The sequence below is a fragment of the Petaurus breviceps genome, unplaced genomic scaffold, assembly GCF_028583685.1.
Source record: "Petaurus breviceps papuanus isolate PSGF00001 unplaced genomic scaffold, PetGlider_PUasm1.0 90919, whole genome shotgun sequence".
NCBI lineage: Eukaryota > Metazoa > Chordata > Mammalia > Diprotodontia > Petauridae > Petaurus > Petaurus breviceps.
In genome coordinates this window covers 36,956,470-37,028,558 of record NW_027187378.1, presented here as the reverse complement: position 1 = coordinate 37,028,558, position 72,089 = coordinate 36,956,470, and positions in this window count along the sequence as shown.

The following is a 72,089-nucleotide window of genomic DNA, read 5'->3' as shown; positions in this document are numbered from 1 at the left end:
TGGCCTTGGAGTCAGTAAGACCTGAGTTCACATGTGGCCTCAGATCCTTACTAGTGATGTGACCCTGGGCAAGTCTCTTAACCTCTATCTGCCCAGTATCCCCAGCTGTAAAATGAGTGTAATAATACTATCTCCTAGGGTTGTTTTGAAGATCAAATGGCATAATATTTGTAAAGCACTTAACACAATGCATGTAGTAGGTACTTAACCAATGTGTGTTCCTTTCCTTTCCCTTCATCTTGTATTTGTTAAAGTGATTTTTTTTTAAATCTGAATACAGGTCTTTCCATTTTTCCCTATTACATTTCTTCTTACTGGATTTGGCCCAGTGTTCTAGCCTGTCAAATTATTTTTGTATTTTTACTATTATCTGTTTTGTTAGCCAATCTTCCCAACTTCAAATTATCTGCCAGTTTGATGGCTGCTTCCTATGTCTTGACCCATGTTCTTAACAGCTTCAGTTCCTTTCTCCAGGCTCTGTCAAGTCCAGGGTCAGCCACAGAGGGTCACAAGAGTCTAGATTATGGCTGGAAGCTCTCTCATACAAATGAGGAAACTGAGGTCCATGGAGGTTAGGTGACTTACTGAGTGTCACTGGGACTGAGTGACTAGCTAAGGGACTGAGGTGGACTTTGAACCCTGGTCTTTCTAAATCCAATGCCAGCACTCAATCCACTACACCAAGTTGCCTTGTATGCACACAGTCAGTCACCTGTGCAATTGTGAGGGGGTCATTTTAACCGCATTCACCTGCTTCCGCATCTCCATGGGGAATACAGAATATCCCAAATGTCCAATGAAGCTCTAAACAATTGAAGTTTAATTATGGCATGGGTATCTAACCCAGGGTTCTCGAAGGCTCCCCCAATGGACCACAAAGTCTGACACATCCTACTGACCTGCAAAGACTTCAGGAATGGTTGGGGCAGTGGACTGTTCTGAGGATCAGGCCAGCCAAGATCAGGGAGGCCCTTCACCAGGTTAGCCACAAGCTAATATATTCTTTTGTCCAGAGCAATTCTCAACAAAGTTGTCGAATGGTTGTAGCTGATCTGTGATCACTAGGGCACCAATACTCACAAAATCTAAGCTTCTCAAACTAGTCAAAGCCAGCCTACTAAGGGTCTTCTTTCTACATTTTAAATAACCAGTTCTAATGCTATCCCCTGGGACAGTAAGTACAACCTCTATAGCTAAGGCATGAGGAGGGGATTCTTACCTGGTCATTTTTCCTATTTCTCTAAGATGCCATAAAACACTAACTTTACACATAAAGCTGCTGGAGATCAGCTAATAAATTTACTAAGAATGAATTCCTCATTAGGTAGTTGAGGTTTGCATTAGGAATGTGTGAAAGGCAATGGGAAGGAAGCTGGAGTCAGAACAAGCTCCTGCAAGCTGCCTGGATTGTGTCTTTCCATGGTAATGTATACCCTTGCTGGTACTCTCAAATGAATTTTTTCTCAGAGGAGAGCAGGAGAGCTGTTCTGTTTCCTACAAACGAAAAGTAAGGTGGAGGAGTCAGGTGTGTGTACTAGGGGCTCTCTAAAATTGTGTCTGGAGCTCTCCTCCCCCAATTCTTAACCTCTTTGAATGTTCTCAGTTTAAGACATTAAATAATTGTTTTAAAAAACCAGTTAGGTGGTATAATGTCTAGAGTACTGGACAGGGAGTAAGGAAGACATGAATTCAAATCCTACACTAGATATTTACTTGCTGTGGGACTCTGGGTAAGTCACTTAACCACTCTCAGTCTCAGTTTCCTCATCTGTAAAATAGGGTGATAATAATAGCCTCTACATCCCAGCATTGTTGGATCAAATGAGATAATATAGGCAAAGTGTTTTGTAAAATTTAGAGCATTCTATAAATGTTAGTGGTTATTATAAAAGAGGTATTTAAATCCCTGACATCTTGATCAACAATCTACAAATGAAAGTCCCTCTCATCCTTAAAAATCTGTTATTTCTGAAAAGCTGGGGGGGGGGGGCGGGGATAGTACCCAGGAAGGAAAGTAAAGCATGGTGAGAATCAGGTTAAAATGAATGACGGCTGAAGGCCCTTCACCATCCTAAACACTAGAATCTTAGGTAAAAGGAGCTTCAGTCCAACAAACATGCTATTTTTTCTCTCCACCAGTTCCCAAATCTTATCATGGAATGATCACTTAGTGGAGGAAATTTAATTTCTGCAGTTCATCTGGTTGTGGCTTCTGCAACAGAAACTGCCCCCAGAGGAAAATTCCTGCCACTTATAACTGTTGACAGTGATATACTTTCTACAAGCAGTGAGCCAGAGCTCCACTAATTGACCTAGAAGTTCAGCACTACCAGAGACTGCAGGGGCCATCTCGCTCAGCCCCTCAGCCAGGGCTGGAATGCTCTCCCCAGCTTTCTTGTCTGTGGTACGTCTGGCTTCTTTCTGTGCTTTTTCAGAGATGGGGATTTTATTGCTTTATAGAGTAAACTGTTCCATTGTTGGACAGGTCTAACAACGATAATGGTGTTAAAATTAATAGCAGTTTACGTTTATGTAGAACTTTATGGTTACAAAGTGCTTTCACCATAGCTGAGCAAAAAAAAATCATAGATCAGTCAAAAAACATTTATTAAATGCTTGCTATGGGTCAGGCATGATTCTATGTGCTGGAACTCACAGTCTAATGCAGGAGAAATGTGAATGCCTAGGCTAGGTCTATATAAGATATGTATAGAGTAGATGGAAGGCACTCTGAGGGGAAGGCTTTGTCAGCTAGGGGAACCAGGCAAGGCCTTCTTTAGAGGGTGAGACTTTGGAAGTACCAGGGAAAGCCTCTTACAGAAAGTGAGATTTGAGTTGAAACTTAAAGGAAACTGGAAAAACTAAGAGGCAGAGTTGAAGAGGGGAAGTATTCCAGGCACATAAATGGAATATTATTGCACAATAAGAAATGATGAAATGGACAGATTCAAGTAGGAATTGTATGAACTTATGCAGAATGAAGAGAGCAGAACCAAGAGAACTATTTACCCAATCACTGCAACACTGGAAAGGAAAACACCTCAGAAAGACTTAAACTCTACAGACCAATCAATCACAACTCTGAAGGCTGATGATGAAGCAAGCTTCCCACTTTCTGGCAGACAGATCATGGGCTAAGGGGACAGAATGAGACATATTTTTTTCACACACAAGTGATATATGAATTCGTTTTTTCTGGCTATAGTTATTTGGTACAAGGAAAGGTTTTTTCATGGGGTGGAGGGAGCACCATTGGAGGGGAGGAACTGAAGGTAGTGATAGTAATGTTTAAAAAAAAAGAAAGAAAACAGGACCAATAAATCATTAAAAATACACAGAAGACAAGAGAATAGACAAGCAGAACAGTGTTGGAACTGTGATAAGTTTGTAATAAACAACAACAACAGAAAGACCTATATGTGGTGGAAATTCAGTTTCATATTCAGTCTTCTTTTCCTGTTCTTCTTGCAGAGGGAAGTGTTGGTGTTTGTCAAGTTCATAGTAATAAAAAGGATTTTTTTTTTGTCGAGCACTTTTTCATAAATTTAGTTTGGTTCTCACAACTTTGTGAGGTAAATTATAAAGAGTGCAAGTTTTATCATTCCCATTTTAGAGGTGGGAAAACTGAGACTCCTTTCAGTCAGGTGACTTACCCAAGATCACACAATCATCTTCAAATCCAAGTCTTCTGACTTCTGGTTTTATACTCTTTCCTAAATATCAGATTTCCTTCTAATGAGCTGAAATCTGCCTTGCCAAAAATTCCATCCATTGCTTCTATTCTTTGGAGCAATACAGATAAAAATTATTTCCAGTTCTACATGCAAGTTCTAAAAATATTTTGAGACAGCTCTTGTGTCCCTCCTAAGTCTTTTCTTCTCCAAGTTATACATCTCCCAATCACTCAACCATTTATCACATGACAAGGTTTCCATGCCCCTTGGTATCCTAGTCACACTCATCTGGACAACATGTCAGTGTACCCCTTAAAGAATGACCCCCCTCCCCCCAGAACTGGTCATGATGCTCCAGATGTTGTCTGACTTGCCCAATTTGCATTTATTACCTCCTTAAGCTGGACATATTATTTCTATTAATTTAGTCTAAGATAGCTTTGATTTTATTAGCAGCCATATCCCAGTTGGGACCCATCTGGGCCTTGTGGTTAACTAAAACTTTAAGGACATTTTCACACCAGCTGTTGTCAAGGAATCTTGTATTTGCAAATTGATCATTTAAACCTAAAAATGGGACTTTCCCCTTGTACTTATTAAATTCCAATTTGTTGGTTTGAGCCCAGTGTTCTGACCTACTGAAATACTTTGGGATCTTGATTTTGTCAATCCAATGAATTAACTATCCCTCTCATCTTTGTGTTATCCACGTACTTTATATGTTTCCCAAACATAACCTTTTAACATACCACTAGAGAACCCCATAACTGTAGATAAGTGCACAAGCTTTACCGTCCCTGAAGGGAAAAGGAAAGACCATTGGAATGCTCAGCCCTGTGTATACCAGCATACCCTCACTCGACACATAGCTACTGTGTTAAGACTTCCTTCTCAAATGATGTATACTCATTAGTCAATAGTTAAATTTTACTTAGTTATAATTCTATACAGTCCACGTTTTTCCCTTTTGTCCACAAAATAATCGTAAGACACTTTTGTCAAATACTTTGTTGAAATTGAGTAATCTTATTTGATAGATATTTTCTCTCTTCCAGACTACTGGAGGACTTTCTTATGGCACTTACCACATCATCTTTTATTATAGCTATTTATTACAGTCATTATCATTTTTATAGGCAGTTATTGTATACATGCCTTATCAGTCCTACTTGGTTTTTAAACCTCTTTTTTTTTCTTTTTTGGAAGAGGGAAGGCAGAGCAATTGGGGTTAAGTGACTTGCCCAAGGTCACATGGCTAGCAAGTGTGAAGTGTCTGAAGCCGGATTTGAACTCAGGTCCTCCTGACTCCAGGGCCAGTGCTCTATTCACTGTGCCACCTAGCCGCCTCTTTCCTGTCTTTTTGATAGTCTCTGAATTTGTGTTATGGCTGATGCTATGGACCCAACTCCTACCCTGCTGCTATGGCTTATGGCTTACCTTTGCTTTTGCCAAGTAGACACATCACTTGCTCCTTTATAGCTTATTGTATCAATGTATTGATAGGTCTCTACCAATGCTCCAGGATACTTGTTCATTTGGTCTGAATTATGGACCCCACATTCCTATGCCCCAATACCACCATCCTGAAGGACAACTGGTTGCCCTACCCCCAATCAAGGCTATGTGGAATAGGATGCCATTCTAAAAATTTCACAGGGAAAGTTCATTAATACCAAATGGTCAGAGCATATTTGTTTGAGTTGTATCCTACTCTGTGTCCCCATTTAGGGTTTTCTTGGCAAAGATTGTTTGCCATTTCCTTTTCCAGCTCATTTTATAGATGAGGAACTGAGGCGAACAGGGTTAAGTGACTTGCCCAAGGTCACACTGCTAGTAAGTGTCTGAAGCCATATTTGAACTCATGAAGTTGAGTCTAGGCCTGGTACTCTATCCACTGTGCCACCTAGCTTCCCACAGCATAATACTAAAAAGGTCAAAATCACATGTTTAATCAACAAAAAGATCAATTGGTCCCATTGTCTTCTATGGCCATAGACTAGATTACCTTTTAGCACTAAGATTGAATAAATTTATTATTCTATGATGATCTTTTAAAGATATCCATCTCACAAATTTGTGACATTAATTACAAGGGGGATTGGAGGAAAGAGTATCAAAGTCATCTCTACTAATAGAAAAAAGCAACTCAAAGTATAGGCCTTACTTCTGATTGCTGGCTCAATCAGTTTTTAAATCATAGAATTTCTGAGTTGGAAGAAATCTTCAGGATCATCTAGTCTGATCCACACACCTGAGCAGTAATCCCCTCTTTTATGTCTCCAACATGTGGTCATCCAGCCTCCAAAGAGAGGATTGTCCAAGGATGCCAAAGCATGGCCTCCATATAAAGGATGTATCAGAATTACAGGCAGCCACATCATTCAGAATGCATCACTGTATTTTTCTTTTAGCTGGCAGATGAAGATATAGTTACTTAGAAACACATTGAAAGAAACAAGTCTCGGAGGACAGAAGTGGTTAGTATAGATAAGAAAGGGAGAGGGAGGGGCTCATAGTCAATGTGAGAAAAAGCGCCAAACCCTTGGGGAGAAGACATATTTACTCTCTATTCCCTCCTTCCACTTTCTGCACAGTTGAACAGTATTACAATTAAACAAAGTTTTAAAAATACCCATTATGTGATCATACCATATTATAATATTTTATCGTTAGTAGTGGTAGTAATAACCAGAAAAAGAAATGAAAATCTCTTCCACCTCCCTGGTCTCAGGCTGATGTCAAAGCAATGTGGGGGAGAAATGTCCTCTACGTTTCAAACTTTGCAAGTTTTCCACTATTTTTTCCATTTCATGGCTCTTGCAGAGAGAGGCCATTTCCTGGCCAAAATTACCAGTGCTGAGCAAGGCAGCGAGTGATATTGGAAATTCAGAAAATGCTGCATTTTTTTTCTGCATATGTGCATGCCCTGAATGTTGATCAAAGCTCTTATCCCCCAAAAAAGGAAAACTGGGGTGTCTCTTCTAAAGGAGTGTTCTCTGAGAGCTTACTCAAGTAGTGCTATTATTTGCAGGGGATGGGGAAGAAGGTGGGTCCATCTTGGACTCCTAAGATGTTTAGTTCCTGAGGTATCTATAATGCGTTAAGTCAGGTGCTTAGAAGTTTGTGCTAAAGATGTCAAAATCTTAGACAGGACCTCAGTGCAGTCCTAGGAACTTTCCTTTGCTCCTTGGTTGTAGGAGGGGCCCCAATCCCACACAGGTGTCTTTCATCAACAATAATAATATTTGGCATGCATAAAGTATTTCTTGGTCTACACACAGTTCTTCAGGGTCGAGAATGTGAGTGCTTTTGTTGGAACATACAGGTGATTTTGTCAGTACAGGAATCTCCCAAGGTGAAAACAGCCCCTAGTGATGTGAGTCTGGAACTATAGGTAATTTTTCTTCTTAGAGAGTTGCTTACAGACATGTTGCCAGAATGTGCCAGAAGAAACACTTGAATTCAGACCTCCTTAACTCTCAGGTCATCTCTTGTTTAGATATTATCATCCCCATTTTATAACTAAGGAAACTGAGTCTAAGTGAGGCAAAGTCAAATCAACAACTATTAATTAAGCACATGTGTGCTAGGTACGATGCTTAGCCCTGGGCTATAAAGAGAGGTTAAAAAAATACTTTCAGGAAGCTCACAATCTAATGGGGAGATGAAATACAAACAGCTATGTACAAACATGATATTGACAGGATAATTTGGAGATAATCTCAGAGGGAAGGCATTAGAATTTAAAGGGATTGGGAAAGGCTTCCTGTGGAGAAGGTGGGATTTTGGCTGGGAAGCTGTGAGTTGTGAGTTGTATGTGGGCACACACCTTGGGTTGTATTTGAGTCTACCATCGGCAAATCTGTAAGTAATAAACACTCCTCCTATGGGTCTGGGTACCTTGGACATCCATTACTATTCTTCAAACCTAAGTAGATTCTGTTGTGAACAGCAGGTTACAAATTCATGTAAAAGTACTACTGAATTCATAGTAGCTTATTGTCGTGGGGTTTTTTTTTCCTCAGTCAACAGACACTAAGGACATAACTACTGTAATGGCCCACATTGATAAAATGCTTTAAGGTTCAAAAGTACTCTTCATGGATTATCTCATCGATACAACAATCCTGTGAGGTTAGCACTCCTGGTGCCCATTTTACAGGAGAGGAAACTAAGGCTTATGTAGGTTAAGTGACTTGCCTAGGGTCACACAGTTCATAAATGTCTAGGGTGGGATCTGAAACCAAATCTTTTAGTGCTTTATCCATAACAACATGCTGCCTCTCATACTACCATAATACTATCAGGAGAGGGGGGAATCTGCAAAAAATATTTCGACATTGTAAAAAGATACTCATACTGGAAAAAACTTGCTTTTCTCTGCTTTGCTATCTATTATTCCCAAGGGGAAATGGACAAGAGAATGTGGAAGGTCTACAGAAACCAAGCCCCATTACTGGAAAAACAATCAAAGTACACACACCCCATCTGCCCAGATGTGAGGGGCATTTTATATTACACAGGCACATTTGCAGACTCAGAGACTCCAGGCTAAAAGATTTCCTCCCCATTAGCTTCTCCTTCTGTTTATCAGCTAAACAAAAATATTTCTGTGAATATTGGTAATCGATCGATTCATTTGTTTGTTAATTGCAAGAAATGTTATAGCCTCAACCCTCTGTGGAATTAGCCTCCTTAATAACATTTTCATTTTAATCACATCTGTGCCAACGATGTTTATTGATTGTGCCCTCTCATCTTCGCCAGGAGATCGCCCCTTAGCATCTATTGAACCGAAATTGAAACTCATTACATTGCAAGAGCTCAGCAGCATCCTGAGACTTTAGAGAGACTTGGAAATGCAACATTAATTTTCTGTTCTCTAATGGATGACCTATATGTTAAGACCTCCAACAAAATTCCATAGAGGCTGCCTCCATTCCTCAGGCATCCAGTATCCCTTCAAATTCACAGGCCATTTGAGTAAATGGTGTTTCTGCTGGATCATTAGTCAGGTGTCTGCACAGTCATACCTACATCTGGGGAACACTGGAGGTTGGAGGGAGGGTTGAGTGGGTGGGAAAGAATTCATTCATTTTCCAAACATTTATTGAATGCTAACTAGATGCATACTTTCAACATGGTAGCACCAAGCTAGGCTCTAGTCATCAAAGGACCCAAAGATCCATTCTCCTTCAGGGAGCTTACAGTCTAGTATCAGACACTAGATAGGTAAACAGAGAAATACAATACAGAGTATGATAAGTGAGTCACAGAAGGACTATGAGAATTAAGGAAGAAATGGGATTATTTCCAGTTTGGGGAGGGGAAAGGATGGGGAGGATCATTTTATATGATAATAGAGTCTCAGAATTTGATGGCATCTCAGAGATGATCTAATCTACAAGTTATTAACCTGGGATCCATGGATGCCATGAACAGATTTCAGGGAGTCTGTGAATTTAAATGTTTACATACATATATGTATGTGTGTGTATATATATATACACACATATATACACATATTATGCAATACATATCATATATATTTCAGTATAACTGCTTTCCTTTGTTATCCTATATATTTTATTTTGTACATTTTAAAATATTATTCTGAGGAGTCCATAGACTCCACCAGACTGACTGCCAAAGGTGGGGGGGGGGGGTCCATGACACACAAAATGTTTAAGAATCATTGATCTAATGATTAGATTTCTCAGTTACTGAGTAATTACTCCTTCTACAATATCCCAAAACAGTCATCATTCAGTTGTGCTTAAATACCTTTAGTGACAGAGAACTCATCACTTCCCAAGGCAAGCCATTCCACTCTTGGAGAGCTCAAATATTAGAAAGTTTTTTTCTGTAATTGTGCTGAAATCAATTGGTCCTAGCTTTATCCCAGTCAAGGACAATTGAACAAGAGTCAGGGGGATTCCCGCATGTAGGAATGGGAGGAGAGAACATTTCCAATGTAGAGGGACCATACAGAGGCAGGAAGTCTAGGAACAGTTGTCTAGTCTGGAGGACAGAATTGTGAGATAATCAGAAAGGTAATTGGGAGCCAAACTGTAGATGGCGTTGAATGTCAGACAAAAAGCTTAAACTTCATGTGATGGATAATAGTGAACCTCTGATGGCTTTGAGACAGAAGGGAATCGACTGTTAAGACTCTAAGCTCCTTGAGGGCAGGGATCATCTTTTGTCTTTCTCGGTATCCCCGGCGCTTAGAAAAGTGCCTGGCACATAGTAGGTGCTTAATAAATGCTTATAGAATTGACTTGTTTTGGATAACATAATCAGATCTGGGAAGATTAATCTAGGATGGATTGGAAAATGAAATAGGGAGCTATAGCAAAGAATCAGTATAGAGGTAATGAGGAATTGCATTTGAGTTAGCAGCAGGTAGATGGATGTGAGAGACACTGTAGAGGTGAGATTTATTTATAGGATTTATATATGAATATTTATGTTTATATATGTGTATTTATGTATGTATATATAAAAATATATGCTCATACATATATATGAATACATATACATACATACATGGATTATATATGCATAAGGTTGCCTAGATGGGAAGGAAAGGAAATGAGAGGAGGTGGCATGAGTCTGGGGTGGCTTTCAAACCTAGAGCACTAAGAGGATGGTGGTACCATCAATGAAATGGAAAAGTCAAAAGGAAGGCCAGGTTTGAAAGAGAAAAGTGAGTCAAGTTTTGGGTGTGTTAAGTAGAAGGTCTGAAAGGTCATCTAGATGGGCATGTCTAGTTTGAGAAGCAGCCAAAAACTCAGGAGAGAATTTGGAGCTGGAGAGATGCTGATCTGAGTATTATCTGCTTAAAGGTGGCTACTGCAACTCTGGTCAAGTCACTTAACCTCTGTGTGCCTCAACTTCTGCATCTTTAAAATGGAGATAGGAATAGCACCCACCTACCAGGGCTGTTGTGATGATAAAATGAGAGATAATATTTGTAAGATGCTTTGCAAACCTTAAAGTACTCCTTATGTATTATTACTATATGATAGTATGAGAGCAGATGAAGTCACCCAGGGAGAGGGTAAGGAGAGAAGAGAGAGTGAGGATAGGTCTTAAGAGTCACTGCCCATGAGTCAGAGGGGTGGTGGCCGGATGCTGATTTTCATTTGTGTCTTTCTTCAAGCTTTGCCCCCAGTGACATTGTTTCAGAAATTTAGCAGTCCCAGAAGTCTCATCCCCAAACTTCTACCCAGTATCCTGGCATCACAGGTAATCTACTAGGGTAACTTTCCTAATGCATCATTCTGATTACCATCATTCCTCTGATTAAAAACCTCTAATGTTTCCCTGTTGGCCACCAAATAGAAGCACAAATCCTCAGCCAGGCATTTATCAGCCTCTACCAACTGGCTTTCACCCATTCCATACTATTCCTCTTCACACATTTTGTAATTCTACCCAACTGCACCTCTTGCTGCTGTTGCCCAAATACTGACCACAATTTTTAAATAAAAAAAATTTTTTAAGACAAGATTTCCCTGTTTTGCTCAGGCTAAAGCTGCAGGAACCACTCACAAGCCTGCTCACAATATTGATCAGCATAAAAGTTTTTCTCTTCTCCATTTCTGACCTGGGCTGGTTCTCGCTTTTTTAGGCAATCTATCCTGTTCCCAGAGGTTCACCATATTGATGCCAAATTTAGGGTGGTCATAGTCTACTGTGTGGAGTCCACTGTAGCTCAGAGCTCTTGAGCTCAAAATATCCACTAGCCTCAGCCTCCCTGGCAGCACAGATAATAGGTATGTGCCATCATGCTGGGCCATAATTTCCTATTGCTTTGCTGAGAGAAATGATTATTTCTCTCATATTAGTAACCATTTGCTATTGGGGAGATCCGGGATTTTTTTCCCTTTCTGTTTCCTCATTCAGAAATCAGTTCCTTATAGATTATTCAGCCAGCATCTGAAGGACATCGTTTATAATGAGATTGGATTAACTTTCTCCTCAATTTTATTCAGACCGTACTCAAGTGAGGAAGCCCATTGTGTTCTACTCAGACTTGGGTAGGGAGTAAATACTTTGTCTAGACTAAGACTGGCCATGGTTTAGGTAGAGATACGTAAGAGTGACATAAGTTGAGTCCCCCAAGCCCTCATTAGAATAGGTCCACCTCTCATTATAATATTCATTCTTCTAATTACTTGTTAATCAATCAAAATTGATTGCCATCTGTCAGGAACACCCATTCTTCCAAGGGCATATAAACATCGATAGGCCACCATGATCCATCTTTGGTTCAGGAGAGATCGCTACATGACTCATCCTTTTATTAATTACTCACTAGCCCTAATTAATAAAATGACTAATTTTCCAGAAATTATGTCTCTCAAACTTTTCATACATCACAGTGCATTTGCACAAGCTGTTTTATATGCCTTGAATGAATCCACTTCCCTTGATATCTGCCTGTTGAAATCTTGCCCAGAGTTGAAGACCCAGTCCATACATCCCCCTCCTCCATGAAATTTCTCTGATTTACTGTCTTCCAATAACACTGTCTTGGTACCTCTCCTACATACTCATCATATTCTATTGGGTTATACTTATTTTGTACATGGCTCGTTACCTCTACTAAACTGTGAGTTCCTTGTAGTCAGTAACAATAACTTATTCATCATTAGACTCTCCCTAGACAAGCACAGTGCCTTGAACATAATAGCCACTTATAAAATTGTAACCTAAGAAATCTTTGGTGAATGAAATTCAACAGGTTGCATGTAAATTAAATTATATTTAAGACACACTAGGGGACCTCATTTTAAAGAGAATCCTGTGGTGAATCTCTTTGCAAGGTGAAGAATTCTTTAGCAAGCAAATAATCAACACCTAATTGATCTGTTTTTAAAATTTAGATTATCATATGCTAGATTTTCTTCATGAGGGTAGCTCAAATTTAAGGACTACAAAGCACAAACCACACCAACCACAAAACAACCAAACAAGACAGATAGTATAAGCATGACTATGACCATGTTACAGATGGGGAAACCGAGGCCCTGGGAGATGAAGTGACTTTCCCAGAACTAATGGCAGTAGCTCTGATACCATGGAAAACACACTGAGTTTTGCCTCAGAAGCCCTTCGTTTGAATCCTGGCTCTGCCACCTAAGACCTGTGTGATCTTGGCTACATCCCTTCTCTCTTGGCTTGAATCTTCTCATCTGTACGTGAGGGGCGTGGACTAGATAAGCTTGCAAGTCCCTGTGAGCTCAAGATCCTCTGATCCTAGAGGTCATAACCAAGACTCAAATCTATTTCTTCTGACCCAACTCCAATGTTCTTTCCACCACACCATAGTGCCTTGTCATTGACTCAGTAGAAGAGATTTGACTAATTTTGACTGACTCCAAAGGGTAGAACCAACAGCAATAAGTAGAAACCACAGGGAATTAAATTGCAGTTCAATCTAAGGAAAAAACTTCCTAACAATTAAATAAAACTATCCAAAGATGTAATGGGCTGTTTTTGGAAGTAGTGAGCTCCCCATGTCTTAAGAATTTCAAGAGGAAGCCAAATGAGCACTTGTCAGGCACATCAGGATTTTTAGATTTTTTTTTTATTTTGAACTTAACCTCAACAAATATGAACATTTCAATATATGAAGAACAAAAGAAGAAAGGCACATAAACCAGGACCTTCTATTACATTTTTTTCTGAGTACATTAAATTTAATGTTATAGTAACAAAACTGTCCTTTCTGTGTGTGAAGCAGGTTGTTGATGAGAGTCCTGTTTTGGTTAGAAGCCCTAGCTCTGAGGTTCTGTGGGTCTGTAGCAATCTATAGCAGCTGTTCCTGACTCCTCTAAAGGGCAGGAATATTACAGTCTTCTGAATTAAAGGTGCAGGTCAGCACAAGCCATCTGCCTCTAAGTAAAGCTGTTGTTGTCAAGTTGTTTCAGTTGTGTCTGACTCTTTATGACTCCATTTGTGCTTTTCTTGGCAGAGATACTGGAGTGGTTTACCATTTCCTTTTCCAGCTCATTTTACAAGAAAGGAAACTGAGGCAAACAGGGTTAAGTGACTTGCCCAGGGTCACACAGCTAGTAAGTGTCTGAGGCCAGATTTGAAGTCAGCTCTTCCTGACTCCAGGTCTGGCACTCTATCCCCTGCATCAAGTCTAAGTAAAGAGATGATGGGCAAATACCATTATGCCAAATGTCCAAGTAGAACATCCAAGTAAAACTGACCAGTGATCATCATTCCTCTTCCACCTCTAAAAGTACCAAAAATGCCATTACATTACCCCTTAGGGTAGAAGAGAAATGCTTAGTTCCCCCTCTGGCTCTGCTACAAGCTTATTAAAATAGAAAACACTATTTTTAAATTTGCAATCAATCAAAAGCATTCTCTATTCTGGTGTGACTGCCTTCCATGGATCATAAAAATCCAAAGGGGAAGCTTGCTCCAAAAAGAAGTGACCTACATCATAAAGAAGTACAAATTGTAATTAATCTCACATTGTGAAGGCTCAAAGCAGGAACTGTGGGGAAATCAGAATTCACTGTGAACATGAGAGGGACCCCCCACCATATTGATTCCAACTAGAAGCCAGAGAATGAGAGGAGGTCAGTGTCTGGTCCCTTGGAGCATAGAATCAGAATCCTAAATCATAGGATTAAGTAGTTCAGTCCCTTATTTAACAGATGAAGAAACTGAAGCCTAACCAGGGATGTCAGTGGTATCAAATTTAAGCAGAAACAGATTATGTGGGCCAAATATTGACTTAGAAAATGACAAATTAACATTATCTGTGTTGTGTTGTGCTTTTCTTTATTTTGTTAAACATTTCCCAATTAAATTTTAATCTGGTTTTGGACACCTGTGGACTGCAGCCTGCAGGCAGTGAGTTTGATACCTCTGGGGTAGATGACTTGTCCAAGGTCACACAAGTAATAAATAACAGCTGAGATTTTAACTAGGTTCTTTGAATCTAAAACCAATGCTGATGCTATTATACCACACTGACCCAGAGTTATCAAACTACAATGGAAAGGCCATTGGATTTGGAGTCATAGGCCCTGGGTTCAGATCCTACCACTTCCACTTACTCCTTGTACAATCTTAGGAAGGTCTCTTAACCTCTCTCTCTTTCTCTAGGCCTCAGTTTCCTCATCTGTAAAATGAGGGTATTGGACTAGATGAGCTCTGAGGTCCATTCCAGCTCTAAATCTGTAATCATGTGATGCTAATTTAGGTAAGTCAAGGATAGGATAAAAAATCAACAGGGTATAGTGAGGTTTTGAAAAAGAAGGAAGAAGATTCCAGCTTTGAGGGCAAGAACTCATCATTTGACAAAAATTGCTAGAAAAACTAGGAAGCAATCTGGCAGAAACTAGGCATAGATCAACATATCATACCACATACTGAGGTAAAACAAAAATGGGTTCATGAGTTAAACATAAAAAGTGATTAAAGCAAATTAGGGGAGCATGAAAGAAGTTACCTGCCAGATCTATGAAGAGGGGAACAGCTCCTGACTAAAGAAGACATAGAGAGGTTCATGGGAGGTGAAACAGCCAATTTTCATTACATAAGATTAAAAAAGACTTTGCACAAACAAAACCAATACAACCAAAATTAGAAGTAAAGCAGGAAAAGGGGAAACATTTACATCAAGTTTTCCTGATAAAATTTTCAAAGGGAACTGAGCCAAATTTATAATGTCATCCTTTAATTGATAAATGATCAAGAGATATGAACAGGCAGTTTTCAGAGGAGGAAATCAAAGTTACCAAAATTCATATAAAAATGCTCTAAATTTTTAATAATCAGAGAATTGCAAATTAAAATAACTGAACTGTGTACCTATCAATTTGGCTAAAATGGCAGAAAAGGAAAATGGCAAATGCTGGAAGGAAGATGGGAAAATAAGTTCACTAATGCACTATTGGTGGAGCTGTGAACTGGTCTAAACCACTCTGGAGAACAATTTGGAACAATGCCCAAAGGGCTATAAAATTGTGTATACCCTTTAACCCAACAATACAGTTACTAGGTCAGTATCCCAAGGAGGTCAAAGAAAAATGAAAAGAACCTATATGTACACAAATATTTATAACAGCTTTTTTGAGGAGGCTAAGAATTGGAAATTGAGGGGATGCCCATCAACTGGGAAATGGCTGAACAAGTTGTGGTATATGATTGTGATGGAACACTATTGTGCTATAAGTAATGCTGAGTAGGATGGTTTCAGAAAAACCTGAAAAGTCTTATATGAATTGATGCAAAGTGAAATGAGCAGAACCAAGAGAATAATGTTTATTTTTAATGATAATATTACAAAGAATGAAAGACTTATTAACTGTACAAATAAAATGATTCACCACAACTCCAAAGGACTCATGATAAAAAAAAATTTCACTTCCAGATAGAGAGATGATGGACTAGAATGGAAGCTTATGTTATTTTTCTTTCTTTCTTTCTTTCTTTCTTTCTTTCTTTCGAGGCAAATATATACCCAGGGGGAAATGCCCCAAAACTGTTTTGTGTAACTCAGGATAAAAATAAAGGGCTTTGTGGGACATGATAGCTCCCTTTAAGTATTTTGAAGGTCATTATATGGAAGAGGGAATAAATTCATTTGGAGACATCTCAGAAGAAGAGGGAGGAACAGAACTAGAAGCTGAAAAGAGGTAAGTGAATACTTAATGCAGAGGAAACTTCTTAAAAATGAGAGCACCCCAAAATTAGAATGGGCTGCTTCCATCACTGGAGGTCTGCAAGTAGAAGCTGGATGACCACTTGTCCAGAATATCACCATGGGGATTAGGAATTGGATAGAGGTTGACCCAAAAAGCCTCTGCACATGTCTTCAGACTTTTTCAATGTATCAATCAGGTATTCTGATCTATTTTTTCCTCTCCCTTTGATGTGAGGGATGGTTCTCTAGGAAGGGATGGATTTCTTGGAATACTATGGTGATGTTAGGAACAAAAAATACCCATAAAAACATTTAAAAAATAAAATAAAAAGCCTCTGAGGACTCATCCACTTTTGGGATGTGATGAACCACTTTGGTCCTTATATTTAAGCCCCTGAGTTCTTTGGGGAGGGTTAGACCCTTCCTGCCATCAGATATTATCGCAGAATCAGTGGCCAAGATAGTGACCTGGAGGCAGTGTGGGGCAGTGGGAGGAGGAGTCCACTTGACATCAGGAGATCTGAGCTCCAGTTTGAACTCTGTCACTAACTTGTTGGGAGATGGGCAAATCAATGAATCGGCGATTCTTTCATGCATGGATTGTGTTTGGTGACACTTCAGGTTCTAGGTTTTTAGCTCTCAAATTCTGTGATCCTGTTATCTTCACCGGCCTTAGTGTCCTCTTTTGAAAAAAAAATTTAAACCCCAACACGAGCCATTGATATGTTACTCTTGTCTGAATGGAAGTTCTATTCTAGGATGCACAAAGGTGTTTAGAAATCTGCCTTTCCTCCAAGAATATGTGAAATCAAACCAAACAAAGGAGCAAGAAAGGCCAAAGAAATGATATTCTTTTTCTCCCTCAGTCCTCCCTTTTTACTCTCTCTCTCTACTCTGCTAGCTTACCTTAAAGGTTAGTTTAGTCTAGCTCAGACCTCAGGACAGTGGGTTCACTTCAATACAGCCAGGCCAGGATGTGAGGCCTCAGAGTACGGCTCCAGTGGGGAACCTGGGAGACAATTCTTTATTGAAACTTTCCCAACCCTTTGATTAGTTCTGGAATTGCTCCAACTTCGTAGGTGATCCAGCATCATTTCAAGAGACTGGAAAGAATTGAGTCTTTTGTCGAGTTTTATCTGGATTTCTCCTTTCCTTTGATTCTGTTCTACTTTACGTCATTTTTATCTGAGGACTCCTCACATCCTGCCTCCTGCACTGCATTAGATTGTATGCTCCTGGATGACAGAACTGTGAATCCCTCTCATCTAGCATAGGGACTAATATAATAAATATTTGTTGCATTGAGATGAATCTGAAGCATTATGGGATTGCAGCAGATTTACAGGGCAGAGACTTCCCAAGCTGTTCCTGCACTGCAGGGGAGCCCAAGAAAGGTGTGTGTGTGTGTGTGTGTGTGTGTGTGTGTGTGTGTGTGTGTGTGTGTGTGTGTAAGGTGGGAGCAGTCCCTGTTTGCTGTGACTTTGATGACTGTGCAATTGAGGAAAGGAAATTTTGCCCAGAATTTCACTGAATTCCATCACCCCTTTTTTGCTGAACACATCTTCTCCACCTGTACCTATGATGATACATTGTTAAGCTGCAGCATAATGGACTTAGGTTAGATTATATACAAGTGGAAGCACAATTAGGTTAGGATAGCAGGACTTCTTCCTCAGATGCCAGATATATACACTGTATCACCTAAAGCAACTAAGTGGCAAGTTGGATAGAGCACTAGACAGAGTCAGAAAACAAGTTCAAATCCTGCTTCAGACACTTACTAGCTGAGTGACCCTGGGAAAATCACTTAACTTCTGACTGCCTCAGTTTCCTCATTTAGAAAGTGGAGACAATAACAGAGTTTACCTCATGAGATTGTTGTGAGGGCAAAATGAAACAACACATAGAAAGTGCTTTGCAAATCTTGAAGTGTTATATAAATTCTAGTTACTATTGTTATTTGGGAGAGGGTGTAGATCCTTTCCCACTACCTTGTACCTCATGGTACTTGAATGGCTCATTTCCCTGAGGGTATTGGGGGAAAAGGCAATCCTGGGAGAGGGCATATGGTCACTCAAAACAGAGTGTGATGGAGGAAGATGGAAATGGGCCACCCCTTCTTCCCCAGAGACTATGTAGAAAGAGATTGGATTGCTTCTTCCAAGTTCACTTTTTTTGTTCTTTCCCCAGCTACCTGTCCCCACACTCATTCCTATTCTGCTCAGTCCCCTTCTTCTTCCTTGATCTCTTCCACCACAGCCTCTGGAAAGCCTCCCCTCTTAGGACCACTCCCTCTTCATCTAGGTCTCTTCCCCTTACATTCCTTCTATTTTCTGGTGCTCATTGAAACTCATTCCGTCCCAGAGAAAGACACCACGTCCCTTGGTACCCTTTGCACACACACCTATTGCTCCTGTACACACACACACACACACACACACACACACACACACACACACACACACACACACACACACACACAGTCAGAAGGAGGATTTGCCCTATACTCCCTTGCTCCCCACTGCTGTTCTGTCACCGTCTTTCCATGGCTATCTCTCCTCCAATCAGATTTTTATCAGGGTTGTCTATGGATCTGCAATACACTCTCTCTCCTCACCAGTAAGTTCAGTATCTGGCTCATTGCCTTCTTCTCTACCCCAGCTCTTGGCTCCTTAGAGTACCTTGGATTTCCATTTCCTCAGCCTCCCAAGCTCCCATGGCCTCTGTCTCCAGATTATCTCCATCATTTCCTGGTGTGATCATCTCCTGGCCCCCCACTCTCTTCTTCAACTGAATTTGTCTCAGGTGCCATAATTCCTAATTGTGGTCAAGCTGACAAGTAAGACCTTTCTGACAAGGAAGGCCTCTGAACACTGAAGAAGAGTAAATAATTTTTCCAGGAGTTCTCTAGCTGATTGGACTAATAATAAAACAAATAATAATAATGATAATAATAAATAAAAATCCTTAATAAAAGAATTTGTTCTGTGAAGTTTGGATTTAGTCAAAGGGCTGTACTTGAGGACCTATAGGGCCACATTTGGCCTCAAGACCACAGGTTCCCCACCCCTGGTTTAGAGGTATGGGCCTTCCTAATGATGAGGGTAGTAGAATGGGGTTCTTAATCTTTTTTGTGGCATAGTTCCCCTTGACAATCTGCTAACCCCCTTCTCAGAATCATGTTTTTAAATGCATAAAATAAAATACATAGGCTTGCCAAAGAAACCAATTATATTGAAATATAGTTATCAAAATATACTTTAAAAAAAACAAATTTATAGGGGCAGCTAGATGGTGCAGTGGATAGAACATTGGCCCTGGAGTTATGAGGACCTGATTTCAAATCCAACCTCAGACACTTACTAGTTGTATGACTCTGGGCAAGTCACAACTTAAATTGCCTCCAAAAAACCCCCAACACCCAAATTCACAGACTCCTGTGGAATCTATTCATAGGCCCTAGGTTAAGAACCCCTAAATTAAATGATGTTCCAAGTTCCCATATAGTGCCAGTATCCTAGATTTGAACATTATCAGCACTGGCAACACTTAAACGACTAGGCTATGGTATCAGAGGGTTACATTTTAGGTCTATCCTTCCAAACATTCTTCTGACAGGCAGGCCCAGTCCTGAGACCCTGAGTCCAAGGACAGCCCTGGTTCCCTGGAGCAGATCACAGGTTAGCCTGCCTTGTGACTCGTCCTCCCAGCTGTCTTTAATCCTGGACAGGCTGGGATTGGGACACATCAGAGAAGGATGCCACCGAGTCCATCTTGACCTACCTAGCTTCATGGCCTCCTGGGAAAGAGTATGCCATTATGGAGGCAGCCAAAAAGCCAGAGTATAGGAATATGTCTAAACTGACCACTTCAGTGGGCCCTGGGTTGGGAGTCAGAAAATGTAAGCCTTTTCGCTGCCTCTGCGATGAACTGGCTGTGTGATGTCAGATGAGAATGTTCCTCTCTTTTTATCCCAGTTCCTTCAGATGAAAGGGAATGAATTAGATGATTCTCAACATTCATCTCAACTCTAATAATCTGAGTCTCAGTTTAAACTCAAAATCAAAGGCTGATGGAAAAATCTGTAAAATGACAGCTCCCTGCTTCCCCCTGCTGGTCATCTCCATCCTCCATCGTTCCAATACCACTCCCACCCAATCCATAGCTCACAGAGCACCTCAGTCTTGGAGAGTTTCACTCTTGGATTTCATCAACAGAGAATGGGATGTTGAGGGCAAGTGCAGATTCATCACTATCTAAAGAATGGTGGCGAAATGAGAAGATGGCTTGAGGGTACTGTCTGTGTCCATTCCTAGATGCTACATAGAGAAAGAGGAGGGTTGTGTCCCTGGGAGAAAATGGGCTGCCTATCCCCAGAAGGTGAACTATTTGCTTTCCTGGTCACAATGAACGATATATTTATTTTCCCCAAGGACTCAAAATGGGCCTTTTCCCAAGCCCTAGAAGAGAGAACTCTGTAGTGGGGAGGTACAAGGTACAAGGAAATGCATGCATTTCCACTGGGTAGTGTTTCTAACATCCACTGTGAGCCCTCTGTTACCACACAAAGGAAGCCAGCTGAGCTGTGGAGTAGCAAACAGAGCTGCAGGCAATGAACCTGAGAAGGCCACCAGATTCTCTCCTGCTTGGAGGCCTCTGGAACATATCAAACAAAGGAAAGAAGGAGCACTCCTGTCCTGATGGCTATAAAAGTTGATTCATCGAAGGAAGAAGAGGTGAGGAAAAAAGAGAGGCAGAGGAGACCAGTGGGCTTCAGGCTTCTGTGGTTTAAAGGTAACTTCCTTTGTGTGTCTCTCTGCTCTCTTGCCTTGTGTATATGCCTGAGGAAGCCTCATGTCTGCAATCTGTTGGGAGATGATTCCTGAGATCTTGGTCCAAGGCTGATACCTATGTAGTGAAAAAAATCACTGACAGTTGTGATCTTGACGATTACAGTCCCAGTTCTGAAACCCTGAGTCCAAGCTGTACCACCTCAAGCTGGTTATCAAGAGACAATTATTAAATTTTCAGTGTAAACATTTATATTTCATAAATTGGTACACACTATAAATCAAGACTTAACTGATTGTTTTGTTGACTGTCTAGAGCAGGGGTGGGGAACCTGCGGCCTTGAGGCCACATGTGGCCCTCTATGTGCCACACTTGAGGACCTAGAGGGTCATGTGTGGCCTCGAAGTCACACATTTTCCATCCCTGCAATCTAGACTTAGGAAAGTTATAGAGAAAATGGTGAAAATGCAGATCAAAATTAAAAGTGTGTTGTGTGTTTTGGAGAACTGGTTGTTAAACATTTACCAAGGATGAAACTGAATTGACAACTTCAGAACTCTTCTCTCCAGTCTCCGGGGCATACCTGGGTCAAAGGACAATGACACCTTGCCAGAACCATAGCTATCAGGGCAGCTGTTCTTCCTCAGAAGGAGAAAGATACCATTGGTCACCTCTGGGTTCCCCAAAGGAATGGAAGTCATAAGGGCTTCTCATTAGAGCCAGTGTTAACAAGTAAGCAGAGTAGGTGAGCGCTAACAAGTAAGCAGAGTAGGTGAGCGCGTCCAATAGGACAATTCAAGCTTGACTCAGGCAGGGCAGGGCTCCTCCTCATGTACATAATCTCCCTTCCCCAACTATCATTATTTCAGAATTTCAATCACTAGATCTTTGTTCCTTTGGGTCTTAAAGCATTTTAAGTCTTTTAAAAGTCTCCTATAAAAATTCAACTATAATAAGGCATTATCACAGAATCATGACTGGCAGAAGCAATTGAAACCAAGGCTGCATCTAGGACTTGGGACTGAGGAGGGTCCACCAGGAAGGGCAGCCAATATGTCCCTTAAGAAAGGCATAGTGCAGAGCCCAGGAGGTGATGGTTAAATGACATTGGTAATATTCTCTGTATTAGGGCACCATATTCTAGGAAGGATATTGGCTAGCTATAGAGTGGCCAGAAGAGGGTGAATAGGATGTCAAGGAGTGGCCAGAGGAGAGTGAATAGGATGTTGAGGGGACTAGAGACCATAATTGAAGAATCATTTGAAGGACTGGAAAGTCTTAGCCTAAAGAGGAAATGACTTAGGGGAGAAATAATAGCCGACTTCAAGTATTTGAAGGGAAATCCTGAGAAAGAAGTTTTCTACCTGTTTTGCTCTTAGTCTTAGAAGACAGAAATGGGAATAGTGTGTGGATTTCAGCTCATTGCAAGGCAATCATTTCATTTCACTGCAAGGAAAAAATCCTAGTAATTAAAGTGGTTCAGGAGTCAAATGGACCCTCAGGAGGTAGTGGGTCTCCCACCATTGGAAATCTTCAAGCAAAGGCTGCTTAGTCCTTTGTTGAAGATACAGCTTTTTGTTCATGTTTTTTATGTAACTTATTTATAACTTAATTGACACAAAGGATTTTTCATTTGAGGAATTCCCTGATTCTCTCTCTAGCCTCCAGGACGGATGTGCCAAATAATCAGAGCATATTACTCTCCCTTAGCAATCCTGTGAGTGGCCTGTGCTAAGGGGTCCCATGTCCTCCATAGCCCTGGAATCATGAGACACATCGCCAGTCATCCTGACTTTTGGGTTTCCTGACATTGGGCTTCCATAACTCTGGAAGAAAGTCTCACTCTGCCTCACCTAAAAACAATTCACAATCGAGTCAAGATGTGACCCTGTGATCTCATTGGTCCTCTTTGAAAATGAAGGGCCACCACCAACTGCCATCCTGAAGTACCCACAGAGAGTTTGCATCCGTGTCCCCAGTTCTCATAGATGCAGGACCATCTGACTTCCAGGACTGTACTCACGTTTTCCCTTCCAACTAGTATTCTCACCCTCTGTTCTCTATCTGTATTTTCATGTCTTTTCTGTTCTTTAAGCTTCCACTCATATCCCATGAAGTGTCCTCCAAGAAGTCCTCCCTGATCACTCTGGACTTCACTTGTCTCTGACATCTTTTAGACCCCTACAGAGCTTAGAGTCTGGGCCACACAATATAGCACTTGATTATGTTGTTTTCATTATTGTTTTATTGGTCAGACTTGTCTCACCCACCAGATTAAAGGGCTCCCGAGGGCATGGATCAGGTCTTATACTTCTATTTCTCCCAAAGCCATAACAACATCCTGGTCACATAGCAAAGGACTCAATAAATACTTGTTGATTGAAAAATTAGAACACAGTAAAATGAGCAAACTTTCTATATGATGGGGACAATAAATACTTATACTCCCCATTTCACAGGGCAGTTGTGTCTACAAATTATGAATTGCTACATCAGTATTTGCATTAGAAAGAGAAAAAGTGGAAAGAGTCAGAGGATCTGACTAGGGCTAGACTAAATGGACTCTGACATCCCTTCCAATTCTAGATCTATGAGTCTTCCTCCAAAGTCACTTAACTTTTCTGAGCCTCAGTTTCCTCATCTGTAAAACTGAGGTGGTGACACTTGTACTTTCTACTGTACAAGACTATTGTGAGAGAAATGTTTTGTGAACCTTAAAGTACAATAGAAATACAAGTTATTGTGACTATCCTCATTTTACAGAGGGGAAGACTAAGGTTCAGATGCATAAAATAATTTGCTGGGTACATGTTATATAAGGTGTGTCTACTTTACTTAAGGTTTAGACTGAATGGCTATGGGTGTCCTTTCCCATCCTGAGATCCTGTTTCCTTGTGCCTCATGATTCCAGGGCTGCAAAGGACATGGGACCCCTTAGCACAGGCCACTCACAGAAATGCTAAGGGACAGTTACATGCTCTGACTATGGCACATCCATCCTGGAGGTCAGAGAGAGGAGGTGCTAATCCTCCCTGAATACCCTGTACACCCCAAGGATATCAGTAGGGTGCAGTGAAAAGTGTCCTGTTTCTAGAGGATGAAATTGTTTTTCACTTGTTTCAGTCATTTCTGACTCTCTGTGACTCCATCTGGGGTTTTCCTGGCAAAGATACTAGAGTGGTTTTCTATTTCCTTCTCTAGTTCATTTTACAGATGAGGAAACTGAGGCAAACTAAATGAAGTGACTTGCTCAGGTTCACACAGCTAGCAAGTGTCTGAGTTGGATTTGAACTTAGGAAGAGGAGTCTTCCTGATTCCAGGCCCCTTGTTCCATCCACTGAACCACCTAGCTGCCTAGAGTATGAGGAACTAGATTCAAATTCCACCCCTACTCTTACTACCCTTTTGATCTTAGGCAAGTTGCTTAAATTCTTTGGCCTCAGTTTCCTCATCTGTAAAATGAAAGGGTTGGACTAGTGGGCATCTGAGGTCTATTCCAGGTCTATATATACATATATGGATGTTAGAAGTTTAAAGCCCCAGGTCAAGAAAAATAAAAAATAAGGACAAAACTTTATGAGAGATTCCCTTTGAAAAATGCAAATTAAATACCCCCCTTTCATTCTAAAGTTTCCATGTCACAGGAAAAGGACAGGGTGAGATCCTGTTTTTAATTCACATATTGCAGGGTTAAGTGTTCTATGGAAAGAGGAATGAGTCTAGATTCAGAGGATGTGTTTAAATCTTGCCTGTGACACACCTGCATGTCTTTGAGTAAGTCACTTCACCTTCTTAGAACTCAGTTTCCTCTTTGTAAAATGGGATTGGACTGGATGTTCTCTTTAGAGCCATGATCCTATGACCTCTATTCCTCAGCAGAACTTAAAAAGTTCTCAATTATATTTTCACAATTAAAAAACTTCTTACAGTTCCCTTCCCTTTGGTTGTCTAGTCATTCAGTTGTGTCCAACTCTTTGTGAACCCCATGGACAGTTGTGTCCAGGGGGTTTTCTTGACAAAGATACTGGAGTAGTTTGCCATTTCCTTCTCCACTTTTATGCTGACAGGCATAAGTGACTTGCCCAGGGTAATATAGCTAGCAAGTGTCTGAGGTCAGATTTTAAGTCTGGTCTTTTTTTTTTTGGAAGGAAGGCAAGGTGATTGGGGTTAAGTGACTTGCCCAAGGTCACACAGCTAGTAAGTGTGTCAAGTGTCTGAGGTTAGATTTGAACTCAGGTCCTCCCAACTCCAGGGCTGCTGCTCTATTCACTGTGTCACCTAGCTGCACCTAAACTCTGGTGTTTTTGACTCTAGGCCCATGTTCTAGCCATTATATCACCTAGCTGCCCTTTCCTTCCTCTACCACTGTCTGAGACAAAAACAAACATTTTTTAGTGGTCTACATGGAATGCAATGTGAGCTATTCTCCCAGGAGAGGTGGAATGGCCACCTGCCACGGAAATTGTGTAGGGGGAGTTGGATGACCTTGAAGATCCTCTTCCAACTCTAAAATGTTGATTCCACAAATTAAGAAATTATACATGTTCCCCACATTCAACCTTTTTTTTCCGAGGGGTAAACTGTGAAATCCAGTCCAAATAAAAAGTCTTAATTACAACTGGCACACTTTGGAACCAGCTGGAAGCCATCTCTTCAAATGGAGCAGCCACCCCTGTAGTGTGCGCCAGGAAAGAGCCAGCATCTCCCAACCAGCTCCTGCCTTGCTTTAGTGAGGTCTTAAGTCTCAGAAGATCCACTGTCATGTTTCTTGTCTCTCTGCAGGCCAGCCAAGTCCTTACCCGTTGTTTGTTCAGACCTAGTGATCTGCCTGGACAAGAATGTGGGGGGCTAGAGCCATGAGACTTTAACAAGTACTAAGTGGTCCTCGGGGCCCATGGCTTTATGAAATCCAATTCCAGGGAAACAAATAGGGATCCTGGATCCTAACAAGCTGGGAAAAGCAAAAGGTGGAGCTCAAAGAAGGAAGTGATAGGGTTGGGTAGGATTCTTATACAGGGAGAATTGGAGAATCTGGGCTTTCTATTCAACAAGCATTTATTAAATTCCTACTGTGAGCCAAGAACAGTTCTAGGGCTGGAGAGACAAAGACAAAAAGAAAAGAAAAAGAAACAGTTCCTGCACTCAACAAGCTTATATTTTACATTAAATAATAATGATAAAGCACTCAGCACAGTGCCTGCACACAGTAAGCAATATATGCTGCTATTATCACTATCATTATCATTATTTATTATTATTATTATTAATTATTATCATGGCAGCTGGGGGGTGCAGTGGGTAGAGTGTCAGGCCTGCAGTCAGGAAGATTCAACTTCCTGTATTTAAATCCAGCCTCAGACGCTAGCAGTGTGACCCTAGGTAAGTCACTTAACTGCCTCAGTTTCCTCATCTGTCAAATGAACTAGAGAAGGAAATGGCAAGCCATTCCAATATCTTTGCCAAGAAAACCCCAAATGTGATCCATAGGCAGTCATACACGGCAGAAAAGGGATTCAACAAGGGCTTAATAACTCCTTCTTCATTCACTCAATAAGTAACCACTTTTTTCCTAGTAATTTGGCAGAAAAAGAGAGAAAAGATTTCAGATAGCTTGAGGGGATAACAGAGTCAAGTGAAAGGCTTTAGACTTGCTTCTTTTTAAAGTATGGAGGAGACCTAGGGATGTTTGAAGGTAGTGGGAAAAAGGCCAGCAGATAAAGAGAGATCAAAGATGGTAAAGGGAGGTATTTTACAGGAGGAAAGCATTCCAGACATGGTGGACAGAGAGCTGTGAGAAGGGAAGATGAAGAGGGAGATAGCACATATGGGAATGACAAGTGTCAGGATGGCTGGAGTAGAGTACATTAGAAAAGGAGCAACTTCCTGGATCAGGGAATAGTCAAGCAGTGAATTTATTAAGCACTTACTGTGTGCTAAGTGCTGGAAAGATAAGGAAAGGCAGAAGCCTTCAAGGAACTTACATTCTGATGGGAGAGACAATATGTAAACATCTATGTGAGTACCAGATAAATACAGTGTGAATGAAAGGTCATTTCAGAGAGAAGGAAGACACTAGCAGTGAGAGGGACCAGGAAAGGCTTCTTATGGAAGGCAGGATTTGAACTGGGCCTTGAAGGAGGTCAGGGGAAAAAGGAGGCAAAGGTGAGTCAGGGAAGCATTGTAGGCATGATGGACAGCCAACCATAAGGCAGGCCAGTGTTACAGGATCAAAGACCGCATGAAGAGGAGTAAAACTTAAGACTGGAGAAATATTCTCCCTCTGATTACAAGTTGTGATGGGTTTTAGATGATGGAATGAGTCACATTTGATACTGGAGGTAAAAGGGAACCACTGAAGTTTATTGAGTAGGGGAGTGACATCGCTAGACTCGTGCTTTAAGGAAATCAACTTAATAGATAATCTTTGAGAGTGGCTAAAGCTGAAAAATTCATCCTTCTGTAGCCCATTTGGTAATAAACTTCTCTTCATTACAAGTAGAGGTTTGAATCTAAATGCTACCACTTCCCACCTATGGGAAGTGGGGCAAGTCACTCTGGGTTCTATTTCCTCACCAGTAAAATGAGGGGGCTGAATTAGCTAACTCTAAGGTTCCCCCCCAGCTCTAAACCTATGATTCTGTATGATCTTTCTAGCTTGAGAGCAATTATCAGAAGTTATGTTTCCTGCTCCTCTGCCCCTAACCCAGAGTTATCTCCATACTTCATTGCTGTTGAGTAATTTTTTTAGTCATGTCAATCTCCCCATTTGGGGTTTTCCTGGCAAAGATACTGGAGTAGTTTGCCATTTCCTCCTCCATTTTATAGCTAAGGAACTGAGGCAAACAGAGTCAAGTGACTTTTGCCCAGGGTTACACAGCTAATAATTATCTGAGGCTGTATTTGAACTAAGGAAGTTGAGTCTTCTTCCAAGCCCACTGCTCTATTCACTGCACCACCCAGCTGCCCATACCTTGGTCTAGCATCAGAATAAAGTACCTAAGTTATAGGAGAGGAATTCAGAGGCAGTAGGCCCTTCAGAAGGAAAATAGGAAGGTTGATTCAGGTTAAGATCAAAGACAATATGCAATAGTGATAGGCAAGGACAGGATAAACACAGATTTACTTTCCCAAAAGCAGAATCTAGAGCCAGTGAGCCTGTCTTCCCCTTGAAAGTTAAAAGAAGTAGTTTTAGGATAACAAAAATGAAGTGATATTTTACCCAATAGGTTGTAAACTTTTGGTAGTCATCACCCAATTATAAGATGAAAATATAAATAAAGTTGAGAAGAGTTTAGATAATATTAATAATATATTATTAAAGGAAACTAAGCTATTTGGGATGAATCCCTAATCTTTTGAGCTTAACATTAGGGAAAATAGCCCTGCCTGACCACAAAACCTTCTTAATGATGCCTTCAGAGACAGAACACCAAGCTTAAGAGACCCTGGATGGATCTTATTCCTCAAGGCACTTCTTAGACATTTAGGATAAGGAGACTTACAAAGTCTCCTAATATAACCAAAATGTCTGAGATACAAACAGTGAATTGCTCAGAGAAGTGGCTCATAAATTTCTTTGTACCCCTAAGTTGGCACAAACCAAAAATGAATGGGATGCATCATTCATAGCTTTAAAAATGGACATCTACTTTGGCACGGTCCCACCACCACTCTCTGTAAGGGTTCCTTCATTAATGGCCCTGCCTTCCTGACAGTGGTGGCAGGCTCCAACGAAATAGAAGGTGGAGGGGAAAGGGAAGGGGGGAAGGGAGAGAAAAGGAAAAGCAGGAGCCTCCAGGACAAGATTTCTAGTCCAGTGACTCAATTTTCACCAGCCATAGGACTGTAATGAAAACATCAAGTTCCTTTTTCACACAGCTAAGTGACCGAGTTAGATTTCTATTAATTGTGCACAGGAAATTAAGAACTGAGGACTTCCTGCTCTCCAGTCCATCACATCAAACTGCCTTACACCACACACACACAAACACACACCATACACCACACACACACACCACACACACACACACACACACACACACACACACACACACACATACCACACACACAAACACACACCACACACACCCCTACTTTGTCTTTCAACCAAATTGAACTGGAGAATTAATTCTCCAGTTTTTATGTACCTTCATATAGATTGTTGAATCTGTCCCCTCATGCTCTCCCTTTACATCCTCACCTATTGGACACTTTTTGTACCTTCAAGACCCAGTTCAGGGGGCAACTAGATGGCTCAGTGTATAGCACACTGGAGTCAGGAGAACATGAGTTCAAATTCAATTTCAGACACTTACTAATTGTATGACCTTGGGCAGGTCACTTAACCCTGATTGACCAGAAACAAAAACAAAAAAGACCCGGGGTTCAGGAACCAGCTTCTCCATGAAGCCTTTCCTGATCTCCCAAGATAATAATAATAGCTAGCATTTATATAGAATTTTAAGGTTGGCAAAGCACTTAACAAATATTAGTTCATTTGATCTTCACAAACAAAAGTGATTTCTTTGTCTGGACCTCATCTTCCCTCTGCTGCATACCCCCCACTCACACCCCCCATCATATTTCCATTGGATCTTATTTTTCTCCCTGTCAAATTTCTTCCATTGGAGGGATAGGAGATAAGAATTCATTAAGTGACTACTGTGTACCAGGAACTTTACAACATCATCTCATTTGATCTCCAAAACAGCCCTGAGGAGCTATTATTACCTTCAATTTACAGTTGAAGAAGCCAGAAGAGGCTAAGTGAATTGCCCAGGATCACATAGCTATTAAATTTCTGAGAATTGATTTGAATTCAAGTCTTCTTGACTTCCTGATTCGGAGACAGCTAGGTGGCCCAGTGGATAGAGTTAGGGCTTGAAATCAGGAAGACCCGAGTTCAAATATATCCTCAGAAATGTATGAGCTGTGTGACCCTAGGCAAGTCACTTAACTTCTGTTTGCCTTTAATTAGCTGAAGAAGGAAATGGCAAACCCCTCCAGTTCTTTTTGCCAATTAAACCCCATGTCCAGGATTGCTTTGCTAGGATCCACAGATCAGGAAGAATCAGACACAATGAATAACTAAACAGTAACAATTTCCTCGCTCCAGGTCCAGTGCTCTGTCCATAGTACCACCTATTAGATTATAAACTCCCCAAAGGGGAGGAATGTATTAGATTACAAACTTCCAGATAGTAGAAGTTTTTACTATTGTTTCTCATCTTTGTGAACTCAGTGGCCAAGTATAGGCCTTGTACATAGCCAGGGCTTACTTAAGAAATGCTGAACTGAATTGAAACCTTGTAAAGCAGATAGATATTTTTACCCAATGTGGACACGTGGAGTGTCTTTCTTTGTCCCTTCACTTATTCATTTAGTCCTGTGTGTTCTCAGCAGGTTCCTCACTAGGGTGCCTGACTATTAATACACTCTGTGCCAGGGTCGGTGGTGGAAGATCTCTCTCAGGCCCAAAGGAACCTCCTCAGAGTTGTGTGGCAAAGTCAGCCTTTGGATTTATGGGAGTTTTGACAGTGACTCACTCCCATGCTGCTGTTGTTTCACCCTCAGTGTGTGGAGAAGGGGGGGAAATGATCTAGTATGAAAAACCTGAATGTTACATAATTTGCATTTCATTTGCATAGATAAGTTATGTATGCATGCTAGGAAATTTCTCTCACTATAAGTAAAAACAGGAAAATCTGTCTCTGTTCCTATTCGCTGTCACTCCCCCTCTCTCCTTCAGTCCCTCTCTCTAGTTCCTAAACTCTATTGCTTTTTAGTCTGGACCCTATGAAACATCAGTGGGAATTTTCAGTGTGGAAACTCCCTTCATGGACCCAGGTCAACTACTCTTCTATAATTTATAAAGAACTGACTGAGGCAGTGAGAAGTTAAATGACTCCCTTAGCCATGGTTGATGGGGTATAGGCTCTGGGAACCCCTTGAACTCCTTGATTCTTCCCACTGGATCTGGCATTCTCCTGATGCCCTAAACCTTCCATTATCACCATAACTGAATCTTTGTTACCCTTAACCTAGTCTAGCCCTCCAAGGTCTGTTATCTCCAGGTAGCCTTCAGCTACCTCCCACCCTTGATCCTATCAAAATATCTACAACTGAATCTGTTACCCTTAAACTTAGCCTAGCCCTCCATTGTCTGTTACCTCCCATTGCTTCCCACTGTTTCCCATCATGATCCCATCAAAAGCCCTTTCTCTTGGTTTATGGAGTCTGACCTCAGTCCTATCAAGAGCCTCCTTAGACTCCTTCTCAAGACCCTCCCCAAAGCCCTCCTTAATGCCACCCCTAGATCCCCCCCCACAGTCTTTCTGTATATAAGATCCATCTTGCCTCCATGAAGACTCAGTCTAGCTCAGACTCACTCTGTGTCAGACTGTTCTGCCCTTGTATTTATTGTATTTATCAATAACAGGCATCACTAATGCTCAGGCTCCTTAAGAGGGTGCCCAATATAGCAGATCTTTAATAAACTTTGTTTTACTTTGACTGAAAGAAGGCTTGAGTTGAATTCATTTGGGCAGGACCTGGCATGTCAGTATTTTGAGGTTCTGAGCACCCCTTAAAACCCCAAACCTCAACAATGGTCACATAGTATATGTCAGAGGCCAGACCTGAATCAAGATCTTGATAAAACCAGACCTCTCTCTTCTAACCTATATTGCCTCTCGATTTTCTTTCTTTCTTTGGAGGCAAATGAGGTTAAGTGACCTGCCCAGGTTCACACAGCTAGGAAGTGTCTGAGGTTGGATTTGAACAGTCTTTCTGGTGTTCTATTCACTGTGCCACCTAGCTGTTCCTGCCTCTCAATTTTCTAAAAGAAACCAGAATAACTGTGTCAAGTCCTATTTTGTGTAGAGTAGATCCTGGGGGTGGGAGGCAGGAGCATTTATTAAGCAATACTCTGTGCCAAATGCAATATTATGATTGAGGATACAAATGCAAACGAGAGCCTGCACCTGACCTCAAGAAGCTGATATTCTAATGGAAGGAGAGAACACCTATAAGGGAAAGGTAGCAAGAGAAGCAATTTTTATTTTCAGAAGGATAATGAATGAAGCCACCAGGGAATCAGTTAACACCCTTTTTACAAAAGTAGGAGGTGGAAGGTGAAATGATTATGGCCTCAGGGAAATGGTACCAAGGCTGAGTGTGTTAAGTCACTGCTGCTGTATTGACTAGTCTGGTCTCAAGAGGCCCCAAGGTCTAGAGGGAGCAGCAGCAGATAGCAAGGAAACTGGCTGTTGGATGGGATTCAATGCATACTGGCCCATCATTATGCCAATCTGTGCATATTTTTTATATAATGGAGGTACCAAGAGGTCCTATTTTCCTTCCCTAAACCTTCCTCCCTACCTGATTTCATTTCTAATGTTTTCTCTGAGTAAAATCAAGTTGTACTTCAGTTTTCACAGAATCTTAGTGCAGGGAGGGGCCTTAAAGATCATCCATTCCACCCTCTTCATTTTATAGATGAAAAAACCAGGGCCTACAGAGAAGAAGGTCAGGGAAATAGGTGGTAACAGCAGCACTCACTACATCATGTGGATTTATTATAGTCTGTAAAAGAGTAAAACTCAGTAGAAATCCCTTAAATGAAACCTTGCTTCAAAAGCCAAATCCTTTGCTGTTTTCCAGAGCTGGTTTTCAATGGCATTCATACCCTCAAAGGGGGCTTGTGATGTATGGCAGGGCTATTGGGAAGACCGAGGTCAACTGAGGTCCTGGCCAGGTTGAAAGCAACACTGTGTCATCTGCATCAGCCTGAGCCTCTCTTCTGAAGGATAACCAGCTCTGAGGCCTTGCAGAGTTTGGCACCCCTCCCAGTTACATGGGCCAAGGGCAAATCGCTTCTTAATTACTGCTTACAGTGCAAATTTTTGCTTTTGTCTGAGCAAAGGCCAAACTCCCAAAAACACATTAAGCTTCTCATCAGACTGCAGTTAATTGATCCTGAGAATCAACTTTGATTCATGGATTCTATCTAATCTGGGCTGCAATTTCCAGTGCTAATAAGGGAGTTCCTTAGCTGGGGAAGGTAGGGTGAAGTCCCACACTCCTGTTATCTAGTTGGTGGTTGAATGGAGAACTGGAGGAGAGCTTTGATACAGATTAGATGGTACAGTGGGCAAGAACACTGGACCCAGAATCAGGAGGACAAATGTTTAAATCCCACCTCAGACATTTTATTATGTTGTTGTTAACAACAACCTAGCTGTACAACTCTAGTCACTTAACCTCTGTCTGCCTCACTTTCCCCAACTGTAAAATGGGGGTAATTATAGCATTTATCTCCCAAGGTTGTTGTGAGAATCAAATGAGATAATATTTCTAAAGTACCTAACACACAGTAGGCACTTAATAAATGGTTGTTTCCTTCCTTCCATCTAATAATAGTAGTAATTATAGCTAGCATTTATATAGTGCTTTAAGATTTGCAAAGAACCTTACAAATATTATTTCATTTGATCCTCACAACAATCCTGAGAGGTAATTGCTATTATTATCTCCATTTTACATATGAGGAAACTAAGGCAGATAGTTTTAAGGGTTAAGCGACTGGCCCAGGTCACACAGCTAGTAAGTGTCTGAGGCTAGATAGGATGGCAAATCTTCCTGACTCCAGGTCCAGTACTTTGTCCATCAAGACACCACCTAGATGCCTATTATAAGCAGCTAATTTTATAGATGAGGAAATTGAGGCACAGAGAAATAATCAAGGGACCTGTGTAAGAATACATAGATAGTAAACATAATAGCTAGAATTCAAACTCAGATTCTCCTGCTGCAAATCCAATGCTCCTTCCATTTTCCCACACTGCCTCTATTCTAGAACAAAACTGGTCAATTTGACCCAAATGACCTTCCCAAGAAACCGGCCTCCAGAGTCTGAAGTTTCCCTTATTAAAGTTTCCCCCTTGGATTGAAGTATCATTAGGATGGGATGTCGTGGAGTCAAAAGACCTGGATTTCACCCCAGATTTGCCAGTTCATATTTGAGTGACCATGGACAAGTCACTTTGGTCATCCAAGCTCCAGTATCTTCATCTGAAAATAGGGCTAATAATACCAGCACTTTCTAATCAAAGGACTGTTGCAGAGTCTGTTACAAACAGAATTTAGAAATATAAGGACTAAGTTAGAGTCAGGGATGTACTGGTAAATGTTCACCATCCAGCTCTGAGAGAGTTTGCAAGATCCCCAAGCAAAGTAATAGAGAGGGAGAAGAGAAGAGGAGCCAGGATAGAGCCTTGACATATGCCCACAGTTAGTGGATGTGACCTGGATGAAAAACCAGCAAAGGAGACTGAGGAGGAGTGGTCTCACAGGTAGGTGAACCAGGAAAGGGTATGGTCACAATAACCTAAAAATTATCGAGGGCAATAATGTCAAAGACTGCAGAGAGGTCAAGAAGAATGAGGATTGAGAAGAATCCATTAGATGTGGTGATCAAGATATCATTGGTAACTATTTTGTGTCATAGATCCCTTTGGGGGGGGGGGAGCCAAGATGGCGGAGTAAAAGCATAGATCCTTTTGGCAGGTAGTCTGGTGAATCCTATGGACCTTTTCTCAGAATCTCGTTTTTCTTTTTTTTTTTTTTTATTTTTTTGGTCTTTATTAATTTGTTTACTTTTAGTTTACAAGATTCAATTCCACAATTCCTTGAGTTTTAAATTTTCTCTCCCTCCCTCCCCTCCTGCCCCATGATGGCATACAATCAAGTATAGGATCTGCAAATACTTTTACATTAGACATTAGTCAGGTTATAAAGACGAATTGTATCAGATGGAATGAAAAATGGGAAAGAGGAAACAAAACCAAACAAGAAAAAGAAAAAGATCCGGTAGTTTGCTTCAATTTGGATTTGAACTCAATTCTTTCTAGTTCTTTCTCTGGGTGTAGACATCTCTCTCCATCATGAGTCTTTTGGGATTGACTTATGACACTGCATTGCTGAGATGAAGAATCATGTTTTTCAATACATAAAAATAAAACACATAGAACTATAAAGAAAACCAATTATATTGAAATACAGTTGTCAAAATATTTTTTTTTTAAAGCCATGGACCCCAGGTCAAGAACTTTTGGATTAGATATGCTAAGGTTGCTTTTAACCTAAATCTATTGATCCTGTGAAATGGAATGATTTGCTAAATGTGATTTCTAGCCCCAACACCTATAGAAATCATTGTAAATAGTCCCTAGCTAAAATATAAAAATTCTACATAGGAGGGAGGAAGCCATCAGGTCATTTATATTCCTTAATCTTATCTCCCACTTCCATTCCATTTATCAAACTAGTAAAGAGTAAAGTACTGAAGAAATGGGGGCCAGGACTCAATTTTTGAGGGGCATTGAATGTGGGAGAAAAAGGAAGAGGAAGAGCAAACAGTAACCATTCACATTTTATTAATCACTTTTACACATTTTCTCATTTGATCCTGTTTCAAACCTGTGACAGATGTATCATGTTCATATTCCCATTTTATAGATGAGGAAACTAAAGGTGAAGTGACTTCCCTAACTTCACGCCTATGCTGTTCTTGGTCCAGAAGTCATGATTTCAAACTCTGTCTCAGATACTTGCTGACCCTGGGTAAGTCACTTTATCTCCACCAAGCTCAGTTTCTGTATCTATAAAATGAGTATATAATAGCATCTACCTCACAAGGTTATTGTGAAGACTAAATGAAATAAAGCACTTTGTAAACCTTAAAATGCTATACAAATGTAGTTATCCCTTCCACATCTTGGGGGTTAGGGGCACAGTGCCCCTATGTGGCAATAGGAATTTGAAGATCTTCCCTGCCCCTGGATAAGCTTAGGTGAATTTGAGGACCTTTCCTGATTTGAAAATATACTCTGCCCCCTAATAGGCTGAATGTGGTGACATGGAGCCTGTGGACGGAAGAGTTTGCTGAAGGGAAGCAAAGCCCACTGGAGAAGCTAGCTTTGTTTTTCAGGAAGGCACAACTTTTGTTACTTTATAGTCAAATAGGTCACGAGGGTTGTGATGTTCTCTGACCCTGGAGGAGGCTATATGTACCTCTGAGGTGAGGTTTTGCTGTGGGGCTCACTTTGGGAAGAGTTGTATGATTTGGCCAGATGAGACTCTGGGCAGCCATTGAGTCCCCTGGCTTTGAAAACTCAGATGTTGGTGCTTCTCCCTCTGGTGACTAATTAGGTGTGGATGTAATGGTCAGACAGCTAGAAGTCCTTTGTGTTGGTCTACTGAATTGTGTTGGTCTGTTTCTCTCTCCATATTTTTTGTCTGCTTGTAACTTCTGTTTGTATTTTCTCTGAAGTTCAGGGTGCTGACTTTTCCCCCTGAACTAGGTAAATGATATATGTTTGATTAAAGTAAGATTGTTAACCCCTTTTTGAGTTGCTTTCCTTTAGCAAAGCAGATCGAAGAACCTGTGCTAGCAGCCATCCTGGCCATGCTAGGGTGCTTGCTGCTACAACCTGCAATTTGGAAAATCCATATAAAATTTTTTGGCTATCCCTTTATACCAGAGAAGTCTAATTTTTTTCTTTTTCTTTTATGGGGTGTTTATAGTACCTTATTGAAAAATATAGGGGCAGCTAAGTGGTGCAGTGAATAGAGCACCTGACCCTAGAGTCAGGAGGACCTGAGTTCAAATCCAGTGCAGACACTTAACACTTACTAGCCGTGGGACCTTGGGTAAGTCACTTAACCCCAATTGCCTTGCCTTCCCTGCTCCAAAAAAAAGAAAGAAAGAAAGAAAGAAAAATATGGGTTAAGTATTTGGTCATAGGCTATATGTAGATCAGTGTTAATTAAAAATACTATACATATATTCTATGCATTTCTGAGTTTCTAAACTTTTTTTGTCTTACCTGCTTGCCTTTGTGTTTCATCTGTGGCTTTATAAAACTCCCCCCAAAATCTCATTTAATTTCTTTTGCTGACCCGGGATATACCAAAACCATGATAGAGACAGTTACAAGGTGGATGGCATGACTATATTAGCTTTTATTTCCATTAGGTTCAGTGATCTTACTATTACTATACCTCCCATGGAGAGCAGCAGTACTTGGGGCACAGTGATGAAAAGCAGACCCTGATGGTGGGGCCAGGCCCAGCGATAGCTCTGTGCAGCCAGAAGCTACTATATGGTAATGATAGCAACTCAGACTTGTGCTTTATGCGTCTGTAAGGTGTTGACATCCCATGGGAGCCTCACAAAACGCACGAAGAAGGTACTACAGGCACTATCACTGCCATTTTACTGAAGAGTAAGCAGATAAGGCTGAGTTGGCAAGTATTTGCCCATGGTCACACAGCTAAGTGTCAGAGAAAGGGCTTGAACCAGATCTTTGTGACTCCAAATTCAGCTACCCAACCCACTGTGCTAATCTGTGCAAGAACTTGCTGAGAGAGAAACTAGGGAAGGCAAAGAGACAGAACCAGGAGACAGAAGGTTTGTGAAGTCTTAAATCAAAAAATAAGACTGACACGCATTCAATTTGCTGAACTCTAAACCAAGTCTGTGTATCAAATTTTTTTAAACTGAGTCATAAATCATTTCCACTGTGAGAGCATTTTATGTCTCTCTTTGAAAACCTTATGTCAACCTTATGTGGGTTGCTTTGTTTTTGGTTTTTTTGTTTTGTTTTGTCTTTACAATGAAAGCCTTTTAAAATGACAGTAAGCATCATGATGTTGAAGCCCAGATGACCCCTGCAGTCTCTTGCCATTCTGAGTTTCTGAAATTCTAGGCTTGGAGGACTGGCGACTAACAGGCCCCAAATGTGATGAAGCAGCTAAAAGCACTAATGAGGCCTTATTTCATATCAACAGAAGCCAAGACCATAACAAGGGAGATGAGAGTCCCACTGTATGAACCCTGCCCTGGTCAAGCCACATCTGCATTACTGTCTTCAGTTCTGAGCACATCTTATTAAGGCTCCTGACAAACTGGAGCACGGCCATTGGAGGACAATCAGAATGGCAAGGGTACTAGAAACCAGACCATATGAGGAAATGATTGAAAGAACTGGAAATTTGCCTGGAAAAGACAATATTTAGTTTCAGGGCAGGGGAAGGTGTCACAATAGCTTCCTTCATATATGTATAGAGTAGTACTATGGAAGACGGTGAGGCTGATTCTGATTGGACCTAGAAGGTGAAACGAGGACCAATTGGCAGGTTAGCAAAGACAGATTTTGGCCCTACCAGAGTACCAAAAAAAAAGTAAATAAAAGCAAATTAAAATAGCTATAAATTAGAACTGACCAACAATGGAATAGGCCACCTCCTGAGCAGTGAGGTCTCCATCAATGGCAGTATTCAGACAGAAGCTAAAACCATCTGAGATGTTTCAGAGTGGAATTCTAGCTTCCCTTTCAGACTTTATCTCATTTGATCTGCATTCCTTGTGACCCAGGTATTGTGCTAGTGCTCCCATTATATAGATTGGTAAAGTAAGAGTTAGAAGAGTGAAGAGATTTCACTTAGCAAGTCTGACTACATGATGACTACATACAGGCCCTTCCTCCATTGGATCTGATCATTCTATGTGTCCCAATTTTTAAAATTTTGCTTCTCAGATACAAAAATGTGGGTATTTCCTCCAACAATTCAGACCACAGGCTATTTGTAACTTCTCAAGCTGCTCAGCCCTTGTCTGTGCATTCATTCCCATGAGCCTCACACTTAAGGTCTTCTCAGCCTGGAGACCTTGCTTGTTTTCTCTTGAACTCTTGGGGAAACCAATGGAATCCATAGGCAGCCCATCAGATAGCCCTTACTCTCACCCTGTGAACAGTGCCTCTTCTTTTTAACTTCTGCATTCTAACATAATTTTTTACACCATTTCTTCTTTTTTAACATTTTTTTCCAGAATTTATTTATTTTTAGTTTGCAACATTCATTTCCACAAGATTTTTAGTTCCAAATTTTCTCCCTATCTCTCCCCTACACCCACCCCAAGATGACAGGTATACTAATTACTCCTTCCCCCAGTCTGCCCTCTCTTCTATTCCCCCCATCCCCTCCCTCTTATCCCCTTCCTCCTTACTTTCTTGTAGGGCAAAATGGATCTCTGTACCCCATTGCCTGTATATCTTATTTCCCAGTTTCATGTAAAAACAATTTTTTAACATTTATTTTTAAAACTTTGAATTCTATATTCTTTCCTTCTTCTCTCCTCACTCACCCCCACTGGGAAGACAAGCAATTCAACATGTGTTATACATGTGTAGTTATGCAACACATTTCGATAGTAGTCATGTTGTGAAAAACTGACTATATTTCCCTCTATCCTATCCCACCCCCCATTTATTCTATTTTTCCTTTCACCCTGTCCCTTTTCAAAAATGTTTGCTTCTGACTTCCTCCAATCTGCCCTCCCTTCTATTGTCCCCCTGCCATCCTCTTCCCCCATACTTGCCTGTAGGGTAAGATACCCAATTGAGTTACACCACTTCTTCTTCCATAGTTTCCTGTTTATCACATGTTGTAGCCTACTCACCTATACCATGTGACTCTCCTTTGCCCTTCAGGTAACTCCCATTTTTAATTGTTTTGAGTCTGTAATGTGTTCCATGACCCATAATCATAAAACAAAATCAAGTGAATGTTGGTATTAAAAAAAAAATGGTCCTTGTTTCAGAAGGAAGCCTGAAGTTGTTAAATGCTGTCTACAATGATCTTGACACTTATTCATTTTGCTCCATAAAAAAAAAACCTCTAATAAGCCAATCTGAACCCAAACATTCCCTTTCTAACATCAAGGTGAAGCATAGGATAGGAGCAGGGAGACCTGAGTCCAAATCCTGTCTTAGATAATTACTATTTGTGTGACCTTTAGGCTCTGCTTGCCTCAGTTTCTTTATTGGTAAAAAAGGTAAAAAAAATGGCACCTCCCTCCCAGGGTTGTTGAGAAGAAAGGAAGGAAATGCCCATTTATTAAGGGCCAACTATCTGCCAGTGATTTACAAATATCATTTTATGTGGTCCTCACAACAACCCTAGGAGATAGGTGCTATTATTGTTCCCATTTTATAGCTGAGGAAACTGAGGTAGGAAGAGGCTAAATGACCTGCCCAGGGTCACACACTCACACAGTAAGTGTCAGAGGCTAGATTTGAACTTGGGTCTTCCTGACGCCAACGTTGGTACTCTATCCGCTGCAAACCCTTGCTGCCCCTAGGCAGGATCAAAGTGAAGGTCAAATGAGAAGATAAATGTAAAGTGCTTTGCAAATATTAAACCATTATATAAAAGTTAGCTCTTATTATTATTTACTGAACCTGAAAAAAATCTTCCAAAACTGCAAAAAATTCTCACAAAGTAGGACTAAAAGTTTGATTTTAGTCTCTATTTCAAAAATATTCACTCAATGATTCTGCTCTTAAAATGGCATCCAGAACAAAACACGATTGATGAGGTGTTGTTATATTGTTTTTTTGGGAGGAAGAAAGGCAATTGGGATTAAGTGGCTTGCCCAAGGTCACACAGCTAGTTATGTGTCAAGTGTCTGAGGCTGGATTTGAACTCAGGTCCTCCTGACTCCAGGGCTGGTGGTCTATTCACTGCGCCACCTACCCACCCCTCAACAATCATTTATTAAGGGTCTCCCTCCCCCAGTAAAATACAAGCTTCTTGAGGGTAAGGATTGTTTCATTTCTGTCTCTGTTTCTCTAGCACCCAGCATAGTGCCCTGCTTGGTTGGAGACGCTTAATAAATGATTATTGAATTGAATTTCATTGTTATGTTGCACTTCCTTGAATTGAGTTGAATTGAATTGAATATCATGCTAAGGTTTCTTTATTCTCAATAGAAACCTTGGATCCTCCTCAGAAGTCTTTTCTGAGATGGGAAGGACATCCCCTTGTTCAGAACTCACTCCAGGATGCAGGCAGGTTTGTGCTGCCTGAACTCTGACACTTAAGTGGCTTCATGTTTGATTTTAGTACTTAGAGATCAATACCAGGGCTGCAAAGTTCACAGTGAGAAATCAATGAAGTTCTAATCGATATTAATAGCACAGCATGAACATCTGCTTATTCAGCTCCCTGCTGCTTAAAAAAAAAATTCTTAACAACTGCACCAGGCACCAGAAACTGCAGTGGTCCAGGAAGAATTGGTACCCAATGGAGTGTGAATACAGAGGAGTTGAGAAAAGGTCAGTCAGTTTGGTAGTCAATAAGCATTTATTAAGCCTCTTCTGTATACCATACACTCTACTAAGGGGGGGGGGAAGGGGAGAGACAAAGGGAGGCAAAAGACAACCCTGCCCTCAAGGAGTTCACAATCTAACGGGCCAATCCTAGACCACAGATAAGGATCAGCCTTACACATAGAGAAGAACCAGTCTTACCCACAGGCAGAGTGGGTGACTGCCCAAAAGTATGATTCAGGAAGGAGGCACAGAAAAGCCCCTCCCCCCAAACCCTCCCCATGGGCTTGTCATACGGTCTGGAATTCCTAAATTAGTCTCTCTTTTGATTGGACATTTGAAGGACCTTGTAAAAATGCAAATATGTTATCTGGGAAGGGTCATTTTATGCCTTTCAGTGCAACTGACATGTTAATATAGATTGATGCTGTGGAACAGAAAGAACACTGGCCTTGGTGTCAAGGAATTAAAGTTCAGATCCTTCTAGTACCTCTATGAGCCTCAGTGTCTTCACCTACATAAAGTGAGGGGTCTGGAGAGGATGACTTCTCAGGTCCCTTCCAACGCCATGATTCTGTGGGTAGCTGAGAGCGAAGCTCACTCAAAGGACAGAAATGATGCCAAAAGAGGAATGAAGGACCCTTTTGTGGTTAGTCATAGGTTGTAGGCAATTCTAGGTGCTGGGCAGATGGTTTGATCTGAAAACACAAGAAATTCTGGAAGGGCAAGAGTCAGAGTCAGGCCAGGCTGGGCTTCAGGAACAGAGAGGTCAGACCAAGTCTGCATAAACCATGGGCCTCAATGCTATCAGGGAGATTAGGAATCAGAGAGCATGGCATCCAGTGGTTATGTGGGAGTTGGGGTCCAAATGAGCCATCAGAAATCAGGAGACCAAGAGACAGGAAGAAGGAGCAGGAGAGGAAGAAATCAAGAGCAAGATGAATTTGATAACTGAGGCAATCTTTGTGTCTCAATCCTAGAGACTTTTTTTTTTTTTTTGCAGGGAGGAGGGCAGGGCAAATTGGGGTTAAGAGAATTGCCCAAGGCCACACGGCTAGTAAGTGTTAAGTGTCTGTGGTCTGATTTGAACTCAGGTCCTCCTGACTCCAGGTCCGGTGCCCTATTCAGTGTGCCACATAGCTGCCCCAATCTTAGAGACTTTTATATTGCACCCTGCAGGAGCCAGTCCTTACAATGAAATAGCCAGAAGGTCTTCAGGGGAAGATGATTGCAAATGTCTGGCTGGGGCAAAGAGCTGGATGTAATGAATATAAGAAGCTTCCCACAAGTTCAACCCCAAATCAGACCCTTCACCATTTTACCTAGGCCTAGCCCTGATTGAAATAAGCACTTTCTTTAGTATGGTGATAAATTCCCTTGGGCAGAAGGTGGGGGTAGGGGCCAACACACCTTTCTCTTTTGGATGCCTTTTTTCTCATTCTCAGACTGTTGGTTAAAAATGGGAAGAATGGGGTGGCTAGGTGGTGTAGTGAATAGAGCACTGGAACTGGAGTCAGGAGGACCTGAGTTCAAATTCAGCCTCAGACACTTAACATTTGCTAGCTGTGTGACCTTGGGCAAGCCCTTAACCCCAATTGCCCTGCCTTCCCACCTCCAAAAAGCAAAAAAAAAAAAAAAAACTAATAAAGAAAAATGGGAAGATTAGCAAAAAAAGACACGCAGCTTCTTATAATAAAGGCATCACAGCCTTATTTAAGAGAATGTAACCTGGAGGCAGGGGACTGGCTCTAAAACATAGTAGCTGTGTGACTTTGATCTGTCTCTGATCCTCAGTCATCCCATCTGTAAGACGAAGATGATAATATTTTCATTCCCTATTTCACAGTTCTGGGTTGAAGAAAGTGCTTTGTAAACTAAAAAGAGGTCATGGAAATGGGAGTTATGGTTGTTCTACTGAACTCCTCAGGGAATGCTTCCCTATTCAGCAAGACCAGCAGGCATCCTGATGTTTGACATCCTTAGGTCATGCTTAGCAGTTCATGGACCGTCAATACCTGCACAGAGGATGGTGATAGAAGAAAATTTCTAAAAATGTTCAGGGAATTCAGCTCCTGGCTCAGTCAATAGGGAGATATTAAAGGTGTTGTTCTGACGCTTTTTTTTCTGCTGGAAATTCTGCAAAACTTTCTTGTTGTTTACAGACTGGAAATATGGGGGAATTTTTTTTTTAATGTCCAATGACTCCTTTCAAGGAACATCCTTCTTCCCAGACAATTAGAAATAGCAAAGGAAAGGAAGAAGAATATCGACTATGGAAATGAAAGACACCTCAGTATCATCTGGGGCCATGTCAACAAAAAAGCATTGAAACCTGGGGTCTGTGGACTTTTCATTTTTTTGGCCAACCTGACTTCACTGATCTAATGTGTTAACGATCCCTCCTAGCATTATATCATAGGCAAATTAGGTAAACAAGCCAATCAGGCCTTTTTCTAAGTCATTGATGCAAAACCATAGGAGCACAGAATGTGGAACTGGAAGGTACCTTAGAGGTCAAGTCCCACCTGAATGCTTCAAATCAGTCTCATTGGATGAGGTGATCTGTTCTTTACAACTGCCGATGAAAACGAATTCTACAATTCTCTTAGCTGTGTGAACTTTCAAATTCTAAACAGGAAAATGAGAGGGTTGGTTTTAACAACCAGTGGACAGCGAGGTGATACAGTGAATAGAGGGCTGGATCTGGAGCCAGGAAGCTCTGAGTTCAAATGTGACCTCAGAAACTTATTACCTGTGTGACCTTGGGCAATACACACACACACACACAAAAACCCACCTCTGCCTCAGTTTCCCCAAATGTAAAATAGGAATAATCACAGCATCTATCTCCCAGAGTTGTTGTGAGGATCAAATGAGATAATAGTTGTATAACTGTAGCAGGTGCTTAATAAATGCTTATTACTTCCCTTTCCTCCCCCTCTGGTTCTAAAACAGAAAGCACTATATAATTCTAAGTAAAATTGTTCCAATGTTTAACTGATCTGTCAAAGTGCTTTTCTCGGCACTTAGCCTAGACTTCAGCACATGCAATTTAAATCTAGTCTTCTTTCCTTTTCCTTTGGATACTTGTATGTAACACTTTAAGCTAATTTAGATCACAAAGCAGATAAATTGATGGTCGTAGAGAGAAGGAGAGCCATAGTACCCAATATACAAAATGCTTTTTTGTTTTACACAATTCCTTAGGAGTTTCTTTAAAGAGCAAGGTCTCATCAAACATTTTAAAATTTGAATTTTTAAAAATGTCTTACACTCAGAGTTGGGCTCTTTTTTTTTTTGTCAATTCAAAAGAAAGCAAAAATCCCCATCTTTCCTGGCTTGAAGTTTCTCATATGAACATGCCAAGGAGAATGGTGCTCTCTAGAAAATGATTTACCCAACAGAATCACTCTAGCAGCTTTTGCTTATGCTGTTCTCTCTCTGGCACAACACACAAATAAACTTTGGAGATTATTGCAACACAAGGCAAAATAGCCAAGTGAGACAGGATCAATGTGCAAAGCATATTGGTTTTTGCCTACGTTCTGTATTAGAACATTTGGTGTGGCAGCATGATGTAGGCTTCAATACCCTACTCTTAGAAATGTAAGACTTGAGTTGCATCGATATCTCTGGCACTAACTGGGTGAATCCAGGGTGAGTCCTCCATTTCTCTGAGCCTCAGTTTCCTCATCTGCTACCTCCCTCATAGGGTTATTGTTACTACTTCTCATAGTAAAGGCATCATAGTTGAGGAACACTGGACTTGCAGGTAAGGGACCCATATTTGAGTCCTGGTTCTGACACTTAGTAGCTGAGTGACCTTGTTCTCACTGATCCTCATCTGTAAAATGGAGATGATAATATTTGCATTCCCTATTTCATAGTTCTGCATTGAAGAAAGCTCTTTGTAAACCAAAAAGGGGTCATGGAAATGGGAGCTATGGTTACTCGACAGAGCTTCCCAAGAAAATGCTTCTCTTTTCAGCAAGACCAACAGGTTTCCTTCTATTTGACATCCTGGACAATGCTCAAGACTCTTCCTGACTCCAGGCCCAGAATGCTATCCATTGGACCACCTAGTTGCCCCTGTGATGGAATACTACTGTGCTATAAGAAATGGTGAGCAGGATGGTTTCAGAAAAACCTGGAAGCACTTACATGAACTGATGCAAAGTTGAAATGAGCAGAACCAGGAGAACATTGTACACAGTAAAAGCAATACTGTATGATGATCAACCATGAATAACTTAGTTATTCATAGCAATACAATGATCCAAGACAATTCTGAAGGACTTATGATGAAAAATGCTTTTCACCCCCAAGGAAAGAGTCTGAAAGCAGATTGAAGCATAATTTAAAAAAAAAACTTTCTTTGTTTTTCTTGGGTCTTTTTTTGTTTGTGTTTTTTTCTTTTGCAATATGGTTAGTGTGGAAATGTTTTGCATGACTGCACATGTATAATCTATATCAAATTACTTGTCTTCTCAAGGAGGAGGGAAGAGAGGAAGGGAGAGAATTTGGAACTCAAAATTTTTAAAAACAAATGTTAAAAATTGTTGCTACGTGTGTTTGAAAAAAAAAATTTTAAACACAAGATGCCCAAAAGGTGGTTTAAAACTGCAGTAACTCTTTTGGACACCCTATATAATCTGTTTTCTCTAGGCATTCATAACTTTTAGGAAGCAAATTTCACTTTATCTCAATAGTGTTGAGAACACTCAGGTTAGAAGATTCTATTCCATTCCCCTTTTCCATTCCTCTTCCCAAACCTACTCCAATTTCAGTAATGCCCACATGTTCAGACAACAATATAATCATCAAAATACAAGGTCAGACTTGTCTAATACTACAAACCAAATTTTGTCATGGACTTAGTCACTTTTGCTTAACTCTTGTTCTTTGTTATAAAGGAGGTTTCTATTGGAGACTGTAATGGAAATGGGAATTTGAAGATCTTCCCTACCCCCTAATAGGCTGAATGCAATAACATGGAGGCTGTGGTGGGAGGAGTTTGCTAAAGAGTGGAGCAGAGCCCACAGGAAGCTAGGAGTTAGAGCAGTTAGAGATGGAGGAAGAAGATGACACACCCAGACAGACAGACAGGTTTATGAGTGTGGTTTGTAGGAAGGCTAACTGATGGTGTGGTTCTCTGTGCTGTTATAGAGTATTAACTTCTTTTCTAATATGATGAATTTGGCTTTCTGGTTTTGGGATTTGGTTTTCTGGTATGCGAATAAATGTTTTGCATCTGTCTTCTAGATGGAGAGTCTATTATATTTTTGCAATTGAGCACTATACCTGCATATTCACAGTCTCTGTTGGCACTGTGATTATTGCATTGGCACTACAGGGAGATAACTGTTTGCTCTATAAGGAACTGGGACAATTTTTGCCCCACTATTATAATAGTCAGCTAGATAGCACAGTGGATAGAGCACTGAACTTGGAGTCTAGAAGATATACATTCCTGAGTGCAAATCTGGCCTCACATTTACTAGCTGTGTGACCCTGGGCAAGTCACTTAACCCTGTTTGCCTTAGTTTCCTCACCTGTAAAATGAACTGAAGAAGGAAATGACAAATCACTCCAGTATCTTTGCCAAGAAAAACTCAAATGGGACCATGAAGAGTCATACACAACTGAAATAACTTAACAACAATAAAACAACAACTAATAGACCAGTGGTTTCTAACCCCTTTGGTAGTTTGGGGAAGCTAGTGGACCCTTTCACAGAAGATTTTTTTTTAATAATTGAAGGAAATGCTAAGTTTTCATTCAGTCAAAATAAATATGTAATTTTCCCTATCCAGTTTCTATATCTTAGCATCATTACAAAAATAGTTTTGATGTACAGGTCGCACTGAAAGGGCCTCAGGAACCCCCAGGGGTTAGCAAGGTTGTGCAGTGGACAGATAACTGACTGGGTCTTAGGAAGACCTGAGATGGTCTCAGACATGTATGAATTTCTGGCCCTGGGTCCTCTCTGAGTTGGATACCACTGGCCCATGGCACTGAGAGTTTGTAACTTCAAAACCAGCTCTCTCTCTACCACACCACACTGTGGCCAAATCTGCTTTGGTATAACAACTCTGACTGTTAGTATGTTTTCCTTTACATTGAACCTAAATTTACCTCCTTAAAACTTCTATCCTTTGGTCTTAATTCTACCCTCTAGGACTAAGAAGAACAAGGTTAATCCATCTTTCATAAGATCACCTTTCAAACACTCGAACACAGTTCCATCCCCTCCCTGTCATCCTCCAAGTCTTCTCCAGGCTACTTTGCAGAGCATGATTTTGACTTTTTACCATCCCTGTTATCCTCCCCTAGATAATGACCAGCCTATCAGTGTCCTTCCTAAAATGTTGCACCCAGAACCAACAATAATAATAGCTAACATTTATATAGCACCTACTGTGTGGCAGGCACTGTTTTAAGCACTTTACAAATATTATCTCATTTGATCCTAAACTAAACATAATACTAACTAAACATAATTACTCCAGATATGGTCTGAGCAAGACAGAGTACTATGAGATTAAAAACGTCCTAGTCCTTGAGACTCTATTTATATTAATACAGCCAAAGACAAAATGAGCTCTTTTGGCTTCCATGTCACTATTAGTTGCTTCATACTGAGCTTGCAGTCCACTAAAACCATGGGATCTTTCTCAGAGGAATTGTTGTCTTGTTATACTGCCCTCATCTTGTGTTTGTGAAGTTGGTTTTTTGCACCCAAGTATAAGGGTTTGATCCTGTTAGATTTTATCTCATTAAATTTAGTCTAAGATCTTTTTGGATCATGATTCTACATAGATCTTGTAAGTACATAGTTGTTTGTATGTTACCTCTTTTATAGACTGTGAACTAGGGATTGACCTTTGCCTTTCTTTGTCTTCCCAGCCCTTAGCACAGTGTCTGGAATATTTTTGTTATTCAATCTTTTCAGTCATGTTAAACTCTTTGTGACCCCATTTGGGGTTTTCTTGGCAAAGACCTTGTAGTGGTTTGCCAGTTCCTCTTCAACTCATTGTGCAGATGAGGAAACTAAGGTAAACAGAGGCTAAGTGACTTGCCCAGGGTCACACAGCTATTAAGTGTCTAAGGATGAATTTAAACTCAGATCTTACTGACTTCAGGCTCAGTGCTCTATCCACCACACCACCTAGTTGCCCCATCTGGCACATAGTAGGTGTCTTAATAAATGCTTGTTGATTTGGCTCATCTAATGTATTAAAGATCCTTCCCAATTTAGCATCATTGGCCAATTAGATAAGGATGCTACATAGGCCTTTGTCTTAGTCTTTGATAAAAATGTTAAATAGCAAAACCATACAGATTCCTGGGATGCTCCACTAGGGACTTTCTTCCAAATTGACATTGAACAATTATTAGCAAATACTCCTTGAATTTGGCCATTTAGCCAAGTATGAATCCACCTGATTGTACTGTCATCTAGACCTCATTTCTCTATCTCAAACAACATAAGAAATTTTGTCAAGTAAATGCTTTGCCAGACACCCACACTTCCTGGCCATCTCCATGACATGCCTTTACTCCCACAGTCCTCCCAAATTGTATGCCCCACCACCCTTTATGTGTTGTCTTCCCACATTAGAATGTAAACTTCGTGTGGGCAGGAGTTATCTTGCTAATTTCTTTTTGTATATACCATAATTAGTGTCTGATATGCAGTAAAAGCATAAGAAGTGCTCTATCTCCCCATCTACCTAACCATCCATCCATCCATCCATCCATCCATCCATCCATCCATCCATCCATCCATCCATCCATTCATCCATCCACCAATCTATAACATTCCTTTGATTTTCCAGCATATTAACTCAATATGAAAAGAAAAAAATATATATTGGTCTGGCATGACTTGCTCTTGATGAAGTAGTGCTCATTTTTAGGGGATCATTGATTCTTTTCCTAGATGTTTATTAAATAGAAGACTAGAATTTAAAAATACCTTGAAAGAGCAAGCAAAAGTTTGCATCAATTAATGTGCCCAGTCCTTCAATACGGTGTATTGTACATAGTAACTGCTTAATAAATGTTTGCTGGGTGGAATTGCATAGTGTTACTATTGTATCTATAATGGGGACTAGAGCTTTTACCGTCTTGGCAGGACTGAAAGCAATAGCTGCCAGCTTTATCCCTCCTCCTCTAGTGTTTGTAGTTTTCTTGTGGATTCTCTGAACATAATTTGCATGATCTGGTCTTAGTCCCTGATTTAAATGTAGGGAAGAATGAGAGGGACTACAAAATGCCAACAAAAAGCAGTTGGTTTTTCCCCTGCTTCAAAAAGACTCAGTACAAAGTGCTGTCCATGGTAGAATGCGTATGGAGAAGATGGTAAATGGAATTCTGCAACCTTAATTCAGCTAGAAACAATGACTATGGACTGACTGTTGGTCGAGAGGTAAGTAAGTCAACCAGTGCTCAGTTACCTAAGAAGCCCTGACAATTAGATGCTGCAGAACTGTCTAGAAAATAGACAACCCCCCTAAAAATGTATTGTCTGGGGGCGGCCAGGTGGTTCAGCGAGTAAGAGCGCCGGCTCCAGTGTCGGGATGACCTGGATCAAATCCGGGCTCAGATATTCAGCACCACACCCAGAAATAACTGGCTGTGTAACCTTGAGCAAGTTACTTAACCCCGATTGCTTAATAAAAAATAATTTTTAAAAAATGTATTGTCTATCCCAGTGACCTGTTGGCCCTGGCTGTCTCATAGTAAGAGTAATACTTCCCAGAAAAAAAAAGGTAAACAGTGAAAAGGAAGCAGGGATAGTAACAGAGACAGGGTAAAAAGTATAGGAATTAGAAACTACTAGGAATAAGGTATGGAGTCATAATATGTAGAAGAAAACCTAGACTTTGTCTCTCCACTAAAGCTGAGCCTCGTAGATTAGATAGATCTGGTGGATGGGGTCAACTTCCCAGCAGCTTCAGTGTTTCCCCCTTTAGAGGTGCTTTGATCCCAAGAAGGGACTTTAAAACCAGAGCAGCTTTGTAAGACTTGAGTGAAAGTAGAACTCACCAGAGAGTTAAAATATCTGACTCCAATGCATCTCTGAATTCTCAGTCAGTCATCAAATATTTATTAAACACCTACTGTATTCCAGGTACTGTGCTAAGTGCTGAGTATACAAAGAAAGGCAAAACAAAGTCCCTGCTCTTGTGAAGAGCTTTAAATGCAAAAAGGAGGAGTTCATATTTGAATTCTAGAGGTAAAAGTCCATGATCTTAGGAGGTGGGCCAAAAGGAAGAAGGTGGTCAGGGGAGTTAACATAATTTCTGTAACTAGGAACTATCTTGTTTAAAAACCTCAAACACATATTGTGTGACCCTGGGAAATCCACTTAACCTCTCTGGAGCTCAGTTTCCTCAGCTATAAAATGAGGACAATAATAACACTTGCCTTACTAATTGTAAAGACGAAATAATAATACTAATAATTAACATTTACATAGGGCCTACTATGTGCCAGGCACTGTACTAAGCATTTTATAATAATTATTATTACATTTTATCCTTACAATAACCCTATGAAGTAGGTTCTATTATTAACCACATTTTACAGATGAAGAAACTGAGGTAAATAGATGTTAATTGAATTACCTAGGTTCACACAGCAAATAAGTGTCTAAGCCCAGATTTGAATTTGGGGTTTTCTGACTCCAGTTCTAGAGCTTAATAATAATAATAATAGCTAACATTTTTTTCCAATTGTTTTCAGTTGTGTCCAACTCTTTGTGACCCAATTTGGAGTTTTCTTGACAAAGATACTGGAGTGGTTTGTCATTTTACAGCTGAGGCAAACAGGGTTAAGTGACTCGTCCAGGGTCACACAGCTAGTAAGTGTCTGAGACCAGATTTGAATTCAGGAAGATGAGTCTTCCTGACTCCAAATCTATCCACTAAGCCACCTAGCTGCCCCAGCTAACATTTATATAGCATTTACTATGTACCAGGCATTGTTCACTTTACAATTGTCTTCTCCTTTGATCCTCATGACAACCCTGGGAGGTAGGTACTATTATTATCCCCATTTTACAGATGAGGAAAATGAAGCAGACAGAGGGTCAAGCACCTTGCCCAGGATCACACAGCTAGTAAGTGAGGCCAAATCTGAATGCAGCTCTTCTTGTCTCCAGACCATTATAATGACCATGATGTTTAGAAAACTACAAACAATATTTCCACAAGCTCACAGAAATATAAGATCATAAATTTAGAGGTGAAGGGACCTCAGAAATCATCAATTCAGACTCCCTCATTTTGCAGAGGAAGAAACTGAAAGAGGTTAGTTAGGAGCATTACCCAGGGTCACATTTGAATCAGAAGCAGGTTCTCTGACTCTAGAGTCATTGCTCTTTCTACAAAATCATGTAGCACATTATAAAATTTCAAAACATTATATGGGGGAACTACCAAAATAAAACTATTTTTTAAAAAAATAATTCACAGACATAACACAACATATCACTAGGAAATAACTGGATTCTGGGATAAATTACAACCCAGTAGGTAAATTCACATGTAAGAAAATATCGTTATATAGTATTGTACCCATTGAAAAGATGAAGAAACTGAGGGTCAGAGAATTGAATGACTTGCTTCAGATCATAGAGTGTCCACAGCAGAATCAGAAATTGAACCCAGCTTTTCTCACTTTCTAATGAGTTTTCCCATTGAGGAGGTATAACCCTAAAGAAAAAGATATGAGGAGTGCCCCTGCAGAGAAGAGGTGCATCCTAGCATTCAATCAGCATTTCAGATTATTTAGTCACTTGAGAGTTTTCCTCCAAAATCTAATTCAATTACAGAAACCACCTTATGAATGGAGGAGCCCATAAATGTACCTTGCCTCCCTTCATTATGTAGCTGCTTCCAGAAAGAGACTAATTCTAAATAGAAGAAGTCAGGATGAATGTCTTTGAAGCAGAGATAAGGGATCTCTTTCTGTTATTATGAAAGTGAACAAAACCAACTGTTTTATTTATCTGAACTTGATGACTTCTTATTAAGTGCTTCCAAGTCCTTGGGCACTTTGTTCTTTTCACCTGGCTATCTGCCAGAAGCCCAGAACACAGTTGAGGGAATGAAATTTCTCTTAAAACCTGCCCCTGCCCATGGGAAAATGCTCTAATGACTTTGCACACCATTCCCCCTTTCCCCTAATACATTGAGTTTGTCACTGATGATAGGCAATCATATTCTCTCACCACCTCTTGAGCTAGAAGGGGCCTTGGAAGTCATCTAACCCAAGCTGTGCCTGCCTAAGAGTACCTTCTACAGCATCTGTAACACAGGATGGGTCACCCAATGCTTAGAGATTTCCAAAGAGCCACTGCTATTACCATGATCATTGTTACTATTATCTCATTTCTCTCATCTTTTTCAATGGAATTCAGATAGAAATAGTGCTTGGACAAGTCTCTATCCTGCTCTATTCTTTTGTTTAATGATCTGCAGACTATTGCTAGGTGAGTAAAGGATTTTTTTTTTGTAATTGAACGAAAATATTGGGATGCAAGCTCATCTTCTACAAACTCAATGAAAGAATCTTAAAGACAGCTCCAATAATGGACCAAATGACAAGGAAAATATCTACATCATCCTTTTCTGACTTGGTTTTAATTTCTTCTGCTAGGTCTCTGTATTTTGTGCTTCTGGTCTACAGAATGAACATTCGATATAGTGACATCTATCAAAAATGTTGTTCTTAAATTTTTGTGGGTTAGTTTTATATCTATCCATGTAATCACAGGTAAATGTTTTTTGTACAATAACACTCCAATATGGTTTATTCATTGAATTCTCAAGGAAATTTGGGGGTTTACATTTGTAGTACAGAAATTCTGTTGTATGAAGAATAGAGAGCTTCTGGTATATCATTCTGGCTACTTGGTTGCATCTTTCTATGTATTTAATAAGTGCTGAATTTTTGCAACCTGCAGAGATATGTTGCACAATGTCTACTGTTTCCTTGAAAAATCTACATTGATCTTTAAATCTGGGCTCCCTAAGAAAAAAACTTTCTCTAGTTCTGGTAGCAATGGTCTAATCTTATTTCTCAGTCATGACCCCCTCCTATTCTACATACAAATCTCTTGACTCAACCATTTGTGTGATGCTTTTTTATCAAAGTATTATTGGTTGAAATCACCTGGATCATCAGGATTCCAGAGGACTGAAGATGAAACTCTCTGCCCATCCCCTGCCAGAAAGTGAATGGATGTCAAATCCATAATGAGACATACATACATTTTTGGACATAGCCAACTTGGGAATTTGTTTTGCTTGACCATGCCTATTTGTCATGAGGGTATTATTCTGATTGTTTGTCAAATTGGGGAATAGGATGGGAAGACTGGGAAGGAAAGAAATTAAATGTTTGCTCCCTGAGAAAATTTTTTTACACAAACTTGAAAAAAAAAAGTCATGTAGATGTTATCCATGTAATGCCTTAAGCTTTTTGGGTCTAAACCATTTCATACACTCTTTCCAGTGCTAAACCAACATAAACTAAACCCCAAAGTCCCAGTGACATACACCTGTTATCCTTTTTCTCTGGAATGATGTCTATTTTTCCAGGAAGTATGTCTGTAAATTTTTAACCTGTTCATCATGTAGTTTTAGAAGAGCTATCAATCTTCTTCCTTTTGGATGAGAAAATGTTAACTTTCTGTAGCTATCTTGGAGTGGTGAGCCCTGGATTTTGTTCATATTGTACAAGTGTTTATTTGGATGCATTTTCTATTGGGCAGCTAGGTGGTGTGGTGAATAGAGTGCTGGGCCTGAAGTCAGGAGACTCAATGTCCTGAGTTCAAATTTGGTCTCAGACACTTATTAGTTATGTGATCCTGGGCAAGTCACTTCACCCTTTTTGCCTCAGTTTTCTCACCTATAAAATGAGCTAGAGAGGGAAATGGCAAACCATTCCACTATCTTTGCCAAGAAAACCCCAAATGGGGTAATTTAGAGTCAGAAAAGATTTTTCTACTGCCATTCATTTTACTATTATAAAGGTGTTTATTAAGATTAGTTTACATTTTCATAAACCCTAGAACTAGAAGGGACCCCAAGGAAAGCAGTGTGGTATAGAAGAAAGAATGCTAGCATTGGAGTTCAAATTCCATTACTGCTCCTGTGAGGGACCCTAGGCAACTTCCCTGAGACTAATTTCCCCAAATGTAAAATAAAGAAGTTGGATCAGATAAGGAAATGGAGACCCAGAGTGGTTTGGAATGGCAGCAACTTACTGCAAGAATGGAATATGGAACAAGCTAAATTGTGGTTGGAGGATGGATAGATGGAGAACTTGGGGATCAGGAATAATGAGTTGGGGCTCTGATCATGCAGCATGTTGAGAATTAAAGGAATGAGGGGGCAAAGAGGACGATGAGGAAGGAGAGGATCCCTGAAAAAAGGAGGACACCAGGGCCAGCATTTACCTACTTCATTATTTTCCCCGGGGCTGGCTCCATTTTTAAGTCATCCAGTTCATTAAACCAATACTGCTTAATGGATGTTTTCCTAGGCAGATCTACAATAGCAGCACTTTGCAGCAAACAGACCATTGGATTTGGAATCAGAAAATCTGAATTCAACCTCTAACCCTTTCATTCACTAGCTATCCAACCTTGAGAAAATAACTTTCCCTGTCCAAGCTTCAGAATCCTCATCTATAAAATGGGAATACTAATGCTTACCTCACGGGCAGCTGGGTGGCACAGTGGATAAAGCATCAGGCCTAGAGTCAGGAAGACCTGAGTTCAAATCCATCCTCAGACACTTATTAGCTATGTGACCCTAGGCAAGTCACTTAACCCTGTTTGCCTCAGTTTCCTCATCTGTAAAATGAGCTGGAGAAGGAAATGGCAAACCACTCCAAGATCTTTGCCAAGAAAACCCCAAATGGGGTCACAAAATGTTGGACATGACTGAAACAACTGACCAGCAACACCTAATTCATAGGGTTGTGAGATAACAGGTTTAAAGCTCTATGACAAGTGGCTGCCCAATATGTACATTAAATGACTGGGAAAAAATAACATAGAAATTAACATAGGGAAGCCAGTGTCCACTTTATAACTCAAGCTAATGATTAAATACTCTCCCTTCCACCTGTACCCCACCCCATCTTCCCTAAAAGAATCACAGGAGCAACCATACCAGAGTCCTGGGTTTCTAGGCAGCAAACTCTGGAATAACTGTTTGATGGTAGCAACATTAGTGAACCATAAACAGCAAACCAACCATAAACAGCAAACCCAGTTAATGCAAGCCTCAACTGACCAAAAAGCAGTCTCTGTCTCAACAACTCACATTCCCTATACAATTGTTGGTCCTCTGTCTTACTTAGTTTTCTGGGGATCTGACCCAACTAAAGAAGGGGGAGAACATGGTAAAAAGAAGAATCTAGAACTTGGGCCACTCTTTGATGATTACAATTGGCAGGCAAGACAGATTGAAGGCAGAATCTATTCAAATATTTATGACTTGGAAGAGAGAGATGACCAAAAAAAATCCTATATTATAGATGGAATCTTTAACATTCAATGAAATGGGAAAAGCAAGGTCATTAAAGTCTTGTCTCTTTTGGCCAAATATAGCAAAGGGTTTATGAGTCTTGTGGAGGTGGCCATCATCTATACATGTGTCTCCTCAGTGCTGCAGAAGGAGGCTGCTTTGCATGATTTCAGTTGGTGGAACTGCTCTGGCCCTTGTGAGAAAATGCCCTTATCTGCAAGTGGTCAAGTCAACTGTATCAAAAAGACCAGGACCACCAAGGTTTAATGAAAGCAGTAAGGCCCTTTGAGGGCAGCTAAGTGGTGCAGTGGATAGAGCAGTGGACCTGCAGTCAAGAAGACCAGAGTTCAAATGCAACCTAAGACACTTACTAGCTATGTGACCCTGGGTAAGTCACTTCACCTTGCTTGCCTCAGTTTCCTCATCTGTAAAATGAGCTGGAGAAGGAAATGGCAAACCATTCCAGTATCTTTGCCAAGAAAACCCCAAATGAGACCATGAAGAGTCAGATATGACTGAAATGATTGAACAACAAAGCCCTTTGAAAGAGGACTTTTAGCAAAATATGTGAAAAATTATCCCTGACTTGATAAACAGAACAAATAGAATAAAGAAATAGAACCTATCAGAAAGTATTATTCAACCTTCGGGCCTTTAAGAACCTTTCTTTGGATTCAACTTGTCTCCACTTAGGTAAACTTAGTTGAAGTAAAATAGAATATAAGGCCTTTGAGGGCAAGGACCCTTCTTCTCTCTCTCCTGTTTCTGACTTCCCTACATTGTTAATTTCTTCTCTCCTCTATCCCAAACAATTATTCACTCAAGCCTTCCTTTCTCTACCAGTTGGTACCTAATCAAACATTTGTTGCATTGAACTAAAGTCAGCTCTAGGTGTCCTCATCGTTTTGAATGGCCCCCAGTAGGTTTCAGCATCTGAACAAAGCATATCACTTCCTTTGCAGCTGGTGGCCTGTAAATGGACAGATTTCCAAATACGGGCTGTAATAATGTTGTAACTAGAGAAAAACCATAAAACGAAAAGTATTTTCAAAGGGCTTAGAACAAGGAAGAAAAATTTACTACTTCCTTGGGCAAGTGTAGACCCAATATAGAAGATGTAAACAAAGCTCTTTCATTGTTGCTCACCTTGAATAACATGTGTTTCTGACATCCTTCTGCCATGCCTCATCGTGGCATGGAGGTGACCCTGGTGCTACAAAGTTATTCAAGTTGGCCAAATACAACAAAGCTCTGGCAGGTCCCACCAAGCATGGCCTGGTGGCAGACTGTATGTCTGTCCTGCAGAGCCCAACTGGCTAAGGACAGAGAGGCTCATTCACTACCTGAAGACTGAGTGCAGTGTGATGTTTTCAACAATTCATAAAATATTAAGGGTGGGGATGGTGTTGTCAGTTGGTATCTGATTATGGCAATAGATATTACACCTGCTTGTGCAATTGGTTTTTAAAGAAGAGCCCCAAAATACTAATGAGGGCTCATGATCCAACAGAATAAGTATTTAAGGGATTTCATGTAGTAGAGAAGGAAACAGAGGGAGACTTGGTGGGGAAGAGAAGTTTTGACTCTTCAAATCAGATGGCGGAGGTAGGCTATCCTTTATAATCACTATCAAATTGACCTTAGAAATGTCTCTTACCTGACCCCTTCACCAATGTTGAAACTGAGGCGCAGAGCATTTAACAAATTGTCTACCCAAGGTCACAAAGTTAGCATGTGGCATAGGTAGGACTCAACCCAGGTCATCTGACTCCAAACGTAGCCCTCTCTCCACAAGATCGAATTGCCTTTCTGTTAGCAGATGGGGAATAGTAAATACTCCATTTTTCTTTCTGAGAGGAAGCCTGCCTTTTCCCCTTACAATCTTTCCTCTGAATGACACTAGAAACCAGCAAGGGGTAGTGAAAAATAATTTGTCCCTTTGAGACTTAGGTCAAGCCATAACAAAGGGGGAAACATCATCAGAGGATAAAGGCAACCAGCAAACCCTGGAGTACCACTACCAAAAAAAAAAAGTAACATTTGCTTTTTTAAAAAATGGGAGCTGACTGACAGCAAAGAAACTCAAATGACTTAATAAAGGGAGAGGGAGAAAACAAAAGAATAAGGAAAGAGGACAGAAATAGAAAAGAGAGGCACTGGAAAAAGAAAATAATTTTAAATGTCAGGTATAAAATTACTTTGTTTTGATACTATTCATAGAAGCATAGATCTCAGAGGGCATTCAAGGCCCTCTACAAATTGTTAGTACCTCCTTACTTTTCCAGTCTTTTCTGTGCTACTCCCACAGAGTACTTCACCATACAACTCTATGGTCCAGTCAAACCCTTCTCTCTCCCGCTCGTCCCCCCACCCCAGGTCTTTGCTACTTTCCTATCTCCCTGGAATGTCTTTCATTTTTCTCTTCCTTCTTTGATTTCCTAATCCCAACTCTAAAGCCAACTCTTCCAGAATGCCTTCCCTATAAACCCCAATATCCCCCAACCCCACCTTCCTACTCTCATCCTTCCCACTCCCACCTGCTTTGTTCTTTATTATTAGACTGTGAACTTCTTTTTTTAAGTTACACGATAACTTTATTATATATTTAAAGCAAGTTGTATGTAATAGATTTGCAGTTTCATGTACAATGATCTGTTATATAAATGCTTGTTTTATTTCTTAAGTTCATAATAGAATATTTTTAAAAATTTATTTTGTATTTTGTTTTTTTCCCCAGTTACATGTAAAAACAATTTTAACATTCATTTTTAAAACTTTAAGTTCCAAATTCTCTCCCTTCCTCCCCCTCATTGAGAAGGCAAGCAATTCGATATAGGTTATTCACATGTAGTCATGCAAAACATTTCCATATTAGTCATGTTGTGAAAGAAAACATAGACAAAAAAAAAAAACAACCAAACCCCAAGGAAAAGAAAGTTTAAAAAGTATACTTCAATCTGTATTCAGACACCATCTTTCTCTGGGGATGGACAGCATTTTTCATCAAAAGTCCTTCAGAGTTGTCTTGGAGCATTGTACATTAAGTGCCATTCTAATGCACGTATCAAGTATGTTAATCTAAATTGGGGTCTTCATCCCCAGCCAGACTTTAAACTCCAGGAGGGCAGTGACCACGTTATCTAAAACAACTATCTCCCCAGGTCCAGATCCCTAATCATTCATACCCAAATTTCTGCATTCTTAGCACATTTCATTCTTCTTTGGAAACTAAAAATGCCTTGACTACTTCTTACCCCTGGGGGGTGGGGCAGGAAGGGGCACACTGTTTCCTTCTGAAGCCCCTACCTGGTTAAATAGAATATCATTTTTATCTATTGAAACTTATTAGAAACATACAGAAATACAACTTCCTAACTTGGATGTAGCCTGTAGCCCAGATGCCTGTCTGTGGATTTTCTCCCCTGCAGAGGTAGAAAAATTAGTCTTCATGCAGCTTCGAAGAGGTCCCAAGCCTTTGGCATGATCTTCTGCAGGCTGGCTTCTTATCCTTCTGGGTGTCATGGACCCTTTTGGCAGGCTGATGAAGCCTGTAGACCCCTTCCCAAAATGTTTTTAAATGCAAAAAATAAAATACATGGGATTACAAAAGAAACTAATTATATTAAAATACAGTTATTAAAATTTTCTAAAGTTCATAGACCCCAGGTTAAGAACTCCCATCTAATGAATGGCAGAGCCCCTTCTTTCAGCTTCCTTGAGGACTCCAAATAAAAAAGCCAAATACTCCTTCTTTTACCTTCCTGCTTCCCCCCCCCTTCCCTCTTCTAACTCTCCTCCTCTCCTTATAAGTGAAAGCACCCCATGTTACATCCCAGAATATGGCTGTCTGAGGTTGCCGCAGCCTCAGACCTTGTGCCATAAATTAATCAAATGGAAGGTTTCTTAAGGGAAAATGAAACCCTAAAGAGAGATTAAGAAAAGAAGGGAAGGAGGAGGTGCAGGGAGAGTAAAATGTCCTCAGGAATGTGGTTTGTCTCCTTCACTGAACAAAGATGCAAAAAAAAAAAAATGGGTGCAGATAAACGGAAGGATAGGAAATTACCCAACTTCTTAATGCAGGCCATGTTTGTTCCCTTCCCTTCCTTCAGCCCGAAGCTGGATCCACAGGAAGTCAAACACCTGGCAGGTTGGATACATGCGGAGGACTGCTGAGGATTTTCCAATATTCAGCCTACACAGACACCACCACCAAGTCAGCACATTTCCTCAAAATGGGTCTCCAACTGTCTTGGAAAGTTAATCAGCCTGGCCCCATTAACGAGGTGACAGCGTCAAGTACTTTGCAAACCTTAGGGTGTTATATAAATGTCTCCCTCTCTCTGTCTCTCTGTCTCTCTCTCCATACAGGTATATACATATATTTTTATGTTTAAATAAATCTTTTTCCGCCCAATCAACCCACCTGCTATATATGAAGAAGAAGGGAGGGAGGTGATATTTAAATGAATAGAGCTACTTCTCTGAATCTGCAGTCCAAGGCACTCCCAATGATTTACAACCTATAGGTCACCAAGCTCCAGCCTTACCATTTATTTCCTCACCAGGACGCTGATAACATACATCCTCCCTCCCTCCTATTTTCCAGTGCCCTTTAAAGGTTATTGCGCGCGCCCCCCCGCCCTCCCCCCGCTGACAGCCATAGAGGGACAGGGAGGGGGGGGGGGGGGGAGGAAGAGACAGACAGAGAGACAGAGATAGAGACACAAAGACAGACAGAGAGAGACAGAAACAGTGAGGCAGAGAGAGACAAAGAGATCAGATAGGGGAGGAGGGAGAGAAATAGAGAAAGAGGGACTCATAACCATGAATATATGTATGAAGCCCTTTGTAATTCACCCATCTGTATAGATACATATGTGTATGTGTAGTATGTTATGTATGTGTGTATAGAGAGAGACAGATAGACAGCTTTCTACAGAGGAATGAGCCCTGATTCTAGAGTAACTGATCTAACCTGGGCTTAATCAAATCCTGCCCTTCCTAGGCTACAGTTTCCTCAATACGGTACATCCAATGAGGGGACTGGAGCTAGAGGGTCTCTGAGGTCCTCTCCTGCTGGGATGCACACATGTCATTATCCCATAAACAATAAGGAAGGCATTGATGCAGCGGAAAAAGCATTGCCTCTAGAGTCAGAGGGTCTGAGTTCAGATCCAGACTCTGATGTTTACTATCTAGGGCAAGTCACTTAACTTTCCCTGGAAACTGCCTCAGTTTCCTAATGGTCTATAAAATTCCTCCCAGTCCTAGATCTAGGAGCCTATGATGCTTAGCACCTTTCTTCTCATTTAAAATTGGATAGCTATTCCATGAGGCCCAAAGGAAGGAAGGAAAAAATATACATATGCATATGTGCACATGCACATGTACATGAATATGTACACATATGTGTCTTGTATGCATGTGTATTTGTACATGTGTGTTGTATATGTGTGCATGCTTGAGAATTTTGAAAAATTTATGTGGCAGCTTTGATTATTTTTTTTTTAATTTTTCAAAGCGAAATTGACCCCCAGGAGGCTTGATCCAGTCTACAATTGCTTTCAGCACTATCTATTCTATAGAATTTCAGAGCTGAAAGACAACTGGGAGATTATCTCATTCAAACCATTCCCCTTTAAAGAGAAAAAAATTGAAGTCCGAAACATTAAGCGATTCGCCCAACACCCCGCCAGGATTTGAACCCCAGATCTTCTGATTCCAACACTAAGTGGTCTTTCCCCTACACTATGGCAATAATAATCACTATTAATAGTATTTGTAGTAACAATGATAGCATTTCAATGACTTTTTAAAGTTCATGAAGCACTTGGCACGTGTAGTCTATTTCTCTCTATTACCCTATGAAATAGGCTTTCTTCTTAGTGCCCTCATTTGACAGAGAAGGAAACAGTCAGAGAGTTTAGGTGACTTGCCCAGGGTCACATAGTTAGTAAATGCCAGAGGCAGGATTTTAACCCAGTTCTGCCTAATGTCAAGTAGAGTACATTACCCATACCCTTGCGGTGCCTCTGGACTTAGAGCATCTCTTAGTACAATTTTGGCTCATACATTGGGAGCACTTAGGTTTCTAAAGGAGAGGAACTATTTCAGCAGAAATTGGCTTAACTGCAGTTTGCCCTTGGAAGGAGTTTCAGTTCAATGAGAGCAAATAGCAAACTATATAGTTTATATAAACTGTACAGTTTGTATTGATGAGCATAAAATTATCAAGTCCAAATTAGAAACTCAGAACCAAAAATACCATAGCAAAGTTGCAGTATTGTTCTAAGCAAAAAAAAAAATCATAAGGCAATTTAATATAATACTCAGAAGTATAAAGATGCTTACTTCTAGAAAAAAGGAAGTCATTTCCCTGACCAGTAGCTTTAGATAATTGGTCAAAGAACCTAAGGGATTTCATCCTTTGGTAGAATAATACCACACTTTGAGAAGCTGTACCTTACTCCATTTCCTGGCCCCCCTGCACTGGCCTCAGGGAAACACAGACACAATTCAATTAACCCTTTCATGGCCACAAATCTTTAAAAGTTTTTGATGGAAAAATTCTACTGATAGGATTCTATTTTGGGGGGACCCGCTTTCTCCTCTCTGCCCAGTAACATATTTGAAGAGATTGGCTTCATGCAGCATTCAGGTACCCTGTGGAAAAGCTCTTCAGTTACAGGAGTGTGTTGGTAACAATTGGTTCTTGAGGGAAAAAGTGTGATGACACACTTTTAAGTTTAATCTGCATTATTAATATTTTCTGCATAATTTTCTTAAGTCTAGACTATAAACAAAACAATAAATTAAGTTCTGATTGTAGCAGTTGCCTATTTCTGAGGTGTAAAGGTTCACAGTGGAAAAATCTAACAATCAGTTTTCAGGAGATGCTTCTAGCATACCCCTGCTATGCAGCATTGAACATGACTAGGGTCCCCTCCACAACAGCTCCTCCATCCACATTTTAAGAGACCTTGGCCCAAATCAAACTCATTCAAATACTTTGTTAAAAGCTTAATTGACGACCAACTTTGATAGACCGGACTCTTCTCAACAATGCAGGGCTATAAGCAAACTCCAAAAGACTCATGATAGAGAGAGATGTCTACATTCAGAGAAAGAACTAGAAAGAACAGAGTTTGAATGCAGATTGAAGCAAATTACCTGCTCTCTTTCTTTTTCTTGTTTGGTTTTGTTTCCTCTTTCTCATTGTTCATTCCATCAGATACAATCCTTCTTTATAACCTGACTAATGTCTAAGGTGAAACTATTTGGGGATCCTATACTTGATTGTATGCCACCTTGTGGGGGGGGGGAGGGAAGGCAGCGGGAGAAAATTTGAAACTCAAAGAACTGGGGAACTGAATCTTGTAAACGCAAAGTAAATTAACAAATTAATAAAGACCAAAAAAACCCCAAAATCTTAATTGAATAAACAGTTGTGTTTACTACCTGTTCTGTTCCAAATATATTTCAATGTGCTCAGAAATGGGGTAGTAGGGGTGGTGACCTGCAAAGACCCTTCAAGAAAAGGGTTTCTTAGGGCAGCTAGGTGGTACAGTGAATAGAGCACTGGCCCTGTGTAGCAGCAAGCACCCCAAGCGTCCTCAGGGTTTGCTGCCAGCACAGGTTCTTGGATCTGCTTTGTTAAAGGAAAGCAACTCAAAATGGGTTAACAAGTTTACTTTAATCAGTCAGACATATATCCTTTACCTTGTTCAGGGGAAAAAGGTCAGCACCCCGAACTTCAAAGTATACAGGCAGAATTATCAAGACAGAAACAGATCAAGTAGACAGATTTCCAAACTGTCCAACCATTACATCCATACCCAGTCAACATCTGGGTTTCAACAAGGGGGTAGGGGGGGCTCCAGACAACGGCTTCCCAGAATCCATATCAAATCACAGAACACTTCTCAAAGTGAGCCCCCAAAACAAAGCTACACATCAGGGCTTATATAGCCTTCTTCTGGCTCAGAGAATGTAACAACCTTATGGACCCACTGGCCAATCAAAAAGTATTTACTGAAAAACAAGCCTCCCACCCCAGGCTTCAGGTGCACTTTAGCCTAGGGGCAGGGAAGATCTTCCAAATTTACATTCCCATTACACCCTGGGACATGAGTTCAAATCCAGCCTCAGACACTTGATCACACTTATTAGCTGTGTGACCTTGGGCAAGTCCCTTAACCCCAATTGCCTTGGTCCCCCCCCCCAGAAAAAAAAGAAAAAGGTTTCTGGAGCTTGTAAAACTTCAAAGTATTTATTGTATATTATAAAGACCTATTTGTTGGAAAGGAAGGGAAAAGGGAAAACAGTGAGAAGCAAAATGAGAAAGAAGAGAAAGTACCCAATTACTTTAAACAAAAGAGAAGCCCCAGGTAATTGGACTTACCTTGGGTCACACAACCAAGGGTGTGTGTGTTGGGGGGGGGGGAGGGGGAGGAACCTGTGGCCCAGAAGGGGAGGGAGAAAGGTAAAACTTGAACTCAGGTCTTCCTGGTTTCCTGAATCTACCTCTCAATCACCCAGGTAAATGAAATCCTCATTGGAAGGGAGACTGAGAATTAATAATTATTTATACAGCACTTTAAAGTTTATAAAGAATTTTACATCTATTATCTCATTTAATCCTTATAACAACCCTGAGGGATGGGGAGGGGCTATTATTATCTCAATTTTACAAATAAGGAAACTGAGGTAGGCAGAGATGCCCTCGAGTCACACTGCTTGTAAGTGTCAAAGGAAGGATTCGAATTCATGGCTTCCAGCACTCTATCCATTAGGACTGAGGGAGGGAGAGGAAATGGGGGGAGGGAATGACAAGAGACCTTACCTGTGCAAATTCTGTGGCTTTTCTGTTTAGATCACACAAAGAGGTAAAAGGAAACAAAAAGCCAACACCCCTGGAAGGACTGAATAGCAAAAAGGACATACTAGGGAAATGTTCACAAAATGATTAATAAGGTTAGGTATCCTGTATCCTGTTTCTTTTTCATCTTGCTACAAATGAATATATCTATACTTATTCACAACTTAGAGAGAATGGTTAACTAATTCACAGTGTTGCTTTAAAAGAGCATTTATTTTTGTAGTATTCAAATGAAGTGTCTGGATTAGATTTTTTTTTTTTGCCTTTTGGAGGGCAATTTGGGGTTAAGTAACTTGCCCAAGGTTACACGGCTAGTATTTTTGTGTGGGTGTTCAGTGTCTCAGGCTGGAGCCGAACTCCGGTCCTCCTGACTCCAGGGCCAGCACTTTACTCACTGCGCCACCTAGCCGTCCCTGGATTAGATGTTTTAATCTCACTTTTCAGACATTCATTCCTAGGGAAATCTGAACTATGAAGACTACATCATATTTCCCAAGAAATACCAAAAGGAGAGAACAGAGAATGGTTAAGGCAGCAATCGGGTTGGAGAAATAAGGGAGGGGTATCCACAGTCTTTAGAGTAAAAAGTCAAGTATCATTTTAACTGGGGCAGCTAGGTGGCACAATTGATAGAACACAGAGCCTGGGTTCAGGAAGACCTGAGTTCAAATCCAGCCTCAGGCACTTATTAGCTTTGTGACCCTGGACAAGTTATTTAACCCTGTTTGCCTCAGTTTCCTCATCTGTAAAATTGATGGGGTACCTGGGGTCTAGGTCAAACCAACTTGTAAAACCAGTCTGTGAAGTTGTAATTTGTCCTTTCCCACCCTTGAGTTCTGTCCATTTTCCCTATCCCACACTCCACCTAGGCAACACCCTGTGACCCCTTTTGTTCTTACTTAATCTCTTCATTTCTTCTCAGGCCTGGCCCACATCCTCCTTTGTCCTTGCCTTTTGTCTCCTTCACCTGGCCCAAATCTTATCTAAACTATATATTCACATTCTCCTCTTGGTCAGCTCTGACCTTTGTCTATGCACTGAGGCCCCTCCCATCAGGTCAGCCCTGACAATGGCAGCCCTAGCCTTTAAAGGTAAAACATGTACCCCTCTCACTCACAGGTCCCCTAAAGGACTCTTGCCCGCTATAATGGCGTAATAACAAACTTTCTCAACTCTAACTCCAAGCAAGGCTGAGCTGAATTCTTTCCAGATGCCCTTGCAGGTTTCCTGGTGTTGGATGAGATCAGGGTTCCTGCTGAACCTATTGGGATCCCATCCCCCATCAAAATGAGATGGAGAAGGAAATGGCAAACCACTCCAACATCTCTGCCAAGAAAACCCCAAATGGCATCGCAAAGACTCAGATAGAATTGTACAACAATGAAGCATTTTAATCATGACTCTTCCCTGCTTAAGAACCCCAAGTTCATCCATTTGTTCATTCAGCCTACTAACATTTATTAAACACCCACTTTGAGCAACCTAATATTTTTATTTATTTATTGCCTTTTGCAGGGGGGAAGGTAGGGCAATCAGGGTTAAGTGACTTGCCCAAGGTCACATGGCTAGTTTTTGTGTGTATGTTGTGTCTGAGGCCAAATTTGAATTCAGGTCCTCCAGACTCCAGGGATGGTTCTCTATTCACTGCGCCACCTAGCCTTCTCTGAGCAGCCTAATATTATCTATGAGAAATTCTTTACCTTGGTTTTCGAGGTCAGGTTCTAGTCTATCCTATTTACTTATTTAGTTTCCCACTGCCCTCCCATACAACCACTCCACTCAAGGCAGACCCAGTTTATCACTAGACCTCTCCGTAGTGGTGTACTGATAAATGTTGAACAGCCAGCTTTCCAAAGTAGAACACATTTCTTAATTTAATCTCCATTATTAACATTTTCCCCATCACCTTCTTAGGTCCACACAATCAGCACAACAATAAATTAAGCCCTGATTTGAAGCATTTGCTTTTATTGCTTTCTGAGATGTAAATGTTGCTTTGAAAATTTAACAATTGACTCAGAGCTGTCACCAGCACAGCCCTGTCTCCCAGTTACCGAGATCAACTACCCCTGCTCCTTTGCTTGAAATGTCCTTTCTTCTCCTCTACCAATCTGAGGCCCTAACTTAAGTGCCCCTCACTCACCCACCCACTCTCCCCAACCTCTATGGTCAATTTTACCTATCACCATTTTCTGTACCAAACAATCACATTTGGATTTGGAGTCAGGGAAGCCCGAGTTCCAATCTAGCTTTAGTCACTTAGTAGTTATGTGAGCCTGGGCAAGTCACTTCACCTTTGTCAGACTCAGTTTCCTCCCCTGTGAAATGGGAATAAGAGTGCTTACCTCCTCGAGTTGCTGTGAGGATAAAATAATATGTATAAAGCACTTTAACCTTGAAATACGATACAAATGTTAGCTATTCTTGTTCACTTTCTAATTATTAGAATGTGCATAAGCCTTGTTTCCCTAGATTAGTAAGCTAATCAAGGAAAGGGATCATTTCTAACACTTCATTTCGCACTGCCACACACAAGCCTTGGCCAAAGCTGACCACCCGCGGAGCTAATGAACACCTATTAACCTGACTTGCCCTGTTCCTCATCTCTATTCTCAAGGCCTTCCAACGTCTCCAGGAAATATACACGCATACACATATGTACATGTATGTTCTGATGGAATCATGCGTATACTCTTGTTCCTTTTTCATTATAAAGCACCAATTTCATTATTTCTCCAACAAAAATAATAATAACAACAATATGGTGAGGTTCTACATATGCTCCTGCTCACACAAGACATCATGCTGACTGTCTCAAGCTATGGAACATTAGAGGGATTTGTCACCAGTGAAAAGTCACCACTGTTGATCGAGCCACAGGAAAGACCAAGTACATGAATAATGTCTACTGCCCAGATTATGCCATGCATTTCAGTGAATAACAAATTGAGTTTATCTGTTGTTCAGTCATTTCAGTCATGTCTAACTCTTTCTGACCTCATATGGGGTTTTCTTGGCAAAAATATTGGAGCAGTTTGCCATTTCCTTCTCCAGCTCATTTTACAGATGAGGAAACTGAGGCAAACAAGGTTAAATGACTTGCCCAGTGTCACATAGCTAGTAAGTGACTGAGGCCAGATTTGAAGTCAATATGATGAGTTTTCCTGACTCCAGGCCTAGTACTCTAACCACAGAGCCCACTTAGCTGCCCCATAGAGGTTGTCTAGCTCAGTTCAAATCCCAGATTTTGCAAATAGAGATTTCCTGATGCCCCTACCTACCAATGCCTTCCCCTTTCAGATTCATGTATATATCTGTAATGGCAAGCACAGAAGTAGTTCACACCTTGTTTCAGCTATTGAATTAACACCTTGTTTCAGTTAAAGTTTCTTTTGATACTTGTATCAAGTCTGCTAAGAAACAGAACGTGTGAACCCCCCAGCTTGTGAACCCTAGGACTCATGAACTCCTGCAACAGGAAGGGGAGGAGCTAACGACCATATATAAGGAGAGTTTCCAGGCTAGAAAGAGCAGAACTGAGAAGAGGACTCTTGTGGTGGCAGAATCAAGAGGAAAAAACTTGTGGTATCCCAGCACTCTGTCTGCTCTGTCTGTGTTGATGTTTGTTGGTGACACTTTGTACAGAAGTCCTGGGACCTTACTGGAAGCCCTGAAAGAGGATTTTCTGATTGTATGTTTACAGAAGTCCTGGAGGAGTTTTTTGGAGATCCTGAGACTTCACTGATGATTTGTGTTGACCTCTTGGACCTTGTCTGTGGGTCTGTGTTGATTTCTATGTTGATGATTTGTGTTGAGTTCTCAGACTTTGTTGGTGGGTCTGAGTTGATTTCACAGGCAGATAGTGAATTGATGATGGTGCCAGAACTGTGTATGAATATTATTGTGGCTCTGGCAAGCTTTGTCTTCCCAGAAACAGGAAGTGTGAAGGACTTGAGGTGGACTGGACACTGTGAATTTCAATATGGAACAGGAACTGGATGAACTGGACAAAGAGCTGAACAAGGAACTGGGAGCTGCCTGCCTTTGAATCCAGGTGACAGTTGGAGCTGTGACCATGGAAGCTGAGAGCCAGCCTTAAGTCAAGCTGAAAGAGGACTTTACTTGAATACTATGTACTGACTGAGAAGATTATGATTTACTGTGACCTAAGGGTGGAGAATTTTGACCTTTGTACTTTGTGACTGAATTAAGGATTTTGTGATTGACTAAATGAATGTACTTTGTTTAAAACTATGTGACCACTTTGGTGAAAACTATGTGGCCATTTTAGTGATAAGTTGTTGAGTTGTGACATGGTGAATGCTGAATTTTGATTTTCTATTAATGTTTTGCCCTCATTTGTTATTGAATAGAGAACTCCCCATACTACGTAATCAGAACCTTGAAAGCTGTTCACAGCAGCAGTCCTCTGGAAAGCTGCTTGTGTGTGGCTTTACAATATCTTGCATTTGTTTTTTTTTTCTCCCCATTAAAATGTATGCTCCTTGATAGCAGGGCCAGTGTGCTCAGCATTGGGCAAGACTATGTAGGAGTGTGTTTTTTTGAATCCCCAATGCTTAGCACAATAAGGGCTTCATAAATGCTTGTTGGCTGATTCACTGACTAACAGAAATCTGGGTAAGAGAATACAAATGGACAATGAGCTGGGATCAGAGCTGAATCAGAAGAATGAGCTGAATTACAAAGTTCCTTTAGTGATCCTATACCTCTCTTGGGAGCAAAGCCCATATTGCAATACCAACCTTCTTTTGGTATTGCTGTATGGCCCAGACATGGAATACACCAGTCTCTGATGAAATAAAAATAAATATCCCTCAGAAAACAATGGAGAGGCATGTGGTAGATATAAGTGGGCTGTAATATGTTGCCAGTGAGGAATTTCATGGTGCGGTGGAGAGAGAAGGAGCAAAAGTGAGAGCATGATATAGGTATCATCACGTATCATACACAGAAATGTATTCTAGGAAGAGAAGATGGCCTGACCATATGACAAGGGATGAGAGGTAGACAACCAACAGGTACCAACCATTGGTACCCTTGTGATGTCAGGAGAAAGAAAGAAAGTCGACCAACATGTTGCTAGGACATAGACAAGTGTCAACCAGGAGATGGAGAGATGGATGGGTTATAATCTGCATCATGGGAGAAGACTTCCTAATCAACAAAACCACTGCTCCAATGGATTTGCATCTGAGTTTTCCAAAGATTCATGGTCTTGTCAACATCATTATTCCCTCACCTACACAGCCTGCAACTCTTCCATGCCTTAGTGGATGAATTAATGTAGACAAAAAACTTCATTACCTGCCAGCTAACATTCTAGTGATAGACCTCTCTGAATTGGACTGGGTTGGTCTTTTGGACAACAGACTCATTGTCTGTGGCCAGACCTGTACTAGAAGCCTTCTCAGCTTGGCAAACTCTGTACTTCCACTGGTGCAGAACCCAGGTCTCCTCCATGCACAATACAGCATCAGAGCAAGACTTTATTGGAGGAATAGCCCAGTTCATGCAATCTCCAAAATGGTTTATTAAGTGCCTACCATATTCAACTCTTCTTATCTACTGGGAATACTCTAAAACGCTGATGGATCTCTAATATCATCCATTTGGGGAGCTTAAGGGGTCAAAACCATTTTCACAATGATACTAAGATATTTTCATTTCTTTTTTTGTTTGTTTTCTGGAGGGCAATTGGGGTTAAGTGACTTGCCCAAGGTCACACAGCTAGTTTTTGTGTTAAGTGTCTGAGGCCGGATTTGAACTCAGGTCCTCCTGACTCCAAGGCCGGTGTTCTATTCACTGCACCACCTAGCCATCCCAAGATATCTTCATTTCTAATATGGTCAATATCAACAGATATAACCCACAAAACCGAAAGCTCCGTGAGATCTTAAATAATGTTTAAGAGATTAAAGGGGTCCTGAGACCACAGAGATTGGGAACCAACAGTCTAAGACCCATGGCTATACTTCATTGTGTTATTTCTTCTTGTATGAATAGTTAGGCCATCCTTTTTTTGAATGATTATGGTTCTCATGTAGGAGGTTCTACCAATGTTTGGAGAGGCTTGATGAAATAGCTAAATGCCATCTGCAAATAGGAGGAATCAGAAGACTTTACCAACCCAAAGGAACCTTTCTTCAGCTTGGATTCTTGGTTAGATCTTCTCCATGCCAGTGATGAACACCTTTAGTAAATCTGTATCCCCCTATGCTATGGCTCGCTTAAGAGGCAGCTTGGTATAGTGGATAGAGAACTAGTCTTGGAGCCAGAAATAGTTTTCAGGTTCTGCTGCTGATATATAATGGCAAGTCACTTAACTTCTCCGTGTTCTAAGCTACTCTCTAATTCTACCTTGTTGTTCAGTCATTTCTGTCATATCCAACTCTTTGTGACCCCATTTGGGGTTTTTTTTGGCAAAGATACTAGAATGATTTACCATTTCCTTCTCCAATTCATTTTACAAATGAGGAAACTGAGGCAAACAGGGTTCAGTGATTTACCCAGGGTCACACAGGTAGTGAGTGTCTGAAGTTGGATTTGAACTCAGGTCTTCCTGACTCCAAGGCTGCCACTCTATCCACTGTGCCACCTAGCTGCCCCCTCTAAGACTTTAAGTTGTAGTAAAGATGTTGATTTGTGTTGGTAGAGGATGTTTTCCTCACCTGAGAGTTCCCTATACCAATGAAATCATAGGTTCAGTTCTTATTTCTATCAATGTTAGTCAGTAGAGTATCCTGGAACAGTCATAACTTTCAAGGAGTCTGATATGATTTTGACATCTGCATGGTACATACCTACTTAGGATGTAAAAGCCAATTAAACCAAGAAAGGAACAGTCCTTTCCCTCAAGTTTTCCTTCTACTGGTTAATACTTTCTCTTTGAAGGCCTCTAGGTGGTGCCATAGTGCAGAGTGCTGAGTCTGGAGTCAGGAAGACCTGAGTTCAAATCCAACCTCAGACACTAACTAGCTGGGTGACCCTGAGCAAGTCACTTAACCTCTATCTTCCTCAGTTTCCTCAACTGTAAAATTAGAATAAATAATAGCACCTACCTTCTAGGGTTGTTGGGAGGAATAAATGAAATAATATTTGTAAAAAGCCTTATAAACCTTTAAGTACCATCTAAATACATTTTTAGGCTTACAAAATATCTTGCATACATTTTCTCATTTGATCCTCACACCGAGTCAGTAGAGATGGGGAGTAGACAGATTTACTATACCCATTTAACAGAAGAATAAACTAAGACCCTCACGACTTGCCCAACACCGTAACATTCACCATAACAGCATTAGAGCTGGAAGGGACCTTAGA